At 47.0% G+C, this 72,089-nt stretch overlaps 2 long non-coding RNA genes across 3 annotated transcripts; both read right to left on the bottom strand.

Moving 5' to 3' along the window:
* Window positions 1–16,842: 16,842 nt before the first annotated feature.
* LOC120638250 lies at window positions 16,843–24,013 on the bottom strand. Its single transcript, XR_005659814.1, has 2 exons — window positions 23,978–24,013; window positions 16,843–17,310 (listed from the first exon to the last, which is right to left on the bottom strand). It is a non-coding gene; the product is annotated as an uncharacterized LOC120638250 (long non-coding RNA).
* Window positions 24,014–24,048: 35 nt separating this feature from the next.
* Window positions 24,049–68,701, bottom strand: LOC120638249. Of its 2 annotated transcripts, XR_005659812.1 has the most exons (5): window positions 68,549–68,701; window positions 67,230–67,326; window positions 28,758–28,938; window positions 28,202–28,308; window positions 24,049–24,086 (listed from the first exon to the last, which is right to left on the bottom strand). It is a non-coding gene; the product is annotated as an uncharacterized LOC120638249 (long non-coding RNA). The 2 variants fall into 2 exon arrangements; XR_005659813.1 differs by lacking the exons at window positions 24,049–24,086; window positions 28,202–28,308; window positions 28,758–28,938 and adding exons at window positions 63,580–63,719; window positions 64,129–64,235.
* Between the last annotated feature and the right edge of the window lie 3,388 nt (window positions 68,702–72,089).

Genomic DNA, 72,089 nt, shown 5'->3' with positions numbered 1-72,089 from the left:
CTTAGCCCAGGAGAAAAGGTTTAGCCTAGCGAAAAGGTTTGGCTTGGGGAAATGGTCAGACCAGGGGAAGAGGTTAAGCCAGGGAAAAAAGGCCAGGGATAAAGGTTTGGCTAGCAGAAAAGTTTAGGCGAGGGAAAAAGGCTAGGCCAGGTGAAAAAAGGTTTGGCTAGGGGAAAAGGTTAGGCCAGGAGAAAAGGTGTGGCTAGGGGAAAAGGTTAGGCCAGCGAAAAAAAGTGTGGCCTGGAGAAAAGTTGAGGTGAGTTGGAAAACTTAGGCCAAGAGAAAAGGTTTGGCTAGGAGAAGAGGTTAGGCCAGGGGAAAAGGTTAGGCCAGGGGAAAAGGTTAGGCCAGGGGAAAAGGTTAGGCCAGGGGAAAAGGTTTGGCTAGGGGAAAAAGTCAAATCAGGAGAAAAGGTTAGGCCAGGAGAAAAGGTTTGGCCTGGGGAAAAGGTTTCGCTAGGGAAAAAAGTCAGACCAGGGGAAGAGGTTAAGCCAGGGAAAAAAGTCAGGCCTGGAGAAAAGTTTAGGCCAGGGAAACAGGTTAGGCCAGGGCAACAGGTTAGGCCAGGATAAAAAAGGTTTGGCTAGGGGGAAAGGTTAGGCCAGGAGAAAAGGTTTGGCCGGGAAAAAGGTTTAGCTAGGGGAAAGGTTTAGCCCAGGAGAAAAGGTTGGCTAGGGGACAATGTTAGGCCAGGGAAACAGGTCAGACCAGGGGAAGAGGTTAAGCCAGGGGTAAAGGTTAGCTCAGGGAAAAAGGTTAGGCCAGGAGGAAAAGTTTGTCTAGGGGAAAAGGTTACGCCAGGAGAAAAGGCTTGGCCAGGGGAAAAGGTCAGACCAGGGAAAAAGGTCAGGCCAGGAGAAAAGGTTTGGCTAGGGGAAAAGATTAGGGCAGGAGAAAAGGTTTGACTAGAGGAAAAGGTCACACCAGGAGAAAAGGTTAGGCCAGGAGAAAAGGTTAGACCAGGGATAAAGGTCAGACCAGGGATAAAAGTCAGACCAGGGATAAAAGTCAGACCAGGGGAAAAGGTTAGGGAAAAATAGGGGAAAAATAGGGTGACCCGTCTGTCCTCTCTTGAAGACTTCTGAGAATCCTCCTCCTCTTCCTGCTGGTCTGGGGGAAGGGAGGAGGAGGGCTTTTCCTCCAGGGATTGGCTGTCCAGCAGCTCAGTCCGTGATCCTTCACTGGTGACGACGAGGGCTACTCCGATGGTCCTCGCCCACCACCCTCCCCCCTGCCCCCCCTCCGCCCCATGACTCACATGCAGCTCCTCACTCGACTCGGCTCTGTGAAGCATGGACCCGCGGAGGGGCAGCATCCTCCCGCTAGACCGAGATGGCCAAGAAACCCCCAGCACGCCCCACCGGGTTTCTGGCCTGCGAGGGAAAGAGAAAGGCAAGAGTGAGCTCCCCATCCACACTCCCTGGGTTTCCCCTCCCAGCTCACCCCTGCACCTCGTCGTCGTCCCCACCGCCCATCCCCACTCAGCCCGAAAGCGTTCCATCCCAGCCCTTAGGCACAGACCCCGCGAGTCCGATCCTTGGCGGACCGGGAGGGTCTCCTCTGGGGCCAGCGCCTCCTTTGGAAGGTGGACCTCTAACCGGCAAAGGGGAGGAGTCTGGGCACCAGCGAGAACACACGCCCATCGGCAAGGAGGATGCGGGGAGACCCCCATCAGGAGAGCCGACAAGGGGAGCCGGGGAGACTGGGGGGGGAGTCTGAGCCGCGGGCAATGGCTCGACCCTTTCTGGGTCCCGGTCCCCTCCCCGGCCCATCCCCAGCCCTCCCGAAATACCGTGGACTGATGACGAGAGCCGAGGGTCTCGGAGAACGGACACCGCTCCAGAGAGAGGCCGTTTGCATGGCGAGGGAGCCGTCGGAAAGGGATTCCTAAAACCCTTCCTCTCACTCAGGAGAAGAAGAAGAAGCACCCGGATGCTATGGATCGTGCTCAAGCCCTTCCCAGGCGGCCAACACTGATCTCAGGGCTGGGAGAGTGACATGGGATTCAGGCAGCTCCCATGGATTGGGGACTCACTGTCTTCATCCCCATAGGACCGATGGGGGTCACTGAGGCCCAGGGAAGGGAAAGGATGACTGGCCCCAGGTCACCCACCTGATAGGGCCGGGGCCAAGCGGAGAACCCATGTCCCTTGTCCCTCGACTCCCCAGCCAGTGACCCTCTTTCCACTGAGGGTCACTCAGCCTCCTCCCGCCCACAACCAGGGCAGGAGGTCAGGAGAGAGGAGGGATGCTCCCCGCCACAGAACAGTCCTGCACAAATGACCTGACCTCGAAGCCCTCCCAGCTAGCAAGGGAGAAAGCCCCTAGCCAGCTTCACTCTTCACCCTAGACTGGCCCCTCACCCCCCTGCCCCTGCCCAACTCCCTCAGATACAGCCCCTGAGGAGTTCCAGCTCTGGAGGGATGAAGGAGGTGCAGGGTGACCATGGGGACAGGACTGTGAGTTCGGGGAGGATTCACCCATCTCGAGAATTAAGGGTCCTGGATCTTCTCAGCCCCACCGTCAAGCCCGACAGAACCAGTTCCCTCCACAGAGCCTTCGCCCCAGGTCGTAGAATCAGCCTCAGGGGTGAGAATGAGTGAGAAGCTGCATGGCTCAGTGAAAAGAGCATGGACTGGGGAGTCAGAGGTCAGGGGTTTGCATCCCGGCTCTGCCCCTTGGCAACTGTGGGACTGTGGGCAAGTCACTTCACTTCTCGGGGCCTCAGCTCCCTCATCTGTCAAATGGGGTTGAAGACTGTGAGCCTCCCGTGGGACCACCTGATGACCCTGGAGCTCCCCCAGCGCTTAGAACAGTGCCCTGCCCAGAGGAAGCGCTTCCCAAATACCAACATTATTATTATGATGATTATTATTCTAGGTCCCTCTGCTCACCACCTCCTTCCTCTCCTGCCATAAGCTTTCATCATCCACACAGGCCCCCATCCCTGTCCCTTCGAGGTGGAAACTCAGCTCCTCTGAACCCTCCCTCAAGCAATAACAGTCTAACAGAAAGCCCAGGGAAGGTATAGGCCTCCCCAGGCCCAACCCCACCACACACACACATATGTGACTTACTCTATCCACTCACCCATGCACTTAGCCCGGAACTATCCACCCACAACAATCAGGTCTAACACCTTCTCCTTCAATCCTTCCCTTACCTGTATTGTCTTAATTGGGTCCTCCCCAGTCCACTGAGGCTGGACCCAGAAGATGGAAAAGGAACTCTCCGAGTATGGGGGAGACAAGCCTAACTTGAAGGGGTCAGGGAAGGAGAGCAGAACAGTAGGGACAAGTCGGTTAAGGGGAGGAGTCAGGGCTGCAGTGAACAGGTCTGTTCATTCTGTTCGCCTGTACTCTCCTAACCCTGGAGTACAGTGCTCTACACATAGGAAGCACTCCATCATCACCACTGATGAATTGCTGGAACCAAGGGTCTCGTGGAATTTCCACAGCCACAGAGAAAGGCTGGAGAGCAAAGAGCCAGGTTGAGAGGCCAAGAAGCCTTCTGCAATGGAATGTTAGGCCCTTCACCCCACTACCCACTTCCCTCACAGGCACGAAGAAAGTCGGGAAAGGGGAAGGTTCTACCTCCACCTAACAGCCTGCCCAGGACGCCTTGAGGGCAATGACCTGGCCCAGAAGAGCCCCTAGTCGACAAGCCAGAAAGCAGATTCAAAGTGACCCCAACTTCCATACCTCAATTACCCCCAAAACGTTTCTCTTCACCTCAATTCCAAAGTCCCTAGCATTAAAGTCTTCCACACACTCATCTCCAAATAACCTCAGGCTCTGGAGGCTTACATAGGGAGAAGGTTGCGGGGGGGGTGGAGGGAAAGGGGGGGACGGGGGCCCGGGGGGAAGGGGCGGAGCCCGGCCTGACGTCAGTCATCCACCTGATTGGAGGCAGCTGGATGAGAGATCAGGTGTCATGGAAGGAAGCCCTGACAGCTTCATTGGAAGAGGGGATGGCTTTGGCAAAGATAGGGGAGGATGGGAGAGGGGAGAAGGGATCGGATTGGATTGAATGGAATCTCTAGCATGAAAGGATTGGTCCAGGGAAACACAAATTCCAAACAGCTCTCCAGGGGGTCCCCTCTCGGGTCCGACCTCCACCCCAACTTTATTTCCCATCTGAGTTTCCTCCTCACTACCTCCTTGCCCCCCCCCCGCCCCGCATCCGACCTGTTGACACTGGACCCCAGGAGTCATCCGAGCAGTCAGGCCCTGGAAAGCAGAAAACCATCCCTCTCCCCACCTGCAGAGCCCTCCTCAAATCACATCTCCTCCAAGACGTCCTCCCCAACTAAGCCCTCCTTTCTGCTCGGTGACACAGAATGGATGGAGACAAGAGGAAAAGAACTGATTTTAGTTGTTTTTAGGGCAGGTGTGGCGTGTTTTCATATTTCATGGTCCCTAACAGGTCTCTCTCTCGTCTTGCTCAGAGCTGGAGAAGGAGGCCTAGAAGATGGCAGTCCACCTAGTTTTTTTGAAGGGGCTTGGGGGGCAAACACTGCTTCTATGTCTGAGCCAACAGGACAACCTCATGCTCCCCTTCTCCCCCACTCCCACCTCCTGCTCCCTCCAAAACACAGGACTCACGGCCGAGCTCTCCTCTCAGTAGGAGGCCATATCTTTGGGGTCTCCTGGAAGCCAAAGGTCCCTGCACCTTCCCCAGTCCTGACTGAAACACATCTGGAGTGGTGGAAGCTGACCTGAAGAGACCCATGGGGAGGAGTGCGGGGCCAGGTTCCCTCCCTCTGCCCTTTACCCTGCCCTCTGCTTCTGGGGGTCCAATCCTTCAGGCTTCCCCAGAGTCGGCTGTCTCCTCGCTGGAGAAGGAGGGGGAGGAGATGGCAGACCACCTAGGTTTCTTGGACAGACACCATTTTCCCTCTCCTCCACCCAACATGAAACCTAGCCTCTGGAGAGATGAGGCGTCTAAGCAGACCACCTCACTAAGATGACTGCCACCATCTGCCCTGATTGATTTACGTATTTAAATGAACGTCTGCCTCCCCCTCAAGACTGGAAGCTGGTTCTGGGCAGGGAATGTGTCTGTCCTCTGGGTGCTCTCCCAATCCCCTATTACAGTGCTCTGCACTCAGGAGGCACTCCCTCCATCCAATGGATTGACTGAAGGTGCAGAACTGCATCACACTGGATACAATTCAGTTTCTGGCACGAGACCTGCCTTCTGTCCTGCCAGGCCACATTGCTAGGACCTCGATTTCAGGGAGGAATCGGCACCACTCTGCTTCTCAGAGAGAAAGAGGGGAGACACCCTGAGTTCCTCCCGATATCAGCAACCACAAACTGCCACCCTGAGTCCAAAAGGGTCCCTTCTCCGGACAGTGAGGCTGGGCCGTGACCCTGCCAACAGGACTGTCGTCCCAGAGACACTTGACCCATCTCGAGAAGTAAAGGGCCCTGGATCTTCATTCATTCATTCATTCATTCATTCCAGAGTATTGACTGAGCACTTGCTATGAGCAGAAGACTGTACTCATCGCGTGGAATCTAACCTTTGGCAACCCAGAGAGACTCTCCCTGCCCAGTGACGTGCTCACCGTCTAAACAGGGGAGACAGACAGCCAAACCAAACAGAACAAAAGAAAACAAGAATGTGAGTGGGTCTTCTCAGTCCCAGGCCAATCGGAGAGAAGAGCCCAGGCCCCTATTCTCCCGAGTGGCATCAGCCTCATCACTCTTCTTCCCCCCACTGATTCACATACACACACACACACACACACACTTCTCTTTGGGGTAGCAATGCAGTCCATTCAGTAAGAGGGAAAATCTGAGAGTTGGGTCTGCCCACAATATAAGAGAGAGGATCCTCAAATCTGAGGAGAAGCACTGAGCAACCCTTTTTTTCTTAAACTGGAGCAAAAATGGTTCGGGACCATGCCTGCAAGGCAGAAGCGGGGTGGGGGGTTGAGGGGAGCATCCCATAATGGCACATAAGGGTTTGGAGCCACACCTGCAAGGCTAAGGCTGGGGGGCCCAAATTGGAAGGAAAGGATTTGGGGTAAAGGGGCAAGGCACCCCGGCTCTGCCACTTCTCAGCTATGTGACTGTGGGCAAGTCACTTAACTTCTCTGTGCCTCAGTTAACTCCTCTGTAAAATGGGGAGTAAGACGGAGAGCCCCACGTGGCACAATCCGATGACCCTGGATCTACCCCAGCGCTTAGAACAGTGCTCTGCACATAGTCAGCTCTCAATAAATACTACTGAATGAATGAAAGTGCAGGCCGGGGACAAGGTTAGCCTAGGGGAAAATGTTAGGCTAGGGGAGCAGGTGACAGTAGGGGAAAAGGTTCGTCTGCGGCACGGGTTTAGGCCACGGGAAAAGGTGAAGCCAGGGGAACAGGTTAGGCCAAGGGAAACGGTTCAGCCTAGAGAAAAGGTTGGGCCAGGGGAAAAGGTTAGGCAATGGGAACAGGTTAGGCCAAGGGAAACGGTTCAGCCTAGGGAAAAGGTTGGGCCAGGGGAAAAGGTTAGGCAATGGCAACAGGTTAGGGCAGGGGAAAGGTTGGGCTAGTGCAAAACATCACGGTAGGGGAGAATGTTCGTCTGGGGCACGCGTTTAGGCCACAGGAAAAGGTGAATCCATGGGAAACGGTTCGGCCAGGGGAAATGGGTCAGCCAGGGGAAACGGGTCGGCCAGGGGAAACGGGTCGGCCAGGGGAAACGGGTCGGCCAGGGCCAAAGTCCTTGGCAGGCACTGCCTTATATTCCCTCTGGTGTGCCAAGAACAAAGGGGTCCCTGTATTGGCGGAGGGGAGTGAGGCATTGCCCACCTGGCTCAATGCTCCCTTCCAGATATCTCTGGGGCCCCAAGGTTCGCGAGTCAGTATGTCCTTGGCGGTCAATCACCATACAGTCTTGTTGCTGGCATGGGGGCCTCCTTCCTCCGGCAGGTCCGTCTTCCTCCCACCCGGGGTTGGCACTAAGCTGGCGCTGTGCAATTAATGAGGCAGGATGGAGCGGGGGTTGGCCTTAACTGTGCTAGCCCAAACGTGTCCCATGGAGCCTGACCATACAAGCCCTTACTGCCAGCATGCTGACACTGGACCCAGGGAACAGTCAGGGACACTGGACCCAGCTCTTCAACGGAGACACACCACAACTCTCCCCACCTTCAGAGACCTCCTAAAATCACAACTTCTCCAAGAGGTCTACCCCAACTAAGACCCCTATTTCCTCTACTGAAAGATAAAAATAATAATAATGATGGCATTTCTTAAGTGATGATGATGGCTTTTCCTCAAGGGACTGGATGTCCAGCAGTTCTATAAGGGATAATTCACTTTCTTATACAATGACTACTTTGTCCTCCCCACCCTCACGATTCACGTGGAGCCCACTCAACTCTTCTCAAAGAAGAATGGGGTGGTCACCCTGATGGGCAGTATCCTCCACCTAGCACTATATTGCCAGAAGCCACCAGCACTCACAACAGGGTTTCTTCCCTGGGAAAAGAGAAAGGAAAGAGTGACCTACACATACACATTCACTTTGTTTCCCCTTCCAGCTCACCCATGCACATAGTCCAACCCACTAAGCACTGAAATATTCACATCACAGTAATTAGGTACATACCCTTATACTCAGATCCTTCCCTTACCCGTATTGTATCATCTGAGTCCACTCCATAAAACTGATGGTGGACCTCTAAGATTCAAAGGGTATTCTTGGAGCCTGGAGAAGACAAGCACATCTAAAAGGTACTAGGAAGGGAGACACCATAAAGAGAGCAGGAAAGTGGGGACAGGTATACTGAGGTGGTGAGTCAGAGCTGCAGGGGATGTGTCTGCTTATTCTGTTGCACTGTACTCTCCCAAGCACTTAGTACAGCACTTTGCACATACTAAGCACTCAATAAAAACCACTGATTGATTGCAAGAGCATAATGTCTCTGAGAACTTCCACATCTACAGAAAGAGGCAGCTTGAGTGGCAAGGGAGCCATCTGAGATGGATTATTAGACCCTTCACCCCACTAATGATAATAATTATTATTATGGTATGTTTTACGCACTTACTTGACGGAGAAGCAGCGTGGCTCAGTGGAAAGAGCACGGGCTTTGGAGTCAGGGCTCATGAGTTCGAATCCCAGCTCTGCCACTTGTCGGCTGTGTGACTGTGGGCAAGTCACTTAACTTCTCTGTGCCTCAGTTCCCTCATCTGTAAAATGGGGATTAAGACTGTGAGCCCCACGTGGGACAACCTGATTCCCCTATGTCTACCCCAGCGCTTAGAACAGTGCTCGGCACATAGTAAGCGCTTAACAAATACCAACATTATTATTATTACTATGTGCCAAGCACTGTTCTAGGCGCTGGGATAGACATAATGTATTCAGGATGTCCCATGTGGGGCTCACAGTCTTAACCCCCATTTTACAGATGAGGTAACAAGCCCAGGGAAGTTAAATAACTTGCCCAAGGTCACACAGCAGACAGGTGGCAGGGCCGACATTAGAACCTACGTCCTCTGACTCCCAAGCCCATGTTCTTTCCATTAAGTGACACTATGCATCCTCCCATCCACATCAAGGGCATGAGGTCAGGATAGGTGAGGGATGATTCCCCCCCGCCACACACAAAGAAAAGTCCTGCAGGGAGGTCATTAGGGAAATTACCTGAGCTAGAAGCTCTTCCAGCCAGCAAGCCAGAAAGCACCTAGGCAGCTTTACCCTTAACCCAAGACTGCCCTCCACTCCCCTGCACCCACCCAACTCCCTCAGAGACAGCCACTGAGTAGTTCCAGCTCTGGAGGGACTAAGGATGTGCAAGATCACCCTGTGGACAGGACTGGGGGCTCAGGTAGGATTAACCCATCTATAGAATTAAGGATCCTGGATCTTCTCAGCCCCACAGTCAAGCCGACAGAACCAGTTCCCTCCACAGAGACTTAGCCCCAGTTTGTACAATCAACCTCAGTGTTGAGATTGATAGACCCCTCTGCTCACCACCTCTTTCCTCTCCTGCCATAACCTTTAATCATTCACACATGCCCCCATCACCTTCCCTAAGAGATGGAAACAGCTTCTCTGCACCCATCCTAAAGGAAGACAGTCTTCACATCCAGGTGGCATAAGAAGCTTCTGGTAAGCCAAGTAGCTGGTCCCTCTCTTCCCATCACCAGGACCCCTTAGACATCCACCACCAGATGGCTCTGAATTGTGTTTAGGAAGCTCCTGCAAGATCCAGCCTGCTCAGCGTGTCCCACCCCAAATCATCCCCACACGGCCTCCCACCTACATAGTGGACATACCAGTGGACTCTCAAAACTTTAAGAACCCTACTGAATTGTTCTTTCTTCAGTAAGCCTTCCCTGACTAAAACTCACATCCTCCCCACACCCAACCCCACCACATCCACACACACACTTTATTTACCCTTCCAACTCACCCATGCACTTAGGCACACCCACCAAGTATTGAACTATACGCCACACAACAATTAGGTATATATCCTTCTACATAGATCCTTACCTTACATGTAATGTATTCACTGGGTCCCTCCCAGTCAACTGATGCTGGACCTGAAAGATTGAAAGGCAACTCTGGTAGTGTGTGGGAGACAAGCATATCATTAAGGTCTAAGGGAAGGAGAGCAGAAAAGTGGGGACAAATCTATTTAGGTGATGAGTGAGGGCTGCAGTGAACATGTCTGTTAATTCTGTTATACTATACTCTCCTAACCATGGTAGTACAGTACTCTACAAATAGTAAGTAATCAGTAAACTCCATTGATTAATTACAGGTAGGAAGTGTCTCTTGGGATTTCCACAGCCACAGAGAAAGACTGGAAAACAAAGAAGCAGTTTGAGTGGCCAAAAAGCCTTCTGAAATGGAGTGTTAGGCCTTTCACTCCACTTCCCTCACAGGCACAAATAAGGTGGAGAAAGGGGAAAAAATTATACCTCCACATAACTGCCTGCCAAAGACACCTTTAAGGAAATTACCTGGCTCAGAAGAGCCCCTAGTAAACAAGCCAAGAAGTAGATTCAAAATTACCCCAAACTCCACACCTCCTTCACCTCCAAAACATTCTTCTTATCCCACTAAACTCCATTACCCTTCACATTAAAACCAACACATACAACTCTAAATAGCCTCAGGCTCTGGAGGCTTATATAGGGTGGGGGGTGGGGGGGCGGGAGGGGCGGGGAGGTGGGGGCAGGCAGCCTGACATCAGTAATCCACCTGATTGGAAGCAGCTGGGTTAGAGATCAGGTGTCCTGGGAGGAAGCCCTAGCAGCTTCATTGGAAGAGGGGATAGCTTTGAGAAAGATAGGGTAGGATGGGATAGGGGATAAGGGATAGGATTGGATTAAATCTCTAGCATGAAAAGATTTGTCCAGGGAAACACAAATTCCAAACAGCTCTCCAGGGGGTCACAACTCTGGCCTGACCCCCACCCTACCTTTCTTTCCTGTCTGAGTTCTCTCCTCATAGCCCCCACATCCGACCTGCTGACACTGGACCCCAGGAGTAGTCAGAACAGTCTGGCCCTGTAAAGCAGAAAAACCATCATTCTCCCCACCTTCAGAGCCCTCCTAAAATTACATCTCCTCCAAGAAGTCTTCCCCAACTAAGACCTCATTTCTGTTATTTGACACAGAATGGAGTGAGAGAAGAGGAAAAGAGCTGATTTTGGTTTTATTTTGTAAATATGTGTTGTGTTTTAATGTTTCATTGCTCCTAACGTGTCTGTCTCTAGTCTTTCTCAGACCTGGAGAAGGAAGCATAGAAGATTGAAGACAATCTAATTTTTTTGAGGGGGTAGGGGGGCAAGCATTCTTTCTATGTCTAAGCCAAGAGGACAGACTCTTGTTACCCTTCTCCCTCACACCCACCTCCTGCTCCTTTCAAAACACAGGACTCACTGCAGAGCTCTCCTCTGGGTAAGAGGAAGTACAGTTTGGGTCTGATGGAAGGAAAATGTCACTGCACTTTCTCCACCAGTCCTGACAAACACATCTGTAGTTGTGGAATCTGACCTTAAGAGACACATGTGGATTAGTGAGGAACCTAGATTCCCTCACTCTGCCCTTTGCCCTGCCCTTTGCTTCTGTGGTCAAATCCTTCAGTCTTCTGCAGACTCTGCTGTCTCATAGCTAGAGAAGGAGGGGTAGGAGATTGCTGACAACATAGGTTTCTTTGGCAGACACCATTTTCCCTCTCCTCCACCAAACGTTAAACCAATCATCTGGAGAGGTGAGGCGTATAGGCAGAGCACCTCACTAAGATGACTGCAACAATCTACATTTATTTATTTATTTATTTATTTATTTATTTATTTATTTATTTAAATTAATATCTGTCTTCCCCTCTAGACAGTAAGCTTGTTATGGGCAGGGAATGTGTCTGTCCTATGGGTACTCTCCCAAGTGCTTAGTACAGTGCTCTGCACACAGGAGGCACTCCATCAATCCATTTGATTGAAGGTGCAAAACAGCATGCACACTGGATAGAATTCAGTTTCTGGTGCAATACCTGCCTTCTATCCTCCCAACCCACACTGCTATGAATTCGATTTCAGGCAGGAACCTGCATAACTCTGCTTCTCAGAGAGAAATAGGGGAGACACCCTGATCTCCTCCTGATATTAGAAACCACAAACTTCCACAATGAACCCAAAAGGGTCCCTTCTCTGGAGAGTGAGGTTGTGCAGTGACTCTGCAGTCAGGACTGTAGTCCCAGAGAGGCTAGACCCATCTATAGAATTAAGGGCCCTGGGTCTTCTCAGTCCCAGGCAAATCAGAGAGAACTAGCTTTCTGCCCAGAGCCCAGGCCCCTGTTCTCCCATTAGTGTCATCTGCCTCATCACTCTTCCTCCCCCTATTATTAACCCCCTCTGCCCCTCCCCCCCCCACACCCTTCTCTTTGGGGTGGCAATACAGTCCATTCAGTAAGAGGGAAAATCTGGGAGTTGAGTCTGCCCACACTGTAAGAGTGATGATCCTTGAGGCCGAGGAGAAGCACTGAACAACTGCTCTGGAGAGATGCCCCTAGACCCTGGAAACAGAACCACCCCTGGGTCTGAGAGTAGTAGCCTGTCTGGTGGCACTAATAGGAATTCTGGGCAGCTGTGCCTATCATTGCCTGGTGGCAACAGGCATTGGCCTGGAAGGCTGCCCTTCTCATTAGCCTCACGGTGAAACTAGCTATTGTTCTGTTAAGCTTTGCCTCTCTAACACCCCTGGGTGGCACTGACCTTTTTTATGGTGTTTGTGAAGCTCTCACTATGTTCCAGGCCAGACCACCACTCTCCCTTTCTCAAAGCATTATTAAGGTCTCAACTCTACTAACAGGACTTCTCTGATTAAGCCCTCTTTCCCCCTCAGCTTCTTCGCCCTTCTGCATCTTCAATACCCTTGTATCTGTAACCTTTAGACTTCCGCTATTTGCCCTGCAGCATTTATGTGCATATCTGTAAACTATGTACTCTGTGTACAGAAGTGCAGTGGGTGTGATCACAGAGGGGGTAGTAAATGGCAACAATAATAATAATGATAAATAATAATTGCGGTATTTCTTTAGCAATTAAAATATACCAGGCACTGTACTACGCACTGGGGTAGATACAAAAAAAATTGGGTTGGACGCTGTTCTTGTCCCACGTGGAGCTCGCGGTCTCTAGACCCATTAGACAAATTAGGTCACACTGAGGCACAGAAGAGTGAAGTGACTTGCCCAAGGCCACACAGCAGACAAGTGGCCAAGCCAGGTTTAGAACTCTTTACCTTTGAACTCCCAGGCCTGTGCTCTAGCCATTAAGGAGAGAACGAGGTGAAAACATACTGGTGATTACTGAGCATGGACTGTGTGCTGAGAACTGTAGGCTGTGCTGAAGGAGTATGATAGTGAGTTATCATGCTATATGTTAAGCACTTACTGTGTGCCAAGCACTGTTCTAAGCGCTAGGGTAGATACGAGGTGATCAGATTGTCTTACGTAATAATAATAATAATTTTGGTATTTGTTAAGCATTTACTATGTGCCGAGCACTGTTCTAAGCGCTGGGGTAGACAGAGGGGAATCAGGATGTCCCACGTGGGGCTCACAGTCAATCCCCATTTTCCAGATGAGGTAACTGAGGCCCAGAAAAGTGAAGTGACTTGCCCACAGTCACACAGCTGACAAGTGGCAGAGCTGGGATTCGAACTCATGACCTCTGACTCCAAAGCCCGTGCTCTTTCCACTGAGCGGGGCTCACAGTCTTAATCCCCATTTTACAGATGAGGACACTGAGGAAGAGAGAAGTTAAGTAACTTGCCCAAGGGCACACAGTAGACAAGTGGCAGAGCTGGGAGTAGAACCCACATCCTCTGACTCCCAAGCCGGCGCTCTTGCCACTAGGCCTTGTGGTTGTGGGCAGGGAATGTGTCTGTCCTATTGTACTCTCCCAAGGGTTTTGTGCAGTGCTTTGCACACAGTAAGCACTCCACCTTGCCTGGCATTGTGAGATCTGGCTTTATGAGATCTGGTCCTGGAAGACTCACCTGAGTGAGTGACTATGGAGGATAAGTCTCCCCGTCCTGCCCTCCATCACCTGCTAAGAATCACATCTGATGGACACTTTAGATTCCAGGAGAGCCATTTGTCTTATAGAAAGGGAGAGATGGGGGGGGCAGAAACTGTCTAGGTTACAAACATGAGTCTTCCCAAAATGTGGATTGCCCAGTAGAGGTGAAGTTTGACAGTTGCAGCTATGCCATCGTGGCTTAGTGGAAAGAGCACGGGCTTGGGAGTTAGAAGTCATGGGTTCTAATCCCAGCTCCGCCATTTGTCAGCTGTGAGACTTTAGGCAAGTCATTTAACTTTTCTGTGCCTCAGTTACCTCATCTGTAAAATGGGGATTGAGACTGCAGGCCCCACCTAGAACAACCCAATTACCTTGTATCTATCCCAGAACTTAGAACAGTGTTTGGCACATAGTAAGTGCTTAACATATGCCATCATTATTATTATCTCCCCAGCAGCGTGGCTTAGTGGAAAGAACACGGGCTTGGGAGTCAGAGGATGTGGGTTCTAATCCCATCTCTGCCACTTGTCTGCTGTATGACCTTGGGCAAATCACTTAACTTCTCTGTGCCTCAGTTGCCTCATCTGTAAAATGGGGATTAAGACTGTGAGCCCCACATGGGACAACCTGATTACCTTGTATCTATTTCAGTGCTTGGCACATAGTAAGCACTTAACAAATACCATAATTGTTATCATTATTATTATTATTAAGCAGACTACAACATCTTGCAGCCCTTAAGCTAACCCCATCTTCATATTCCCAAATCCGTTAGTCATTCTCCTGGGACTGGATGCCTAGAACAATGGGAGACTGGACAGAATTCAGTCCCTGCACTCCTCCTCTAGAACTGAAGTCCACTCTGATCCTCAAAGGGGAACAGCGGGAGACATGCTAATGCCACCCTGTCCTACTCCTGACACTAGACTTCTCCCTCCCCACTCCCCCCCGAAGCCACCACTGTCAAGGCCACTAATGCCCCTTCACTGGGCCTTAAGAGATGCAAGATGAGTCTGCAGACAGGACTGAGGGCAATGGGAGCTTTGATCCATCTACAGAATTAAGGGTCCCAGGTCTTCTCCATTCCACAATCGGGTCAGAAAGAACCAGTTCCTTGCACAGAGTCCCAGTTGCCATTTCCAGTACCAGCCTCTGTGCTGGGGTGGCAGCACCCTCCTCTCTCTCTTCTCATCCTCCAGAGATGAACTTGGAAGCATGGAAATTCAAACACTAACCTATTCACCAACCACAAACAACACCTTCCCTTAGAGGTGGCAGCACAGTTCCTGGCTCCATCTTTCCACGAGGATTAGAGTTGGGAAATGCACTGTTGTGGACACGGAGGGGGTCCCCAATTTGATAGGAGCTACCACTATTACACGTGGAGGGAGTCCCCACTTGTGGACAGGAGTGTGCAGGGCTCCAGGTCTGCTCAGTTGGTCAAGCCAAAGCCAGGTCCCTGCATTGAGCCCCAGTTCATGAGTCCAGAACCAGCTTTCTTGCTGACTGTGATACTCCGCTCCTCATTACTCTCCCCAAAGCAAGCATTACCCTTACTTTTTTTAATGTTTGCCTGTAAGCCTGGTTTCTGAAATCCTTGGGCTGAAACAATGCATGTCCCAACTCTAATCCTCATGGAGAGATGGAGCCAGGAACTGTGCCACCACCTTTAAGGGAAGGTGTTGTCTGTGGTCGGTGAATAGGCTTGTGTTTGAATTTCCATGCTTCTAAGTTCATCTCTGGAGGAGGAGGAGGAGAAGAGAGAGGGGAGGGGGCTGCCAACCCCAGCACAGAGGCTGGTACTCGTACTGGAGGCTGTGGAACCTTCTAATAAATTCTTTCTCTTCATTAAAAACAGAATTGAAAACACTATTTATCTGGAATGTTTTACTGTCATTCACTAAGCAGCACGGCATAGCCGATAGAGCACTGGCCTGGGAGTCAGAAGGTCACTGGTGCTAAATTCAGCTCTGCCACTTGTCTGCTCTGTGGCCCTGGGCAAGCCACTTCACTTCTCTGTGCCTCAGTTACCTCATCTGTCAAACGGGGATTAAGACTGTGAGCCCCATGTGGGATGGGGACTGTGTCCAACCCGATTTGCTTCTATCTACCCCAGTGCTTAGAAAAGTGTTAGACACCTAGTAAGCGCTTAACAAGTACCCTGATTAGTAGTAGTTGTAGTGTTTCCTAGGCTCAATGATAAAAAAGATCTATGAATGGTTCCTCAATGTGAGGTAAGGATTCAGGTTTAATGGCTATTCTATAGGTTCCTAAATTTTGAATGGACCTAAGAGTACAAGTGGGGAGATACTTGAAAGTAGAGGGATAAGCCTTGCTTAGTAAAGAGCAATTACAGCCATTTTTCCAGGGTAAGGTCAACTGGTTGAGACCCAGGAGGAACTCCTGAGATGTACTGGTGTTGGCAGCAGCATGTTTTTCTCATCTGCTCTACGGGTGTCTGCCCCCCTTCATCAGGTGTGAAGGCAAATGGTAGTGTGTCTCTTAGACTGTGAGCTCATTATTGGGCAGGGATTGACTCTGTTGCAGAATTGTACATTCCAAGTGCTTAGTTCACTGCTCTACACATAGTAAAAGCTCAATAAATACTAATGAATGAATGAATGAATAGGCCAGACTGGAAAGTGCTAGGAATCTGTGTGGGGCTGTGTGTTTAGCGGTGATGTAAAGCATGCGAAGAAAGTTACAGGAGCATGTGGACCACAAGGGGAGAGCAAAGGCTTGCATTAGCGTGTTAAGGAGGGTGGGTAAAAGGGAGCAGGAATAGGGTTGTGGGGAGGGCTAGGGATGTGTAGTAGGGAATGTGAAAGTGTGGTTACAAAGCCAGTACGTACAACAAGGATGGGTGAGTTTTGCTTGCCTTATACATGGCCCATTAATCCAAGGAAGCTGTCCACACTCTGAAATATACCTTGCAAAGTGTCAGTCTGGACCTAGGAAATATCAGGTCTCCTGGGAGCTAGCAGAGATTGAAATCGAGACTGAGACTGAGACCGAGAGAGAGAGCAAAAACAAAACTTCTAAGGAAGAGGGGACAACGAGTGCCATAGATCACCCTTCCACTTTCCCAACAGAACTGTCACACCTTTGGCTGGCTCAAGAGTTCCCACCCATCTGCATACTGTAAAGCCCTCAGGCAGGGTGGCCACCTTCACTTGCTTTTGTACAAAGAGGAGTCTTAGTCATCAATCCTGAACATCTGTCTTGATTCTCCTGTGCAGACACCATCTCTTCGAACCATACCAAGACCCAATCCATAAACCAAGGAAGGCCATCGGGTGTGAGATGGGATTTTAACAACTTTTATTCACCAGCATAGTGTCTGGGGGAAGAATAGCTTTCATTTGAATATCTGGAAGTGGGAAAGGTGGGAGCTGGTGAGCTGGGGGGCGGGAGGGGCTGGCACGGGGCAGGGGCTGCTTGTTAGAGGGAGGGGTGGCCAGGATTTGCAGGGTGGGGGGGGGAAGGTGCACAGGGTGGTCAAAGACAACTCCAGGCCCCAGAAGACATCCTGTGGCTTGGGTCTGGGATTTTGTGTGGGGTTGGGGTGGAGTCAGGAGTGCTTCAGGATGGTTTCCCTCAGAGTGTTGAGAGTCCAGGAAGAAGTTAAAGCTTGCCTTGGCTGGAGGGCTGGGGTCCTTAGGTGGGGGCAGGAATACTTCAGGATGGTTTCCCCTGAGGCGTTGAGAGTCCAGGAAGAAGTTAGAGCTGGCTTGGGTGGAGGCCTTGGGTCCTCAAATGTTGGGGTGCTGTTGAAACAGTATTTTTGCCTTTAATCTTGGGGAAGAAACGGTAGGAGAAGAATGGAAGTGGCTGGAGAAAAAGGAGGGGAGGTGGAGGGGGAAAAGTTAGAGAAGGGGTCCCCAGCAACCCTCTCTTCCCTCCTTTGCACTGTCACTGTCCCCCCTGCAGTGGGCCTCCCACTGAGGCTCAGGGGGCACCTAGTGGCAGTGCTGCAGTGGGCTCACACCCTCCGTCCCCCCTCCTCAGGCAGGCCTGGTCCGCCACCTCCCTCCTCCCCTGCTCCCCTCTCACTGGACTGCCCCTGCTCCCCCCGCACTGCAATAAGGGGCCTCAGGGGCAGTGGCCATGCCTCCGACGGTGGGCACAATCGCGTGAATTCTCCTTCTTGATCCGCTGCCCCCTTAACCTCATTTCTTCCCCGGATTTAGGAACGCCGATTCTCTCCTCGCTGCATGTGAGGAACAAAACTCCTACTGTCAGGTTTTGAAATGGAAAAGCTAAGGCAGGTGTAAATGCGGTGACAGTCATCAAGGCAGCACATGCCAGCTCCCAGAGCCACCCTGAGGATATCCCTGGAACCCACCCTTCCTGGGAAATAGGACACTTCTCCCTTCTGACCTGAATCACCTCTACTCCTACCAGGGCCTACCTCATCCAGGAAAGTTCCAGGTCAAAGTAGCAGCTCCCCAAATCTGTACAGATTCAAAACCTTGAGGACAAAATACTCAGTGGGTCAGACGTTCCTAAACAAAGCATGGGAAGTGAAACTGGTTTGAGGTTGGATGGAATTTCCCCTGGAAGTTTTTGGGTGGGTCTATAGTGTTATAGTCAGCTTGCGTTCATAAAGCCATTCTTCCAACCATGCTAGGAAAGGCAGCGAGATAAACCTCGCTGTTTTTGGTCTTTGAATGTGTGGTATTTTTTTGTTTGTTTTTAATCCCAAGATATCCTAGGCGTCTATGTTCAATGGAATGAGTGTTGAATAGATTTATATGTAAATTCTTTTATATGTTAGTGATTTTAGTATTAACTTTTATTTTAAACTATTTTATTGTATTTTATTGTGCGGCCTGTAGTTGCATTTTATATTTATTTTTATTTAGCTATTTTACTGACTTTTTAAATGTCAGGAAATGTGATGTGCTGCATAAATCTTTGAGTTGTTTTTTATCAGTTGAGTCAGAGAAGAATAACATTCCATTGAACATTGAGTTGGTCAACCAGGACTTAGGACAAGGACAAGGAGTTATCTCTGTTGTGCTGTTGTCATACAGGTTAGAAACTGAAATCCTGACAAGACACTCTAGAATTTTGAAAGATATCCCCCGGTAAAACCGGACAATTTCTTTAACATGGAAAATGAGCCTACACAGCCTGACTGGAGCAGCTCTAGCCTCTCTGAAAACAGGAAGGCTCACAAGAGAGATAGTCCAGATTGTCTATGAGGATAATAATCTCTTGATCCAGACGTACAGCCCTAAAAGATCAACTGGGGATTTCTTGGACAACTGGACCATGTATTTCAGAGATTCTGCAAGAAGAGAATCTCCTCCTGTTTGCCCCTGCAGAGTTTCTTTGGGGTTTCTGGCCCGCGTCTTGCCACTGCCCAAGGACAAAGCCCCCTCCGCCCCACCCCCGGCCCCCAGGCCCAGCCTCCACCCACCAATACAAAGACCAGAATAGCCAGATGGGAGGTGATGAATCAAACAGGAGATTTTGCCATGAAGCTACCTTCTCCCTACTCGACCCTGGGCCTTGAAGACCCAAGGCAGGAGAACATCGGAGGAGAGGCTGTTTTACACAAAGCTAAGTTTTTCAAGAATTTGGCATGATGCAGACATCCCTCCTCCTCCTGTTCCTCACATTTTCGTTGCTCGCCCTCCAATACCTTGGACGAGAGACTCGAGACTCAGCCTGGGGTCCAGAAGAGATTACCGATTGACTGGCATGAAGCACTTGCTCCCTTTTTCTTCTCAACTCTAAAATGAAAGGGCCTTGAAGGCCTAAGAGCCTTGAAGGTCGCGCCTCTCTATCGCCATCTGGTGGCACTTTGCTCCTACTGCGCTAGCTTCCTCCCTGGGCTTCCAGCTCCTCTGGGTGGCCTCTGACTCCTTCCCCCCAGCCTCCCCAAGGCCTGGAACTCACTCCCTCCCTCTCCACCTAGGCCGGATGTATCAGAACATTAATCAGCTCACAACTCTGCCAAGACGCCTTCTCCGATTAAGCCCTCTTTTACCCCCCGCCCCGGCTTCTGCATCCTCTACAGCCTTGGATCTGTGACGTGTGGACATTCCCATTTTCCCTGTGGCACTTATGTGTCTATCCATAAACTAGGCATTTCGTGTAACAGAAATGCAGTGGTTGTGAGCGCAGAGGGGGTAGTTGATAATAAGAATAGTATTAATAATTAGTAGTAGTAATGTAGCATTTCTTTAGCACTTTCAATACGTCAGGCAATGTACTAAGCGTTGGGGTAAATAAAAGAAAACTGGTTTGGACACAGTCATTATCCCACGTGGAGCTCATAGTCACAATCCCCATTATACACATTAGGTAACTGAGGCACAAAAGAATGAAGTGACTTGCCTAAGGCCACACAGCAGACAAGTGGCAGAACCAGGATTAGAACCCATTACTCTTCCACTCCCAGGCCTGTTCTCTAGCCACTGAGGAGAGAATGAGGTGAAAATACACCGGTGATAATTGAGCATATACTTTGCTCAAAGTACTGTAGGATGTCCTGGGGGAGTAGGATACTGAGTTATTGTTATGGTATTCTTTAAGTACTGATTATGTGCCAAGCACTGTTCTAAGCACTAGGGTAGATATAAGGTAATCAGGTTATCCCACATGGGGCTCCCAGTCTTAATCTCCAATTTATAGATGAGGAAACTGAGGCCCAAAGAAGTTACAGGACTTCTCCAAGGCCACACAGTAGACAAGTGAAAGAGATGGGGTTAGAACCCACATCTTCTAACTCTCTTGCTCTTGCCATTAGGCCATTTTGCTGTGGGCAAGTACTGTGTGTGTCCTATTGTACTCTCCCAAGTGCTTCATACAGTGTTCTGCATGCAGTAAGCGCACCATCACGTCTGGCACTGTGAGATCTGGCATGAGACCTGGACCCGGAAGACACGCCTGGATGAGCGACTGTGGAGGCACAAGTCTCACTGCCCCGCCCTCTGTCACCAGCTAAAAAAGACATCTGTTAGACACTTCGGGCTCCAGGAGAACCATTCGTCTGACAGAAAGGGAGAGATGGGGGGGGTGAAAACAATCTAGCTTTGCAAACGTGAATCTCCCCCAACACATGGAGTCCCCTTCAGAAGTGAGGTTTGACAGTCGCAGCTAAGCAGACTGCTACATCCTGCAGCTCTAAACCCTTAACTAACCCCATCTTCACATTCCCGAGTCCACTAGTCATTCTCCAGGGACCGAATGCCCAGAACTACTACAGACTGGGCAGAATTCAGTCCTCGCACTCCTTGCTGAATTACACTAGAACTGAAATCTACATGGCTCTGCCCCTCAAAGAGGAACAGGATGGAGGTGCTAAACTTACCCTGTCCTAATCCTGACACTAGACCCTTCCCCTACCCCCCAGAAGCCACCACTGTCAAGGCCACCAGTGTCCCTTCTCAGAGGACTGAAGCTGTGTAAAATGGGCCTGCAGACAGGACTGGGAGCAAAGAGAGGTTTGATCCATTTAGAGAATTAAGGGCCTCGGGTCTTGTCCCTTCCACAGCCAGGACAGACAGAACCAGTTCCCTGCACAGAGCCCCTGTCCCCGTTTCCAGTACCAGCCTCTGTGCTGGGGGTGGCAGCTCCCTTCTCTCTCTTCTCCTCTTCCAGAGATGAACTTGAAGCATGGAAACTCAAACACATATTCACCAACCACAAACAACAGCTTCCCTTAGAGGTGACGGCACAGCTCCTGACTCCATCTCTCCCCAAGGATTATTATTATAGTACTGGTTAAGCACTTACTATGTGCCAAGCAGTGTTCAAACCACTGGGGTAAACACACGGGAATCAAGTTGCCCCACGTGGGACTCACAGTATTAATCCCCATTTTACAGATGAGGTCACTGAGGCAGGGGGAAATTAAGCAGAGTTAAGCGGCTTGCCCAAGGTCACACAGCACACAAGTGGAGGAGCCAGGACTAAAACTCACATCCTCTGACTCCCAAGCCCATGTTCTTTCCACTAAGCCACGCTGCTTCCGACACAGTCCCTGGCCTTTGGGGCTCAAAATCTAAATGCCCATTTTACAGATGAGGGAACTGAGGCCCAGAGAAGTGAAGCGATCTGCCCAGAGTCACAGAGCAGACAAGTGGTGAAGTCAGGATTAGAACCCATGACCTTCTGACTCCCAGGCCTGTGCTCTATCCACTACACCATGGCGCTTCTCTTGGGAAATGCATTGCTTTGGACAAGGAGGGGGTCCCCACTTCCATAGGCGCTTCTACTATCAAACATGGAGGGGCTCCCCACCTGTGAACAAGCGTGTGCAGGGTTCCAGGGCTGCTCATTTGGTGAAGCCAAAGTCAGCTCCCTGCCCCAAACCCCAATTCTTGAGTCCGGAACCAGCCTTCGTGTTAACGGTGGCAGCCCCCTCCTCATTACTCTCCCCAAAGCTAATCCCATCTTCCATGAGCGCACGCACAAACACCCCACCTTCCCTTTGAGTGGGACTGCATCACAGAGCTCCATCTTTCCATGGTGGAGTACATTTGGGAATTGACCTCACTGCCCAAGTGCAGGGGGTAAACTTCACGGGTGGGGAGTTGTGATGAGCCACAACTGTAGAGAGAGCGGTTGCCAGTAGGATTCTCCCCTTGGTCATCCACCCCCCACCTGCCGAGTTCTGGAGGAGAAGACGTGTGGGGCTTTCCTCCTCCCAGAGCTTGGAGCCGATGGACCCAGTATTAGGGGTCTTGGAACGTACCATAAATGCCTCCTCGGGAGATGGGGAAGAGGATCTTTGGTCTCATGGGAGAGAGGCAATGCTGGAGCCATCCTCCCTGCTCATGTGTTATGCCACTTAATTTCCCCTTGCACTGCACTTAGCAGGTCACCGGGTAATTTGATTCTGCTGCTTTGGATGCTCCTGTTGACGGTTGGGATTGGAAAACCTCAATTGCCTAAAGTCAAACAGGCCCGGACTCTGCAGAGAACCAGTGGTGACCATCAGGAAAAGCCCTTTGGCATCAGGATCGCAGAACAGGTGACCAGGTGATGATGCGGAGACTCTTTCCGTGAATTAATCAGGGATGAGCTCCACTCATGGAGTTCAAGGGTCTCACGGTTCGCCTGGGCTTTAACCACTTGATTTAATCGATGGAATTTTTTGAGCTTTTACAGTGTGCAGAGCAGTGGACTGTGTTTGGGAGAGGACAAGAGAACAGAGTTGGTAGGCATGTAGACAAACGTGGTAGACAATCACACCTTCCTCCTTCAAAGCCCTCCTGAAGGCTCACCTCCTCCCAAAAGCCTTCCCTAACTAAGCCCCCCCTTTCCTCAGCTCCCTCTCCCCTCCGCATCACCCTGACAGGCCCTCTTTGCTCAACCCCTCTCTCCCTGCCCCACAGCAGTTGTGTATATATGCACATAGCTATAATTCTATTTATTTACATTGATGCCTGTTTACTTGTTTTGATGTTCGTCTCCCCACTTTGAGACTGTAAATCCAGTGTGGGCAGGGATTGTCTCTCTTAATTGCTGAATCGTACTTTCCAGGCGCTTAGTACAGTGCTCTGCACACAGTAAGCACTCAATAAATGTGATTGAATGAGTGACGGAATGAATGAACATGTTCCCTGCCCAGAAGAAGCTTACTGCCTAGAAGGACTGCCTAGAGTCAATCAGTGGTACTGATCGAATGCTTATTGTGGAAAGTGATGTAATGAAATTGCAATAATTGAGCTGCCTGGTGAAAACAGAGCCTTAGCACAAGTGAAACCATTTTGAGCAACAGGGAAGAGAACTTTTAAAATGCCAGTGTGAAAAGGTTTAGAAAATCCTTTGTAACTTGCTGAATTTTACTATCCACCATTTGAGAATGTGTCAACAAACTCTGGGGCCTAAAGTGACCTTATCTGGGAATCAAGATGTCTACGGGAGTGATTGAAATGTGCATGTAAGGCCAGGGGGGCGCTACTGTGTGAGTCTAAATGTAACCAAAAAAGTGTCTTTGGGGTCTTTCACTAATCACCCCCGGGGGCCTGGTGTTTGATCATTCTGCAGAATAAAATTTGGATAATATAAGAACCATGTACGGTCTCAGTGACCATGCAGAGCAACCAATAGCCATAATTTTACATGCAACATTACTGGATACTGAGCACTGTACTGAGTGCTTGGGAAAGGACTATACTAAAGAGTTGGTAAACACGTTCCCAGCCCACAGTGACCTTACCCAGATGTTTGAGGGGGAGAAGAGCATGAGGCATTACTTGGAAGTTCTCTTCAGTGAGGAGTAAGACCTTTCTGAATGCTCCTTTTTTTAAAACCGTATTTATGTCCTTTAGTATGTGCCAGGCACTGTTTTAATCGCTGAGGCAGATACAAGCTGTTCAGGTTGGACACAGTCCATGTCCCACATAGGGCTCTCAGTCTTCATCCCCATTTTACAGATGAGGTAACTGAGGGAGAGGGAAGTGAGTCACTTACCCAAGGTCACACGGCAGACAAAGGGCGGAGCAGGGATTACAACTCAGGTCCTTCTGACTTCCGGGCCCAGACTCTCTCCACTGGGCCACACTGCATAGCGCTTAAATGCCTTAAAAAATAATAATAATGATATAGCTTCAGCTATCACATCACTAAGAATGACTCCCAAATCCAACTCTCCATCTGCCATGTGAGAGTGGGAAAAGCTTTTTCTTTCAGGACAGTGTCATTGAGTCATCAATATGCTTCCACTCAACTATTTCCCCTCTCTGCAATTTATATTATATTTAAAAGGACTATTAATTCCTTGTGGGCAGGGAACGTGTCTTCAAACTAAGATGTACTAGACTCCTCCAAGCACTTTGTACACAGTAAGCACTTGATATCATTAATGAACTCATCATGATTATATAACAATTATACCACTTCCACAAATATTTAGTTAGACTCACTGCAGCATCCAGAAATACCAGAGGGAGGGAGACTTTGGCGATTTGGGAATTGGAAGCAGCGTGGCTCAGTGGAAAAAGCCTGGGCTTGGGAGTCAGAATTCATGGGTTCGAATCCTGACTCTGCCACTTGGCAGCTGTGTGACTCTGGACAAGTCACTTAACTTCTCTGTGCCTCAGTTACCTCATCTGTAAAATGGGGATTAACTGTGAGCCTCACGTGGGACAACCTGATCACCCTGAATCTACCTCAGCACTTAGAACAGTGCTCTGCACATAGTAAGCGCTTAACAAATACCAACATTATTAAATATTTAGTTAGACTCACTGCAGCATCCAGAAATACCAGCATCCAAAAGAGTGATCTTAAAAAGGAGACTTTGCCATTCGAGAATTGGAAAAACAAAAGTAATCAAAAATCACAGTATTAACTCCAGGGGGGACAGGGACTGTGTCCAACTTGATTTGCTTGTGTCCACCCCAGCTCCTGGTAGAGGGCCTGGCACATAATAAGTGCTTAACAAATGCCATTATTAATAGTGACAATAATAATAAAATGGGGATTCAATATCTCTTCCCCCCTCCCTCTTACACTGTGAGTTCCCTGAGGGACGGGGACAGAGTCTGACCTGAAAATCTTGAATCTACCCAGTAGATTGTACTGTACATTGTACGGTACATAGTGAACACTTAAATGCCACCACAATTATTAGGCAGGAAGAGGAGGGGGCCAGCTGGTTTCTCACCATATTTCTGTCCTCTTTCTCCTGCCCCTGCCTTAACTAGAAGAACATGGTTTGGCTCGGCAGCCTGGACATTGCTGAGGAGGGCACATGGGAGATTAATCAATTAGGTTTATTTTATGCAGACCACTTTACTAAGTGCTTGGGAGTTTTCCACAGAGCTGGTAAACACACTTGCTGCCTTCAAGCATCTTACATTCTACCTGGGAGATGGAGAGTAAAATAAAATTACAGGTAGGTGGGATATCTGGGGCACAAGTTTATTTGTGTGGGTGGGAGGGGGGGCATGCGTATGTGTGCACCATTCAGGTGGGTTACCTATACATGGGTCTCAATGTACTGGAGTTGTCTGCTTGGGGTTTCTTGCAAGTGCCCACCTATAATGTTACAATCCCCTGTCATGGGCCTCAAAATCAGACAGTTGTGGGTTTGAATCCCAGCTCCACCCTTGCTTGCTGTGGGACTTTGGTCAAGTCACTTCCCTTCTATGTGCCTTACTTACCTCATCTATAAAATGGAGATTGACAGTCAACCCACTGTGGGAGAGGGAGGGTGTCCAACCTGATTTGCTTGTGTTCCGCCCTAACCCTGGCACATTTTGGGTGCTTAACTACCACAGTTTATTATTTCCAGCTCTGCCCCTTGTCTGCTGTAATAATAATGTTGGTATTTGTTAAGCGCTTACTATGTGCCGAGCACTGTTCTAAGTGCTGGGGTAGACACAGGGTAATCAGGTTGCCCCACGTGGGGCTCACAGTCTTTAATCCCCATTTTACAGATGAGGTAACTGAGGCACCGAGAAGTTAAGTGACTTGCCCAAAGTCACACAGCTGACAAGTGGCCGAGCCGGAATTCGAACCCATGACATCTGACTCCAAAGCCCGTGCTCTTTCCACTGAGCCACGCTGTGACCTTGGGCAGGTCACTTGACTTCTTAGAGCCTCAATTGCCTCATGTGTAAAATGGGGATGGAGACTGTGTCCTTGTCTAGGACAGGGACTGGGTCCAATCCAATTGCCTTATGTCTCCCTTTGCTCTTGCTGTGGTGCCTGACACATGCTAAATACTTAAATACAACAGTTATCATTATTATTATTACTATTACAACAGAGTTAGTAGACACATTCCCTGCCCACAAGAAGTTCACAAACCAGATGGGGAGACATACATGCATGTAAATATATAATGTATATTCTGGCATTTAAGCACTTAATACCACAAGTATTGTGTTTATTACTAGGAAAGGGGGAAGGGAAAGCAGAGACCCACAGAGATCAAGGAACACCACTGGAGTCACACTGCAAGTCACTTAAGTCGATTCAATACGACTGACTGATTCACTAACTGATTGGATAGTGGAACCTGGGACAACCTCCAATCTGAGCCACTGCCCATCTCCAACCCATGGTGCCCATTCTCTGTCTCTTGGGCCTAAGAGGGTCATGCCTTCTGGTCTAGCCCCACCTGATCAAGTTGATAAGGGCCAGGAGAAATCTAAGATTCTCCCATCCATGGGAGCCACATTCTTCTCAAGAGCCTCAGGCTGGGTATGGGGAAGAGGGAAGGAGAAAAAGAAGGTGACATCATCCCCTCTTTTTGCACTCCCAAGTCTCCAGCCCCCTTACCCTGACTGGGTGAAACTGAAGGAATGAAAGGTGGAGGGAGGGTGCTAGCTTGTCACTCTACAAATTAGAAGCTGCTGTCATCCTCCTGCTTTGAGTAATAGCTGATACCCTCAAATTATAACCCTTTGGGGAGCAGGGGCAGCTGCCAGTGGATCGGGGACACTGGAAAGAGGAAAAACATATCCATTTTAGTCCATACAGATGCATTCGGGATTACAGAGCCCAAGCTGTCAAAGGGACATAAAGGGGAGGAGGAGAGGAGAAGGCCAGACCGTGACATTTGTGTTGGTAGGATGGGGGGGAAAACCATTCTAGCATTGGCTGCTAGTCCTCTCCACCCCTCATTCTGCTCGTGCAGGAAGGATGGAGGACATAGAGTAGTCACACATGCATACAGATAGACACGCACTCCCCTGCTTACTCCTGTCCCTGTAGCCCCCTCCCCCAGGGGCACCCTCCTCGGGCAGGAGGAGTCTGTACTCTTGAAGCCAGAGCTAGGCAGATAGCTTCCAACGGAAAGGCCCGGCCAGGAGGAAGTCACACTGACTATAAAATTAAGGGCCCCGAGGCGACTTCACACCCGCTCTCAGATCCTTCCACAGAGCACCTGCCCAAAGCTCTAGACTCCTGTTTCCATAACTCTCTACCCGCCCAAAGAGGGGCGGCCCCTCTCACCCTGCTCTGGTCCCAGCCCTCGCTTTCACGCATGAGGCACACATACACGCACACACCTCCATCACCTTCTGGAGCTGCAAGGGACTTGTTTGGCACCCATGATGCAGTGTTTGACCCTTGACCCCCAAAAGAAATGGCATTTTCTGGAAGGAGGAAATACAATTGTGGGCTTGGGGACGGGAGGGAGGGGGTGTCTGGAGGGCAGCCGCCGTGGCCAGGGGGCAGCAGCCCAGTGCTAACCAATTGCCCCTACAGTGGGGCTGGCACAATCAATCAGTGTCCATAGCATCCGGGCATCCAGGCCTCCGCTGTCCACGGGGTGGGGTGGGCCGGTTTGGGGCAGTGTCATGGCTTCCTGGGGATGGAGGTGACCATTGGTTGACTGATGAGGCCACCCATGGGGAGAGTGCCAACCTAACACAGTTGGGGGTGGGGGACACTTGGATAGGTCTCTAGTGGGGATCCAATTCCTCCAGCCAGGGAGCAGGAAGTTGGATAGGAGCCTCGTCAAGGGTCACTACTGAGCCCAGGGGGACTCGGTCACTGCTCTGGTTTGTGGACTATAAGGATGCAGTGGATTGCGTGTGCATGTACGTGTGTGTAGCGGGGGATAAGATTCCCTTCACTATGCTCTTTCAAGCACTTCACCTAGTGCTCAAAAAAAACCATGGATTCCTTCCACTTGCCTGAAACAGAACCCTGAGAGCCCCAAGCTTAAAGCATACAACTCACCATCCTGTACAGTCCGGTTCAGCACCAACATGTCCTTGGGGAAGCAGGGTTGGACCAGGGGCCAGGTCTTCCGTGATGCACCTGGGGCTCAGGCTCCTTCCTTGGCCCTAAGGATAAATCTCGTCAGGTCTCAGGGTAATCTCACTCTGTGCCCCTGCTCTGGTCAGGGGGTGCTGCAGCCAGGGCCCAGCCCCATCTGTATCCCCATGTTGCAGCTGGACTGTCCCCTGCAGGCTCACTCACACCAGAAGTGAGACCGAGCACAAGAGAAAGAGGAAGCAAGCAAGAGAGCGAGAGAAAGAGAGAAAAGAAGAGTGAGATAAAGCAAGAGAGCAAAAGAGAGAGAGAGAGAGAAAGAGGGAGAGAGAGTGAGAGAACCAGCAATGAGGGGCGACCCCTCTGAGACTTGAGAGAGGCCCGCCATTCACACACCCTACAGGGGAGGCCCTGACTGGCTTTGTCACCCCAGAAAGTCTGGGTTTCCCCAACCAACTCAGGCCCTGCAGCCCCCCTCCCCACCCAACCCACCCACCTCCCCAGTTCCCCAGAGTCTTACCTGTGAGCAGGATTGTCTGGGAGACTTCTCTAGGTCACAGAAAGAAGCTGGGCTGATGCCCTTTCTCTCAGGCAGCCAAGTCCCTGAACACTTACCCAGTGCCAATCTGGTCCTTCACCCCTGCTCCTCTTCCAGTCCACCAACAGTAGATCCGGATGGGGCAAGTGACACCAAGTTTGGCCTGGAGCGACACCACACCCCCTTGAGCACACTCTTTGGCAAACTTGGTGTAGGAGACAGTCCCTGCCCACTGGGAGCTTACAATCTACGTCAGTCTGCCAGGCCACTGCACTGGAGCTCTTTCCATGTGCAGAACACTGTACTAACCCCTTGGCACAGTAAACTAACATGCCAAAAAGAAGCTCACAGCCTAAAGAGGGAAGCATTGACTTTGGAACAACATGGTGAGAATGCTTCAAGGATTTTAGCATTACATAGCATACATGGCCCCTGTTCGCAAGAAGCTTCCGGTCTACATGACAGACATTAAAATTGAGTTACATATAGCTGGAATAGCACATACAAGCTCGGTAGATGAAGGTGTACACCCTGAAGCCACGATAAGCTTGAATCGGCATAAAAAACAAGTAAATCAATACGTAGAGTGAAGGGTGGCAGAGCTGCATTACGACAGCAATAGTGTTTATTGAACGCCGTTTGACAGAGCACCCTACTAAGAGTACGGCGTCTAGGGAAGAGGCTTCAGTCAATTGTATTTATCCAGCACTTACTGCAGAACACAGTATATCCATTGACAGATTCCCTGCCCAGTATGAGCTTGCCATCTAAAGGGGGAGACAGACATTAATACGAATAAATTACATCCATTTGAGTAGGAGCCCGGACAAGTAGATGGAGGAGTCATCTAGAAATATTCTTGTATACTAGATTCCAACTCAACAGGAAATTTGCTCTTAGTAACTCAGTCTCCCAGGCGGCCATCTATGAAGTACTCAGTCAATACATGCGAACCGCAGAAGTGTTGGTGGTGTTCTGGGTCAGGCCGGCATATTTATTAACATTGGTATTGAAGCGCTTACTATGTGCCAAGCACTGTTCTAAGTGCTGGGGTACATGCAACGTAATGAGGTTGTCCCATGTGGGGCTCACAGTCTTCATCCCCATTTTACAGATGAGGTGACTGAGGCACAGAGAAGTTAAGTGACTTGCTCAAGGTCACACAGCTGACGAGCGGCGGAGCCAGGATTAGAACCCATGACCTCTGACTCCCAAGCCCGGGCTCTTGCCACAGAGTACAGAGTACTGTATTAAGCACCATTTAACAGACATTCGCTGCCCACAATGAGTTCACAGTCTACTCCACAGCAGTGGAACTACTGAACTCATTGCTGGACTCTTGGGGCTGTTATGGAGTCCCACGGCAGCGGAATGAGAGATTGTATCTCGGGGTACAGGAATTGGGAAGCCCAAATAGAGTCCCCCAATGGCTAGCTGAGTTGGGCGCAATCCTGCCCTCGTGGGGCACGTGGCAGTAACACCACCCCACTCCTTCCCCCTCGGCAGAAGGATCTTGCTTGTATCTCGCTTCCTGCCCCGGGGGGCTCACATTCTGGTACTCCCACATTGATGCTTCCAGGACGGACCCACGGCGCTCAATTGACTGAGGAGGGTGGAGAATGGGGTCGGGGGAAGGTTTACAATGGGTGGGGGCTGGAGATGCACCCACCTTTGGATAATGGTGGGGGGGGGGAGTGTAAGAACGTTGCACAAACAACCCCTCACCTTCCAGCACATTCCAAGCAAAAAGAACCAGGTTGAGGTTGTGGAAGGTTACTGGCTGCGGTGATTTTATAGTTGAGTGGGAAATACTAGCTAACTGAGACATGGCCCAAGCCCAGGAAGAGAGCTCAATGAGAGACACACACAAGACACACAGAGATAGACACACAGAGACAGTGAGCATGCACCCCCATGCACCCCATAGTTTCTGCCCCATAAAAACCCTCACCTCTAGACCCAGAGGTGAGGGTCTGGTCCCTCCAGGGTGAGCGTCCCTCCCAAAAACAAGACTTCATCACATCACAACCCCTCAACTTCCTCTGCTCCTGACAACCACAGCAGAGGCTGGGCTACAAACACTGAACCCCCACGTGACCAAACTGATTATCTTCTACCTACCCCAGCACTTGGAACACATATTAAATGCCTATCACATATCATCTCATCAACAGGACCAACAACTAAATGGTATCAAACCTTCTCCTCCAACCCTCAGACCTCTTCATTGCACGCATATTATTAATCCATTTGACACCGACTATCCAGCCCTAGTCTCCTGCCTGCCCCACCACACACACACATACTCACACATACAACTCCAGCTTCTAACACCCCCTCTTGGATAATTCAGTACAGGGGATATCACTTATCCTAACCCTAAATTATCAACTCCAGTCATTACTATCACTACTTACTTTGTATCCACTCCAGCAGTGCTATACAAACAGTATATGTATGTTAACTTCAAAATATAAAGAATAAATACCACAGTTTTTCAAGATTACTATTTTTTTCTAGAAAAAAAACATTCTTTATAGTGAAATAAAGAAAGGGTTCCTGTATAATCATAATTTTTTTTAGAAAAACAAATTGCATTTTATTGTCTAGGAAGCAGTCAGGAATTCCAGACTGAATGAACAGACTTAGCCAAGACAAGCCACAGAAGAGGAGTACACAATATGCACAAGGAACAGGGTGCCTAGTGGATAGAGCAAGAGCCTGCAAACCAGAAGGACCTGGGTTCTAATCTTGGATTCATCACTTATCTGTTGTGTGACTTTGGGTAAGTAGCTTCGCTTCTCTGCGCATGGTTCCTCATCTGTAAAATGGCCATTAGATACCTGTTTTCCCTCCCTTATACTTTAAACACCATGAGGAATGAGGGTGATGTCCAACATGATAAACTTCAATCTAACCCAGCACTTTGGACAGTGTTTGAACACTCCAGATGGTAACCACTTGTGGCCAGGGACTGTGTCTTCGAACTTTGTTATACTGCATTCTCCCAAGTGCTCAGTACAGTGCTTTGCACACAGTAAGCACTCAGTGAATATGATTACTGTTATTGATAATTATAATGATAATACATCCTTGAATTTGCAGGTGAGAGTAGGAGCTTAGCATTGCCTAACAGAAAGAGCACGGGCCTGGGAGTCAGAGGACCTGGGTTCTAATCCCAGCTCCGTTACTTGCCCGTTGCGTGACCTTGGGCAAGTCCCTTCACTCTTCAGTGTCTCATTTTCCTCATCTGTAAGTTAGAGATTAATTCTTACTCCTTCCCACTTAGACTGAAAGTTTCACATGCACTCCACAGTTCCAGAGACTGTGCCCAAACTAATAGCCTTATACCTACTCCAGCACTAAGAACAGAGTTTGACATATAGTAAATGTTTAACAAATACCATTTTTTAAAGGAGGATTTCTATAGAGCGATCAAGGTACAACCTCATGAAGCTAAAACAAACAAAAAAAAACCCTTGAAAATAATTAAAATAAATTTGCCTCAAATTTAATTGCCTAGTTTCTTCCACCAGGCTTTAGACAATATGATCACTGACTTTGTCTTGTCATAATCAATCACACAGTCTCAAATTAAATTCAGATGACTGGATCAAAGCAAATCAAATTTTTTAAATATTTTTGTTTCAGCAATCTGATTATTAAACTTTTAGTGATATTATAATTACTTTGGAACTCTGAGCATATGTTTCTACTGAAAGAACTCCATGAAGAGCCTGACTCAGTAAAGGCAGTGAACACAAACTCCAACTCATCCTAACAGTGCAAACTGAAGGTGGGAAGGAAAGTGTCGGATTAAGAAAATGATACTATGAGATATATCTTTTGGACACCCCAGCTTATGCCACCTACATCTGTTTTATTCTTTGCTCACACATGAATTAAACTCATGCTACTTTTCTAAAGGCAGTAACATACCTATAGATATTTACTAAACAAAAAAATGCAGGGATGCTTCAGTAAAGAAAGGCACAGACCAACTCATGCTACTATTTTCAAACGATGATGATGATGATAACAACAATAATGATAAGTGCTCACTATGGGACAAACTTTATACTAATTGTTAGGGTAGAGGTAAGAGCATTAGGTCCCATGTGTGGCTCATAGTTTAAATAGGAGGTAGACCAGATATTGAATTTCTATTTTGTAGATGAGGGAACTGACAGACAGAGAAATTGAGTGATTTGCGAAGGTCATGCTGCAGGCAAATGGCAGATCTGGGATTAGAACCCAGGTCCTCTGACTCCCAGACATATGTTCTTTCCCCAAGGACACAGAGCTTCCTGTTCTTATAAGAAAACCTGATGATAATTTCTGCCAATTTGATTCTTTGGACTGATACCCTGGTTTATAAAGTGGGCACAGATCCACCAATTGATTAACATTACTAATATCAGATAGAACACTCGACCATTCCCCATCTTGTCTTTATCAGAAAATACTTCTCCCAAGAGCAGGTTTTAGTTTAAGTTCACTGTTTTTGGTTTTAAAATTATCTATCCATCTTTCTTTACAAATGAAAAGCTCCAGCTTTGAGCTTCCCACCTACTTGGCTTGCAAACTCCAAAACGTTTTGGCCAACTGGCAATCTGTTAGCAGATGATCTTGGATAAGGTCCGGGTTCCACTTCCAGTGAACCCAAAAATTTCTAAAATGCACAGGCCCAAAATTAGATATTTTGGTGTCTTGAGAAAAATAGAGATAAAAGAGAAATTTGCATTATTCATAAATCTTAAAATAGGAGTTTTGAGAAGACCAGAGAAAACAGAATCAACGACTCCAGAAACCTGATCTAGCCATAATGCTGAAAGGAAGGATTACGCTGTACGATATTTTTAGAGGGTTATCTGAAAACCTTTAAGCAAGTAAATTCAGGGTTTGAAGGAGAAAATAATGGGGAGATGGTGAGAAACAGAGAACACTCTTCACTTACAACACTCTTCACTTCAGGTTGGCAGATAAAGTAAATAATTTAGAAAAAATTAAGGTGAACCATGCAAAAGAAATATAAAAGGGAATAAAGGAAGGAAAAGGGGACAAGAATAGGACAGAAAGGGGAGAAAAGAGTTCTCCTAAGACAATAAAGGCGTAACTCAGTAGACTCTTCCTAAATAAACCTTCTTAAAGAAAATGAATACAAGGTATTGAATTCCTTGAAAGAAAACGGCTTGAAACATATAAAGAAGTAAATCAGTTGGTGTAGAATACCTACCATCTAGGGAGTAGAAAATTGGCTATCAGGAGAAGAGTCCATAAATTTAGGAAAATTTCAGGCTGGAAAAGGGCAAAGAGCATTGTTCTATTCACTCACAATGATATTTGGTAAATGAAAGCTTCATTCACACTGATACTTCTATTATGCATAAAGATTTATGAGGAAAGACACAGGGGAATCTTTTTGTAAGTAGTGCTCCACTCACATCATCAGGGGCCACAAAAGGTGCACAGTTTGATTTTCTTGGGCACAGATATCAAAGTGTGCAAGCACTGTGGCCTCGGGCAAAGAACATAGGCCTGAGAGTTAGAAGACGTGGATTCCAATCCCAGCTCTGCCAACTGCTTGCTGTGGTACCTTGGCTAAGTCACAACTTCTCTGGGCCTCAGTTTCCCCAACTGTAAGGTGGAGAGTCAATACCTCTCCTCACTCCTACTTAATACTGTGAGCCCCATGTGGGACAGGGACCGTGTCCAACCCAAATGCCCTGGCCCGGGGTAGCCCAGCCCTTAGAACAGTGTTTGACATAATAAACGCAAACACTCAAAAACTCAATCTCCTTATTATGGGCACATGATAAGGACTCAATAAATAACACTGACTGATAAGCAGTACTTTTATCTTGAAACAAAAAGAGGCAGCTCTCCTCTACTCTATGAAGATGGCTACAGCCATAAAATCTTTTGTCAATTGCATTTGGAAAAACATTCATTTCTAGACGATGCAGCATGGCCTAGTGGAAAGAGCATGGGACTACTGTATCTGTTTCAGAGAATCTAGGTTCTCATCCCCACTCTGCCACTTGTCTACTTTGTGCACTTGGGCAAGTCACTTCACTTATTCATTCATTCAATCATATTTATTGAGCACTTACTGTGTGCAGAGGACTGTACTAAGCGCTTGGAAAGTACAATTCGGCAACAAATAGAGACAATCCCAACCCAACAATGGGCTCACAGTCTAGAAGGGGGAAATTTACCTTTGCTTGAGTTACCTCACCTTTATAATGGGGATTAAATCCATCTCCCAGGCTATGCTGATTGCAAGCCCCAGTTGGGAGAGGAAGCAGAACTGATAAGGAAAACAACAATTAAGTCTCCATAAAACTAGGGAAATATTTACATTTTGTAAGCTTCTTGAGGGTGGGGATTGCGTTTATCAACTCCATTGTAGGTACTCTCCCAAGCACACAAATACTGTTTGCATCCAGTAGGATATGTAAACAATAAACACCACTGATGGATTACAGCTGAGTGCTATCTCCTGAAGGAAATACGAGTGTCGTTTTTTTTTACAAAGGTATTTTGACAGCAATAACTTATCTTGTACTAGAGGCCTCCCTCACTACCGTGTTCTTCTATTAATGTTCTTTTCTGTCCCACTGACAAATATTTCTCAAAGCAGGCTCTCATTTTGAGATTACACTGTTTTTGCAGCATGCACACTTTATCTTGGCACAAACCACTCGTTTTCACACTTTGACCTTCCATCCTACCTCTTTTTCCAGTTACTCAAGTGTTTTAACTAGTCTGAAGAACAGTTTTATGTGTTCTGGTACAGGCAGACTGACAATAGCACAAGTCTTTTTTGCTTAAAGGATGTGAAAGAATTTGAAAGTTAAATACATATATACATACAGTGCTCTGCACAGAGTAAGTACTCAATAAATACAGCTGAATGAATGAATTTTTTAAAAATACTAAAATGCAAGCAGCATGGCCCAGTGGAAAGACCGCAATCTTTGCAGTCAGAGGAGCAGGGCTCCAATCCCAGCTCTGCCAGTCTTTTGCTATGTGACCTTAGACAAGTCACTTGACCTCCCTAGGCCTCAGTTTCCTCAGCTGTAAAGTCAGAATTCAATACCTCTTCTCCCTCCTATTTAGACTGTGCACTCCATATGGGACAGAGACTGTATCCAACCTGATAAGCTTGTATCAATCTCAGCACTTATAACAGGGCTTGACACATAGGAAGCGCTTAATACAATAAATTGAAAAAAAGTGTTGTTGGTAGAGATTGATACTGCCATATGATCATGTAACGATATCAGCTAGGATTTTTACTCGCTTTTAAAATAATAATGTTGGTATTTGTTAAGCGTTTACTATGTGCAGAGCACTGTTCTAAGCGCTAGGGGAAATAGAGTGTCATCAGGTTGTCCTACGTGAGGCTCACAGTCTTAATCCCCATTTTACAGATGAGGTAACTGAGGCACAGAGAAGTTAAGTGACTTGCCCACAGTCACACAGCTGACAAGTGGCAGAGCAGGGATTCGAACCCATGACCTCTGACTTCCAAGCCCGGGCTTGTAAATACATTTACATGGTTGTAATTCATTTTTAAATCCTCCAACACATTAATGTATTTTCCTTTTTTGCTCTGGGAAGCTCCACTTTGTTTCCTTCTTTTTTGCTAGGCACAATTTTCTGTTCGAACTGTTAACCAGGGTAGTCTTTCCGGGGACACTCCTCCTCTCCAAATAAGAATTCCAGGGTTGCAACAAGAATGGTCTGACACCTCACCTCACAGAAATGCCCAGCTGGCCCTCATGTCCGGGACCAGCACAACCACTAAATTAAACCTCCCTCAGTCTCTCCTTGCTTGGGCTGAAATTAAGCAATCACCAACCAATGGATTTTGGAGCATGCTCTGCCAACAATTTCTGGGCCATTTTTTGAGGTGTTGGAGAGTCCCCTGAGCAAATCACCAAAGAGACTGCTGGACTGGGAATGATATTTAACTGAGCTACATTTGGGACCAGGACTGTATCAGATTTGATGATTTTGTATAGCCTCTGGTGCTTAGTACATATTGAACATTTATTATTCAGTCATTCAATCGTATTTATTGAGTGCTTACTGTGTGCAGAGCACTGTACTAAGCACTTGGAACGTATAACTTGGCAACTGATAGAGACAATCCCTACCCAACAACAGGCTCACAGTCTAATAATAATGATGGTATTTGTTAAGAGCTTACTATTTGAGAAGCACTAAACGCTCAATACATACGATTGAATGAATGAATCAAAGTACTAGGGCAGAGAGAAGATAATCAGGTTCAACACAGTCCCGGTCCCAAATGAGGCTCACAGTTTTAAACCCCATTTTACAGATGAGGTAACTGAGGCCCAGAGAAGTGAAATGTCTTGGCCAAGGTCACACAGCAGAGAAGTGGCAGAGCTGGGATTAAAATCCAGGTCCCTCTGACTCCAGGCCTCTGCTCAATCCACCAGGCCATACAGCTTCCCTGTTTAAAAACACTTAATAGACGGCATGATTTTTATTATTAGAAATGGATGACGCCAGTACCGATAATTTACCTGCATCTCACTGAACTTGGAAAATTCAGTGTATCACTGCAAAATGCCCAAACAGAGGAAGTAGCATTTATGATTTCTACAAAGTCTTTGAATGAAGAAACCTAGTGAATGCCTTCTTCGAAAGCAAATGCCATGTTCAAAAGAGCAGAACATTTATATATAAGATTTAAGACAACGTTCAGATGGAATAAAGAGTTTAGAACTGTGCAGAGGTGCTCAGAAACAGGTTATCCTATAAGGTACTTGAACAAAAATATCTGCTTTTTAACCTTTAGTGGACAAATTTTTCACTAAAAGGAAAAAACACTACCACAATCAGGAGCACCACAAGCTTCTACCCCTCATTCATTTAATATTATGATATTAGGGTGTGAATTACACTCACTGAGATTTAACAACAGTTTGGTGATATTTATGAAATTATTTAGCTTGTAAAGAAAATTCATACTGCTTTTCCAGAAGTTCTGAAATGGATCCTAATTTATAACATGCAAATCTATGGAAAAATATACCCCAAGACACAACAACATTTTCAAGGTACATAATGATACATTAGATACATACCTGATGTGCCTATATTCCTATTTTTAAGGTGAATTTTAACAAAAACACACTGAAACTGAAAAATGTATTTATTTAAGTGTATATCTGCCTGATCTCACTTAAGAGGTAGAAAACTCTGAAGGAAGGGATTAAGTCCATTTGTTTATTCGAATGCTTAGTTAAGTGCCTGGCATATAGTAAGTATTTAAATACTGTTAAAAAAATCTGTCTGAGCCGAGCACCTAACTCAGTGTTATGCACCCTGTGGCTTAGTGAATACTTGGCTAGGATGATATGGGAGATCTTTATTCATGCAAGATACTCTGCATTAAATATAATCCTAGTAAAAATAAACTCCCACTTAGCTTTCCTAAAAGAGCAAATACTACAAAATAAGAGTACAACGTGTAATCAGTCCAGATTACATGTCAGTTACTCTGTCGCTCCACAGACTCAAATCACACAGTGATCTCCTTTCATGCCATAGCTGGGGGGGAAGGGGGAGGGAGAGCATGAACTGACCCTACCTCCTAAAGATGGTATTTGTTAAGGGCTTACTATGTGCCAGGAACTGTACTAAGCGCTGGGGTGGAAACAAGCAAATCGACTTGGACTTTGTCCCTATCCCATGTGGGGCTCATGGTCTCAATCCCCATTTTACAGATGAGGTAACTGAGGCCCAGAGAAGTTAAATGTCTTGGCCAAGGTCACACAGCAGATAAACGGCAGAGCTGGGACTCGAACCCATGACTTTCTGACTGCCAGGGCCATGCTTTATTCACTCTGCCATGCAGCTTCACCTACCACAGTGTTATGGATCCTAAGGCTTAATGAATACTTGATAACAATGATATGGAAATATTTTTTTTTAATTCATGCACAATTCACATGAAGGTACTCTGCACGGAATACAATTCCAGTTAGACTATAGACTAGACTGCTCGTTGTGGGCAGGGATTGTCACTGTTTATTGTAGTATCGTACTTTCCCCTGCGCTTAGTACAGTGCTCTGCACACAGTAAGCACTTAAGATGACTGAATGGACTCCCAATTATCTTTGCTAATACAGCAAATGTTACAAAATAAGATCAACTCCCCTCCTTCACTTAAATCACACAGTGATCTTTTACACCTGTGGGGTGTGATGAACTGATCCCAGCATCTAGCACAGTGCTATGAATCCTATGGCTTAAGTACTTGGCAATGGTGAAATGGAAGATTGTTTTTTTAAATTATGCATAACTTGCATCAAGGTACTCTAATAAAAATTGGAAGTTTTTTTTTTTTTAAATCATGCATAACTTGCATCAAGATACTCTAATATAAATAATAATGGTACTTAAGTGCTTGTCATGTGCTAAACACTGTTCTAAGCGCTGGGGTAGATAGAAGTTAATCAGGTTGGACAAAGTCCCTGTCCTCCATGGGGCTCACACTCCCAATCCCTATTCTATGGATGAGGCAACTGAGGCACAGAAAAGCAAAACGACTTGCACAAGGTCACACGGCAGACGTGTGGGGGAGCTGGAATTTCAAACAGGTCCTTCTGAAGCCCAGGCCCTTGCTCTACCCACAGGGTCATAAAGCTTCTACTCTGCACTGAATATAATTCCAGTTAAATTCCCCATTACCTTTACTAATACAGAAACTAACACAAAATAAGATTACCTCCCCCCATTCACTCAAATAACATAGTGATCGTCTTTTACTGCCTGAGGAGGTGAGGAGGGGGCATTTCAGGGACCCAGCAGTTAGAGAAAGAAAGGGGAAAGTAAGCTATCACCAGAAAGGTATAATACACCCACTTCTCTACACAGTAGGTGTTCTGTTCAAGCAAAGCCTCGCTTTAAGAAAAATGTGTGCTTGACTGAAAACTCTCTTCCTCTAGAGATCTATTCTCCAATTAATTTCCACTGTCCCTAATAATAATAATAATGGCATTTGTTAAGCGCTTTCTATGTGTCAAGCACTGCTCCAACCACTGGGGTAGATTGAAGCTAATCAGATTGGACACAGTCCCTGCCCCACGTGGGGCTTCCAGTTTCTTCTTTTCCTCCCTTCTCAACACCCTGACTTGCTCCTTTCATTCATCCCTCCAACTCAGACACACAGCACTTATGTACATATCTGTAATTTATTTATCTTAATGTCTGTTTTCCCCTCTAGACTGTAAGCTCATTGTGGGCAGGCAATGTGTCTTTCATATTGTTCTACTGTACTCTCCCAAGCGCTTAGTACAGTGTACACACATATTTATTATTCTATTTTATTAATGATGTGTATATATCTATAATTCTATTTATTTATATTGATGCTAGTTTAACTTGTTTAGATATGTCTCCCCCTTCTAAAGTATGAGCCCGTTGAGGAGGTAGGGATTTTCTCTATTTGTTGCTGAATTGTACTTTCCAAGCATTTAGTACAGTGCTCTGCACACAGGAAGCACTCAATAAATATGATTGAATGAATGCTCTGCACGCACTAACGACTCAATATGACTGAATCAATCTCAATTCTCATTTTACAGGAGATCCCTAGTTAGGCTACCCTAATAACCACCCTTAGCCCAAATGGATTTATAAGTATATAAACTCCACCTATTTAGGGAAGTAGCTTGGCTCAGTGGAAAGAGCCCCGGCTTGGCAGCCAGAGGTCATGGGTTCGAATCCTGCCTCTGCCACTCATCAGCTGTGTGACCATGGGCAAGTTACTTAACTTCTCTGTGCCTCAGTTACCTCATCTGTAAAATGGGGATTAACTGTGATCCTCAAGTGGGACAACCTGATTACCCTGTATCTCCCCCAGCGCTTAGAACAGTGCTCTGCACATAGTAAGTGCTTAACAAATACCAACATTATTATTTATTGCTTCATTTTTTATTTATTTTTCTATAGCATTTCTAATATTAATGGTCTCTGTTAATTGGTGTCTTCTTTCCACTGTATCTATAAAACTTTGAGCTGCCTCACTCCTGCACATTTGACTACAATCTCTTGAAGGGTTTTGACTTACTGAACTCAATCAAGTCTTTATTACAATATTTCTTCACCCAATAAGCATCCAATATTGAACGAATCAATCGGCTACAGAGAAGCAGCATGGCCTAGTAGAAAGAACACGGGTCTGAGAGGCAGAGGACCAGGGTTCGAATCCCGGCTCTGCCCTTTGTCTGCTGTGTGACCTTGGGCAGGTCACTTCACTTCTCTGGGCCTCAGTTCCCTTATCTGTAAAATGGGGATTAAGACCGAGCCCCACGTGGGACATGGACTACGTCCAACCTGATTAGCTTCTATCCTAGCAGTTGGTACAGTGCTTGACACATAGTAAGCACCTAAATATCACAATTATTATTATTATTACACAGAAAGAAGTTCAGGGACCTGGTGCAGATGTGACAGGAGAGAATCTGAGATGAAAAGGGACTAGGAAAGATTAGGGTCAGACTTGCAGAGAAGCGTAGACAAAAGATGGAGTGAAAAAGCTGGGCTAATGTTAGTGGCATGCAGCCAGAAAGGCAACCGAGATCCTGAGGTGAACTGGGTGATAAGGAGACCACAGGATTTGAAGCAGAGGAATGAGGGGGATAAAGTCATGGAGTGGAGGAAACCACAAGGAACCTAAGACTGTATGGGGGTGTCAGCTACGTTTAGTTGCATTGGATTTGGGGGGTCCATGAGGAGACCAGGCCTCATCTGGGTATTCGTGGTTACCTCTTTGTTCGTCTATGGTAGAGTTTAATCGTGTGGTGACAAAATCCCCACAAAAAAGAAAATCTTGCTCTGGGTAAAAACAAAGATCACAGAAATTACTATAAATAAGCTCCAAATTGGAGGATCACCAAAAAGCAACAGTCAGTTGCATATGGAAATCTCACCACTCATTACGTGGCTAAGTATGAGCGGGATTAAATCATTTACTTAACAATGAGTTTACTCTTTCAAATTATGGAAAATGAAGCCTAAATGAAATCCTAACCTCAGAGCTTAGAGGTCTTTGTTTAATATAATAATTCTTGGATTCGGGGGAAACAAAAAGCCCCGGGGTCTAGGTGGATAGCAACGTGCGACTGGCAGGGAAAACTGATAACGTCCCACATGGATAAATCCGAGTTGGCTTCACAGTGAAACTTAACTTGACTGTTCCAGGAAAAATAGAGCCACTTACTGTAGAGTCAGATAAAGGTTTCAATATAAGTCAGGGTCCGATGACCGTGGAGGCCTTAGAGACTGCTGACCTTGGGAGCTTCCATTTGTTGCCAAGATGTGCATGACTCAAGCAGCAGCCATTTCAGATGCTAACTCTCTGCCACTTGGGGCATTGGCCTTAGCTTAGCCTTCCCTAACTAAGCCCTCTTTACCTTTTTTTCAACTCTCTTCTGCGTCACCGTAACTTGCTTCCTTTATTCATGCCCCAGCCCAGTCCCACAGCTCTTAAGTGCATAAATGCAATTTATTCATTTATATTAATACCTGTCTCCCCCTTGGGACTGTAAACTCGTTGTGATCGGGGAATGTGTTGATTATATTGTACTCTCCCAAGTGCTTAGTTCAGTGCTCTGCACAAAGTGCTCAATAAATACGATTGACTGACTGACATTACAAAGACAGTACTCGAAATAGATTTTCCCCGAGTGGCCATCGCTTGCGAAGAGTTTCGGAGAAAGAGAGGGGTGAAAAGAGAGGGCCCTCCAGTGATGGCTACTGCATCTTTCACCCCTCCTGGCCCCGTGTGATTCTGTGCCTTTGAGACATCCATTAACATCGACTGCCAAGTCTCCTCCACCCCAGATCAAGTTACACTATTTAAGCGCTTACTATGATCTGAGCGCCGTATTAAGTGCAGGGGTAGACACCAGGTTGGACACAGTCTGTATCCCACACGGAGCTCACAGTCCCAATCCCCAGTTTACAAATGAGAGAACTGGGGTGGAGGGAAGTTAAGTGACTTGCCCACGGTCACACAGCAGACAAGGGACAGAACCTGGATTAGAAATCTGGTCCTTCTGACTTCCACTTATTATTAGCACTCACGGCTCCTCTCTACCCCAGCTCATTTTAGCAGGAATAGTGATCTTGGCTGTATTCCGAGACCTGAGGTATGAAATTCTGGCCAAGTTTGAAGGGAGGGAGGAAGGTGCAAGATAGTTCAGCTTCTAACCTCAAAAGGCATATATCCCTGACATAGGACAACTGTGTCGTGTCCCACTGTACTCTGCCAAGCACTTCGTTCAATGTTTCTCACTCTGAATATATACCACTGATCAATTAATGAAAACTGATCTTATAATACTCAAGCCTTGACCAATGCTATGAATAAGTACACAGCCATTTCTTGTCTATGTGACCCTGGGCAAGTCACCACTTCTCTGTACCTGAGTCTCCTCATGTGTAGAAAATGGAGATTAAGAATGTGAGCCCCGTATCGGACAGGGACTATGTCCAACCTGATTTTTCTGAGTCTTCCCAGTGCAATACAGTGTGAGGTACATAGTAAGAGTTTAAAATATATCAATTAAGAAAAATCATCACTATATTCTATCCTGTCAAGCACTGCTAAAAGAACATGCCCTAGAAAAGCAGGGTGGCCTAGTGGAAAAGTACCAGACTCAGAGGCAGAAGGACCTGGGTTCTAATTCCAGCTCCACCAATCCTCTGCCTTGCCACCTTGGGCAAACCACTTAAAGTCCCTGTGCATCAGTTACCTCATCAAAAGAGAATTAACACTGTGAGCCCCATGCGCGACAGGGATTGGGTCCAACCTGAGTACCTCATATCTACCCCAGGAGGTAGTACACTGCCTGGAACAGAGTAAATGCTTAAATACCTGATTTGGGGGTCTCTGCTCCCACTTCGCTCGACACCCCATTCTCTAGGAGGTAGTCTCATTTTAAACCAATCAGGTGGCACATACTAGTACAGCAGCTGATTCTGCTCAGCAGAAAGCAAAAGATAGGTCTGTCAGATTTATCGAAAAGCTTACTGTGTGCATAGCACTGTACGATGCACTTTGGGGAGTACAATAACAACAACACAGACAGATTCCCTGTCCATAACAAGCTTTAAGTCTGGGGGTGGTGGATGAGGTCTTTCTGCCACCGGATTTGGCCTGAACTCAGAGGAGGCCAAGTGATGCATTTACAGAAATGAATTACAATTTTTAAGCAGAACAGTTTTGGAAGTGCAAAGCAAGCCAGATGCAGACCCTAACCAGGTCATCATTTGGGTTTTGTCATGCACTAGTTCTTCTCAAATCAGACCGTTGATCACTGCCACAAGCCATTTCAAAACCTATTTCCTGAGCACTCCATATTGAATTGGCATTTCCTCTGTGTGCATTTCTTTGGTGTTCTTAATGATATGTCTCTCAATTTACCACTTTGAAAATCAAAACTCGAACAGGTTTAAGGAAACATAACACGTGCACGAACATAACCCTGTTCTACTCTAGCAACACTCCCTTTACAACACAGAGTCTAGACAAAGCAAGATGTGGTTAACAACCATTGTTAGGTTAGGTAAACAATCTGCTTATTTACAAAGGGCAAGTGCAGTGTTAAAGTATTCTCCAAGAGACAATATTTATACTCAACTCCCGGATTATTAAAAAACACACACAAAAATCATTTACTCGCTGCTTTGCTAGATCATATACTATCATCATTGGAAATTATTCTGTCAAAAACAAACCACCTACACTACGGGATACAAATTAGCAACCTGGTGCATCAAATTACATTCAAATTACCCAGCTGCAATTCACTTTTTAAGTCCAGAGGTGTAATCACATGTTCTCTTGCCACCTGGGAGAACTCTTCAAAATTCAGTTAGCTCCTTGGCAAGCTTGATCATCCTTTCCTACTAATTCATAAAGCAATACTCGTATCACCTTCAGAGGACACATTAATGCATTATCCTGATATTAGAAACATATTGATGTTGTCAGTACATGCTAAGCAAAACCAAAGCAGGGCTGGAGACTACCCAAATAATAATGATGATGATGATAGTAATAATAATTAGACATCCATCTCTGGTCTATGAACTTGGGCAAGTCGATTAGACTGTAAGCCCATCAAACGGCAGGGACTGTCTCTATCTGTTGCCGACTTGTTCATCCCAAGCGCTTAGTACAGTGCTCTGCACATAGTAAGCGCTCAATAAATACTATTGAAAATACTATTGAATTCACTGGGCCTCAGCTAGCTCATCTGTAAAATGGGGATTAAGCAGCTTCTCTCCTTCGTACTTAGTCTGTGAGCATCATGTTGGACAGAGACTCTATATGACCTAATTAAATTGTATCCACCTCTGTACTTACAACAGTGTTTGCCACATAATAGCAACTTTAATACCTTAAAAATATATAAACCTTGAGAACCTGGGGCATCTGAACCCTCTCTGTACTGGTGTCCAGGGAGTAGTGATAACTCCAGAAAAGTCACTCATAACCAGAATCCGCGGCTACTCCTTATGCACTTATGCGTATATCTATAAATCATGTTATAGATTTATGTATACCAATGCCTGTCTCCCCTTCCAGGCGGTAAGCTTGTTATGGACAGGGAACTTTTGTGCTATTTCTGTTGTACTGTACTCTCTCAAGCTTTTAGTACAGTGCTCTTCCTATAGTAAGCACTCAAAAAGTACCACTGATTAACAAGAGTCACTGGAATCCCCAGGTAGTTCAGACTAGCTAGACTGATTGCCACATCCCTCAAGACTAGAGAATGGAGGCTTTTTTGTCATTTCTGTCACACCCAGCACACTGCGAGTTTACAATCTCGGTGTCATCTTTCACTCGTCTCTCTCGTTCACCCCACACATCCTATCCGTTACCAAGACCTGCCGGTTTCACCTTTACAATATCTCCAAGATCCGCCCTTTCCTCTCCACCCAAACGGCTACCTTACTGCTACAGGCTCTTGTTATATCCCGGCTAGACTACTGTGTCAGCCTTCTCTCTGATCTCCCTTCCTCCTCTCTCGCCCCACTCCAGTCTATTCTTCACTCCGCTGCCCGGCTCATCTTCCTGCAGAAACGATCTGGGCATGTCACTCCCCTTCTTAAACACCTCCAGTGGTTGCCTATCAACCTCCGCTCCAAACAAAAACTCCTCACTCTAGGCTTCGAGGCTCTACATCACCTTGCCCCTTCCTACCTCTCCTCCCTTCTCTCTTTCTACCGCCCACCCCGCACACTCCGCTCCTCTGCCGCCCACCTCCTCACCGTCCCTCCGTCTCACCTAACCCACCGTCGACCCCTGGGCCATGTCCTCCCGCTGTCCTGGAACGCCCTCCCTCCTCACCTCCGCCAAACTAATTCCCTTCCCCTACTTCATAACCCTACTTAAAACTCACCTCCTCTAAGAGGCCTTCCCAGACTGAGCTCCCCTTCTCCCTCTACTCCCTCTACCGCCCCCCCTTCACCTCTCTGCAGCTAAACCCTCTTTCCCCCGCATTTCCCTCTGCTCCTCCCCCTCTCCCTTCCCACCCCTCAGCACTGTACTTGTCTGCTCAACTGTATATATTTTCATTACCCTATTTATTTTGTTAATGAAATGTACATCGCCGTGATTCTGTTTAGTTGTCATTGTTTTTACGAGATGTTCTTCCCCTTGTGTCTATTTATTGCCATTGTTCTTGTCTGTCCATCTCCCTCGATTAGACTGTAAGCCCATTAAACGGCAGGGACCGTCTCTATCTGTTGCTGACTTGTTCATCCAAGCGCTTAGTACAGTGCTCTGCACATAGTAAGCGCTCAATAAATACTATTGAATGAATGAATGAATGAGTTTACAGTCTAATCTCTTTTGCCTCATCTATTCCCTTAGATCTGTGACCTTTGGGCATTTGATATTCATCCCATCCCCAGCCCACAGCACTTAAATCAAACAATATTCATTCAATAGTATTTATTGAGTGCTTACTATGTGCAGAGCACTGTACTAAGCGCTTGGGATGAACAAGTCAGCAACAGATAGAGACAGTCCCTGCCGTTTGACGGGATTACAGTCTAATCGGGGGAGACGGACAGACAAGAACAATGGCAATAAATAGAGTCGAGGGGAAGAACATCTCGTAAACACAATGGCAACTAAATAGAATCGAGATGATGTACATTTCATTAACAAAATAAATAGGGTAATGGAAATATATACAGTTGAGCGGACGAGTACAGTGCTGTGGGGATGGGAAGGGAGAGGTGGAGGAGCAGAGGGAAAAGGAGAAAAGAGGGTTTAGCTGCCGAGAGGTAAAGGGGGGGTGGCAGAGGGAGTAGAGGGAGAAGAGGAGCTCAGTCTGGGAAGGCCTCTTGGAGGAGGTGAGTTTTGAGAAGCAGCGGGGCTCAGTGGAAACACCGTGGGTTTAGGAGTCAGAGGTCAGAGGTCATGGGTTCCAATCCCAGCTCCGCCACCCCTCAGCCATGTGATCTTGGGCAAGTCACTCAACTTCTCGGTGCCTCAGTCACCTCATCTGCAAAATGGGGATTAAGACTGTGAGCCTCTTGCGGGACAACCTGATTACCCTGTATCCATCCCAGCGCTTAGAACAGTGCACGGCACATAGTAAGCACTTAACAAATACTAACATCATTATTATTACAAATGTTACATTACAGATTACTTACATTAATGCCTGTCTCCCCTTCTAGACTGTAAACCTCTCACAGACAGGGGATGTGCCTGCTAATTCTGTCGTATTGTATTCTCTCAAGCTCTTAGTAAGTGCTCTCAACATAGGAAGCACTCACTAAAAAGAGAAGCAGCATGGTTTAGCGGAAAGACCATGGGCTTGAGAATCAGAGGTTGTGGGTTCTAATCCCTACTCCGCCACTTGTCAGCTATATGACCCTGGGCAAGTCACCCAGCTTTTCCGTGCCTCAGTTACCACATCGGCAAAAAAGGGGATTAAGACTGTGAGACCCACGTGGGACAATCTGATAAACTTGTATGTCTCCCAGTGCTTAGAACAATGCTTGGCACATAGTAAGCACTTAAATACCATCATCATTATTTAAAACCACTGCTTGACCATTTGATTCACGTTCTCATGTTGGGTGACACTTCAGACAGCCACTTGAGTATGCCCCTTCATAGAGTTTAGGTAACTACTCACTCCAAATCCGTAGTGCCTATGTGCATCTTGATTCTATTTATTGCTATTGTTCTTGTCTGTCTCCCCCGATTAGACTGTAAGCCCGAAGGGCAGGGACTGTCTCTATCTGTTACCAATTTGTACATTCCAAGCGCTTAGTACAGTGCTCTGCACCTAGTAAGCGCTCAATAAATACTATTGAATGAATGAATATCTTTAAAATTTTGCTGCTTCCTTTTATCTATAATAATAGTGTCTGTTTCCCCCAAATAGATCATAAATTTCTGAGGGCAGGGACTGTGTCTACTAACTCCATTGTACTATCTGAAGTGGTTAGCATAATGCTCTGCAGAGAGCATTGAATAAACTTCACTAAATATTTGATTGATATCATCCCTTTTTTAAAACTAAATTCTACTTATTGTAGGTATATAGTATGCCCTTGGAGAATCACTTAGATTGGCGATCATGTGCTCCTAAGAGCATACGAAGCAAAGGGATGCATGTTGAATACAAAGCAATATGCTTACTTTTGTTCAGAAATAGCTCTTATGGTCTTTGATTTTTTTTTTAGTGGTATTTGTTAACCACAATGTGCCAGACACTGTACTAAGTACTGGGATAAGTAAAAGGTTGAACTCAGTCAATATCCCACAGAGAGCTCACAAGTCAAACCTCCATTTACATCTGAGGCAAGTGAGGCACAGAGAAGTCAAGTGACTTGCCCAAGGTCACATAGTAGACAGGTGGCAGAATTAGAATCCAGATCCTCTGACCCCCAGGCCCAGGTGCTTTCCACTAGGCCACTCTGCTTCTCATGGCTTCTGGTATCTCTTTAAGCTCACCGTGGGCAGGGAATGTGTCTGTTGCATTGTTACACAGTACTCTCCCAAGTGTTTAGGACAGTGCTCTGCACACATAAGTGCTCAATAAACACAACCGACATACTGACCGGCTCCTAGCTATTCTGCCAATCTTTGGGTCGCTCTGTCCACACTGGGGCCAAAATAATGGGAGTCAAAGAGTTTGAAAAAGCAACAGGAACAATGCATAAAGCTGATCCATCTGGGTTAAAGCCTACATATAAGTGTCTGCTTTGAAGAACTGCTTCCCAAGTTCCTAGAGAGTAAATAGTATGATTTTTTCCCCCTTTCTACACTCCCACCCAGAGCAACTAACCATGTACACTGAAGACTTAATAGATATGGACTGAATGGAACGAGGTATGTTACCCAAATCAAATCTTCATGACAATCTCCCCTATAGTTTCTGAGTCAGATCTAACCAAGAATCTTTTTCCCACAAGTTTCCCCAGTAAAATATGCATATTTAAGAAATAAAAATTATATTAATCAAATTAATCAAGTTATAATGTGCACCCTAAAACAGAATGCTATACTGGTCCTAGTTTCATCTAAGTGAATGGGTTCATCCACACATCGATAAATGGTACTTACTGAGCACTTACTGTGCAGAACACCATATTAGGCATTAGGCAGATTTACAAGAGATAATATTCGATAGTATAACACACACACATGCATTCAAGAAGCAGTTGATACGGTCATATTTCTCTTTAGTTTTAGAAAAACAAAAATAAAAAACACTTCAAGAAGCAAGTCACCAAAGCCACCCAATTAGTGATACGGCTAATGTTTACATAAGCAAGTCTTTATATATTTAATAATACAAAACAAGCAATTTAGATTTCAAAAATAAATCTTTGTCTTTCTAAAAAGCAAATTTAAACAGTATCACTGAATAAGCACTGCACCACAATTAAAGGCTGAAGAAACAGCAGGTAAGAAAACTGTCACTGATCAAAGCTCTACAAAGTACTAAAAAAGCCAACATAATGAAGTAATGTTTTTGCACAGGATCTGCTTTCATGACTATAAAAAACACTTCCAAGCGAGAATTTTTCTTCTGAATTTTTGAAATAAGCTTGGGAAGTAGACAGGAATTAGCATATCATGATATCAAATACATTCAATCCAAGACTGATACTGTAACATTCCAAGTAGACCCACTGCAAAGTTTGAACAAAAAAAAAATGGAGCTATTTTGGCTACCAGGGGCTTCAAACCATTTAAAAATATGCCTGAAATTAGAAAGTGTCCCACTTCACCATTTTAATTCTCCAACCATTCATTCATTCAATAGTATTTATTGAACACTTCCTATGTGCAGAGCACTGTACTAAGTACTTGGAATGTACAATTCAGCAACAGATAGAGACGTTCCCTGCCCAATAACGGGCTCAAAGTCTAATCTGGGGAGACTAACAGCAAAGCAAAACAGAACAAAACAAAAACAAGACATCATCAAGATAAATAGAATCAGGGAGATAAACACCGCATTAACAAAATAAATAGGATAATAAATATTATATACAAATGAGCACAGTGCTGAGTGGAGGGAAAGGGGGAAGAACAGAGGGCGGGGGTGAATGTGGCAGGGCTCTAACTAGCAACTTGTAGACAGAGGGGAGTGACACCACAGTGTCCGTGTCTACCCCAGCGCTTAGAACAGTGCTCGGCATATAGTAAGCGCTTAACAAATACCAACATTATTATTATTATTATGCTCTGCATTTATTACTAGCTATGGAATTAGTCTTGAAGACACAACTACAGTGTAATTGGATTAAACTTTTTATGCAAAAAGGTTAGTAGGATGTATCTTGTGGCCCAATTGCCCACCATATTCAAAACAATTTTGCAAAGCTGGAACTCTCTATAATGAAACATACGGTGGTCTTTCCTATGAATTATGCATTCAGTCATGCAAGCAGGTGAATATTTAATTCAACTACACCATCCACCTTTTCAAGAATTCATATTAGAGCCATTAATTGAACAGTGTAAGGGGGAGAAACTATAAAAACTATAAACTTTTTCATCTCTAAAATTAATTACAGAGCCTGCTGGATTCAGGCTAAACTAATGAGAAGCAGCGTGGCTCAGTGGAAAGAGCACGGGCTTTGGAGTCGGGGCTCATGAGTTCGAATCCCAGCTCTGCCACTTGTCGGCTGTGTGACTGTGGGCAAGTCACTTAGCCTCACACTTAGCCTCAGTTCCCTCATCTGTAAAATGGGGATTAAGACTGGGAGCCCCACGTGGGACAACCTGATTCCCCTATGTCTACCCCAGCGCTTAGAACAGTGCTCGGCACATAGTAAGCGCTTAACAAATACCAACATTATTAATGACTCATGAGTGAATGTTTTATGGTCTGCTCCTCAGCTAAGCGAAGAAGCCATTTACCGGACTGAGACCTCTCCTCAGAGCTGTATGGTTGGTTGCCAAGTGGCTTTCAAGTGGTGTGAATTGTTCGGATGTTGAAGATGGACATAATTAATTGTATTTTCCAAGCACATAGTACAGTGCTCTTCACACAGTAAGCGCTCAATACATACGACTGAATGAATGATGTCACTCTCTTACACCTTAAGCAGAAAGACTTGGCCTATCTCCCAGACTGCTCGCTACATCCATTTTTTTTAAAAAAGATGCAGGATAGGGTCAAATGTCAACATGAATTATAATAATGATCCCTTCTGTGTCACCCTTGCATTTGATTTTTTGCCCTTTACCTACAGCACTTATGTACACAGCCAGAGTTATTACCATGTCTCCCTCTCTAGACGGCAAGCTCCTTGTGGCCAAGGACCGCATCTGCCAATTCTGTTGTACTGTACTCTCTTAAGTCATGCCTGCATGTCACCCTGCAATCTTCCAAATGCTTTGTGTAGTGTTTTGCACAGAGGAAACACTCAATAAATAGCACTGACTGATTCCAGTGCTTCCGCACACAGGAAGCGCTCAATAAATGCTACTGATAGATTGATAACTTGCCTCTCAGTGGCCCCCAAATGGGTTTCTGGCATGTGGCTGGGGTCTGCAGTGAAGTGGCAGGGCAGCTGCCATTTGAGGAAGATACAGTGCCCCAACGCTTAGGCAGTTGGGCCCCAAGGAGCCCAAGGAGGCAGTGGAGGTCCGGGTTGCTGCCTCTAAGGGCCACTTCCCTGGGGTGAGCAATCTATACACCTGTTGCTCTGACAGCCCCTTCTGGCACAAAAATGTGCCCATGAACAATTCTCACACAACACTTCCACACCACACACAAAGCTCCCCCAATCCTTCTTTCTCCTCCAAATACAGAATTGTGATTCACACCTTTTTCGGAAAAATCTACACATGCTCACGAATACACACACAACCCTTCCCACCCAAACCCATGAAATTCACACATGTTCCATGAGATCCTTGAAGAAGGCTACTAATAAGCAAAGCCCTCCCGAGGGTATGCCAAATTGAGACAATGCCCTAAAAGGCACCGAAGAAGCCCAGAAGCCTTGAATACCCTTCAGGCTGGCAGCAGAGCTGGGCAAGGGAACAAATGGGGCCCAAAACCTATCACCCACAGAAACCAGATGTGAGGGAGAAGGGATTTCCAAGCTGAACCTCTGTCCTGGTAAATCATTCCTCTCTTCAACCATCCTTCCTGCTCCCCTGAAGCTCAGTGGCCACCCTCCACTGGGGCCTTTTACCCACTGGGCAACCATTCTGTTAATAATAGTCATCAAGATATCAATTATCAGGAAAATGATTGTAACCAACTGTTCATCTCCACTCAGGACCAAGAGAGAAAATAAGCTTAGGCTGCTGCATCAGAGATTTAGGTTGGCTAGGACAATTTTCCAACAAAGGATTATTCAACACTGAAATGATTCGGTGAGACATTAGGCAATCACATTTTTGTAAAATCTCCCAAAATAGGATCCTTAACCCTCTGGTTGACTCCTGCCCACAGACTGGAGAGGTTAAAAGGTCTTAAAATCCTTTCATACTACAATTTTGTTATACTTAATTTTTACAAAAAGAACCATTAGGCACCCTTTTTTTCCCCATAGTATCTGTTAAGCACTTACTTTATGCCAAGTACTGCACTAAGCACTGGGGTAGACACAAGCCAATCAGGTTGGACACAGTCCAAGTCTCACATGGGGTTCATTCTTAATCTCTATTTTACAGATGAGGTAATTGAGGCACAGAGAAGTGAAGTGACCTGTTCAAGGTGACAAAGCAGGCAAGTGGCAGGACTGGAATTAAAACCCAGATCCTTCTGATTCCCAGGACCGTGGTCTATTTACTAGGCTATGCTGCTTTGCCATAAGTATGGCACAAGATTTACATCATTTTGTTGATTTCCTTCATGATGCCCCACCTCCTCCAGGAAGCACTCCCCACTTAAGTGCCATCTTCTCTAGTCACACTGACCCTGAGACTAGAGTTAAAATCAGTTTTCTTGTCCGCACACCCTATGTCTCACAAGTTGTGCTGGATACTTGCCCTAAAACAACGACACTGGGCTGGGCCAGTGGCCAGTCATTGAGCCCCCTCGTCTTCCACCTATAGGGCAGGGGACCAAAACATCCAAGAAGGGAAGCAGGGTGGCCTGTGAGCCTGGCAAGTCAGAGGAACCGAATTCTAACCCCAACTCTGTCCTTTACCTACTCTATGACCTTGGGTAGGTCACTTCACTACTCTGAGCCTCAGTTTCCTCATTCTCCCACAAACTCAGACTGTGAACCCCATGTGGACAAATGTTGCATCTGACCTGATTAACCTGTATCTGCCCCAGCGCTTGGTACAGTTTGAGGCACAGAGTAAGTGTTTAATAAATACCACAGTTACCATTACTGATGACTCTCTTTCCTCACCAATGGTATTTAATGAGCAGAGCACTGTACTAAGTCCTTACGGAGCACAATAAAACAGAGTTGGCAGACACGTTCCCTGCCCACAAAGGCTTGACACAGTGCTCTGCACGCAGTAAGCACTCAGAAAATACTGACTGATGTGTATTCATATGATCACATATTAACTTTTACAAAAGTATTGACATAGAGAAATTAAAGTTCAGTTCCTAGTCATACTTCAGGGGAAAGACTGAAAGGCTGACAGTATCTTTGACTTCCAATTTAAAGGTTAATCAGGTCTCAACTACAACAGCTCTTTGGCTCAACTTTTTACTTCCACAACACAAAGCCAACTCCATTCAATTTTATTTGTTGAGCACTTATGGTTTGCACAGCACTGTCGCAAGCGCTTGGGAGAGCACAATATAACAACAAGCAGACATATACCTTGCCCAAAATTCCTCTGCCCACCTTCTTCCATCCTTGGATCTGTGACCTCTGGACATGTGGGGAGGGAATGTGTCTGTTTATGGCTGTATTGCACTCTGCCAAGAGCCTACTACAGTACTCTGCACACGGTAAGAGCTCAATGAATAAGTTTGAATTTATCAATTTGCCCCAATCCCAAGATACTGTACGTATCTTGAAATTAAATACTATAAATTATTAATTGATAGTAACATCTTTCTTCCCCTCTAGGCTATGCACTTGTTATGGGCAGCTTCACTGGAAGAGGAGATGGCTTTGGGAAAGATAGGGTAGGATGGGAGAGGGGATAAGGGATAGGATTGGAGTGAATCCCTAGCATGAAGGGATTTGTCCAGGGAAACACAAATTCCAAACAGCTCTCCAGGGGGTCTCATTTCTGGCCTGACCCCCACCCCACCTTTCTCTCTTGTCTGAGTTCCCTCCTCACAGCCCTCACAGCTGACCTGCTGACAATGGAACCCAGGAGGAGTCAGAGCAGTCTGGCCCTGTAAAGCAGAAAAACCATCACTCTCCTCACCTTCAGAGCCCTCCTAAAATCACATCTCCTCAAGAAATCTTCCCCAACTAAGCCCTCATTTCTGCTATGTGTCACAGAATGGAGTGAGAAAAGAGGAAAAGAGCTGATCTTGATTTTATTTTGTGCATGTGTGTTGTGTTTTAATGTTTCATTGCTCCTAACGTGTCTGTCTCTAGTCTTTCTCAGAGCTGGAGAAGGATGCACAGAAGATTGCAGAAAAGCTAGTTTTTTTTTTTTTGAAGAGGTTGGGGGGCAAACACTGTTTCTATGTCTGAGCCAACAGGACAGACTTGTGCTCCTCTTTCCCCTCACACCCACCTCATGCTCCCTCCAAAAAGCAGGACTCAGTGCAGAGCTCTCCTCTGGGTAGGAGGCAGTATAGTTTGGGTCTAATGGAAGCAAAATGTCACCGCACCTTCTCCAGCAGTCCTGACTAAAACACATCTGGAGTGGTGGAACCTGACCTTAAGAGACACATGTGGATTAGTGAGGGGCCAGTTTTCCTCACCCTGCCCTTTGCCCTGCCCTCTGTTTCTGTGGCCAAACCCTTCAGTCTTCCACAGATTCTGATGTCTCATAGCTGGAGGAGGGGGAGACTGCAGGCAACATAGGTTTCTTTAACAGACACTGTTTTCTCTCTCCTCCACCAAACACTGAACCTATCATCTGGAGAGGTGAGGCATATAGGCAGACCACCTAAGATAACTGCAACAATCTGCCCTTTTATTTATGTATTTAAATTATTGTCTGCCTCCCCCTCTAGACTGTAAGCTTGTTATGGGCAGGGAATGTGCCTGTCCTATGGGTATTCCCCCAAGCACTTAGTACAGTGCTCTGCACACAGGAGGCACTCCATCAATCCAACTGATTGACTGAAGGTGCAGAACTGCATGCACAATGGATAGAATTCAGTTTCTGGTACAATACCTGCCTTCTGTCCTCCCAGCCCACACCACTATGAACTCAATTTCAGGCTGGAACCTGCACAACTCTACTTCTCAGAGACAAATAGGGGAGAAACCCTGATCTCCTCCTGATATTAGAAACCAAAAACTTCCAAAATGAGCCCAAAAGGGTCCCTTCTCCAGAGAGTGAGGATGTGCAATGGCCCTGCAGTCAGGACTGTAGTCCCAGAGAGGCTTGACCCATCTATGGAATTAAGAGCTCTGGGTCTTCTCAGTCCCAGGCAAATCAGACAGAGCTAGCTTTCTGCCCAGAGCCCAGGCCCCTGGTCTCCCATGAGTGGCATCTGCCTCATCACTCTTCTTCCCCCCATTATTTACATAGACACACACACATTCCACTCCACACCCCCTCTCTTTAGGGTAGCAATGCAGTCCATTCAGTATGAGGGAAAACCTGGGAGTTGAGTCTGCCCACAGCATAAGAGAGATGATCCTTGAGGCCGAGGAAAAACCCAAGGCTACACAGCAGACAGGTGGCCGAGCCAGGTTTAGAACCCTTTACCTTTAGACTCCCAGGCCTGGGCTCTAGCCACTAAGGAGAGAATGAGGTGAAAACATACTGGTGATTATTGAGCATGGACTGTGTACTGAGAACTGTAGGATGTGCTGGGGGAGTATGATACTGAGTTATTATGTTATATGTTAAGCACTTACTATGTGCCAAGCACTGTTCTAAAAGCTAGGGTAGATACGAGGTGATCAGATCGTCCTATGTGGGGCTCACATTCTTAATCCCCATTTTACAGATGAGGGAACTGAGGAACAGAGAAGTTAAGTGACTGGCTCAAGGTCACACAGCAGACAAGTGGCAGAGATGGGATCAGAATCCACATTCTCTGACTCCCAAGCCGGTGCTCTTACCACTAGGCCTTGTGGTTGTGGGCAGGGAATGTGTCTGTCCTATTGTACTCTCACAAGCACCTTGTGCAGTGCTTTGCACACAGTAAGCACTCCATCATGTCTGGCATTGTGAGATCTGGCGTTGTGAGATCTGGTCCCGGAAGACTCGCCTGAGTGAGTGACTATGGAGGCCCAAGTCTCCCCGTCCTGCCCTCCGCCACCCGCTAAGGATCACATCTGTTGGACACTTCAGACTCCAGGAGAGCCATTTGTCTGATAGAAAGTGAGAGATAGGCAGGCGAAAATAATAATAATAATAATGATAATAATGTTGGTATTTAAGTGCTTACTTTGTGCACAGCACTGTTCTAAGCGCTGGGGGAGATACAGGTTAATCAGGTTGTCCCATGTGAGGCTCACAGTCTTAATCCCCATTTTTACAGATGAGGTGACTGAGGCACAGAGATGTTAAGTGACTTGCTCACAGTCACACAGTTAACAAGTGGCAGAGGCAGGATTCGAACCCAGGACCTCTGACTCCCAAGCCTGGGCACTTTCCACTGAGCCACGAAAACCAACTAGGTCACACACATGAGTCTTCCTGAAATGTGGATTGCCCACTAGAGGTGAGGTTTAACAATTGCATCTTGCCTTCGTGGCTTAGTGGAAAGAGCACAGGGTTGGGAGTCAGAGGTCATGTTAAGCCTGGCACCGCCACTTGTCAGCTGTGTGACTTTAGGCAAGTCACGTAACGTCTCTGTGCCTCAGTGACCCCAGAGCCCCATGTGGGGCAACCCGATTATCTTGTATCTATCCCAGAATTTAGAACTGTGCTTAGCACATAGTAAGTGCTTAACATATATCATTATTATTATCTCCCAAGCAGTGTGGCTTAGTGGAAACAGCAAGAGCTTGGGAGTGAGAGGATGTGGGTCCTAATCCCATCTCTGTAACTTGTCTGCTGTGTGACCTTGGGCAAGTATTTAACTTCTCTGTGCCTCAGTTGCCTCATCTGTAAAATGGGGATTAAGACTGTGAGCCCCACATAGGACAACCTGATTACCTTGTATCTATCTCAGTGCTTGGCACATAGTAAGCACTTAAATACCCCAATTATCGTTATTATTATTATTATTATTATTATTAAGCAGACTACTACATCCTGTAGCTAGCTCAAAACCCTTAACTAACCCCATCTTCATATTCTCAAGTCTGTTAGTCATTCTCCAGGGACTGGATGCCCAGAATAATGAAAGACTGGACAGAATTCAGTCCCTGCACTCCTGCTGTAGAACTGAAGTCCACACAGCTCTGATCCTCAAAGAGGAAAAGGGATGACATGCTAATGTCACCCTGTCCTACTCCTGACACTAGACTTCTCCCTCCCCCAACCCCCAGAAGCCACCACTGTCAAGACCACAAATGCCCTTTCTCTGAGTCTGAAGATATGCAAGATGAGTCTGCAGACAGGACTGAGGGCAATGGGAGGTTTGATCCATCTAGAGAATTAAGAGCCCTGGGTCCTCTCTGTTCCACAGTCGGGTCAGAAAGAACCAGTTCCCTGCGTAGAGTCCCAGTTCCCATTTCCAGTACCAGCCTCTGTGCTGGGGGTTGCAGCCCCCTCCTCTCTCTCTTCTCCTCCTCCAGAGGTGAATGTGGAAGTATGGTAATTCAAACATTTTCACCAATCACAACCAATACCTTCCCTTAGAGGTGGTGACACAGTTCCTGGCTTCATCTCTCCACTAGGATTAGAGTTGGGCAGTGCATTGTGGTGGACACGGAGGGGGTCCCCAATTTGATAGGAGCTACCACTATCACTCGTGGAGGGGGTCTCCAGTTGTCGACAGGGGTGTGCAGGGCTGCATGTCTGACCAGTTGGCCAAGCCCAAGCCAGCTCCCTGCACTGAGCCCCAGTTCATGAGTCCAGAACCAGCTTTCTTGCTGACTGTGGCAGTCCCCTCCTCATTACTCTCCCCAAAGCTAACCCCATCTTTCATGCATGCGAAGACACACACACACACACTCCTTTGAGTGGGAGTGAATTACGGAACTCCATCTTTCAATGGTGGTGTGTATTTGGGAATTGATGTGACTGCCCAAGTGCAGAGGGATAAACTTTAAGGTTGAAGAGTTGAGATGAGTTGCAACTGCAGAGAGCAGTAGCCAGTAGGATTCTCCCCTTGGTCATCCATCCCCAACCTGCAGAGTTCTGGAGGAGAAGATCTGTGGGGCTTTCCTCCTCCCAGGGGTTAGGGCCAACTGGGCCCAGAAGCAGGGGTCTTGGAACTCACCATAAATGCCTCCTCTGAAGATGGGGAAGAGGATTCTCGGTCTCGTGGGAGATGTGCAACACTGGAACCATCCATCCAGCTAATGAATTGTGCCAGTTAATGTCCCTCTGCACTGCACTTAGCAGGTCATTGGGTAATTGGATTCTGCTGCTTTGGACGCTTCTGCTGACAGAAGCTGGGTTGGGAAACATCAGTTTTCTCAAGTCAAACAGGCCCTGATTCTGCAGCGAACAAGCCATGAACATCAGGAAAACTCCTTTGGCATCAGGTTCACAGAGCAGGAGTCCAGGTGAAGATGCGTAAACTCTTCTGGTGAATTAATCAGCTATGAGCTCCACTCGAGGGAGTCCAACAGACTCACAATTCCCCCAGACTTTAATCACTTGATCGATCAGATCGATGGAATTGTGGGGGGGCTTACTGTGTGCAGAGCAGTGGACTAAGAGCTTGGGAGAGGACAATAGAACAGAGTTGGTAGACACGTTTCCTGCCCACAACAAGCTTACAGCTTAGAAGGATGGTCTAGAGTCAATCAGTGGTACTTATTGAGTGCTTACTGTGTGTTGAGCACGGGACTAAGCACATAGGAAAGAACAATACAAAAGAGTTGGTAGACATGTTCCCTGCCCACAATGAGTTTACCCAGATGTTTGTAGCATTTCTGAATGCTCCTTTTTTTCCAATGGTATTTGTCAAGCCCCTTATTCTGTGCCAGGCACTGTTTTAAGTGCTGGGGCAGATATGAGCTGATCAGGTTAGATAAAGTCCGTGTCCCACATGGGGCTCACAGTCATAATCTCTATTTCAAGCTCGTTGAGGGCAAGGAATACAGAACTGGATTACCCAGTATCTACCCCTGCATTTAGTTTTGTAGTTGTAATGGTATTTGTTTAGTGCTTACCATGTACCATGCACTGTTTTAAGCGTGGAAGTAGATACAAGCTAATCAGGTTGTATAAAGTCCATGACCCACGTGGGGCTGACAGTTCTTATCCCCATTTTAAAAGTGAGGTGACTGAGGTAGAGGGAAGTGAAGTGACTTGCTCAAGGTCTCACAACAGACAAGCAGCAGAGCTGGGATCGGAAGCCAGATCCTTCTGACCCCCGGGCCCAGACTCTCTCCATTAGGCCACACTGCTTGGCATTTAAATGCCATTAGAATAACAATAATGACATGGCTTCAGCTACCACATCAGTATTAATGACTCCCAAACCCATCTCTCCATCTGCCACGTGAGAGTAGGAAAAGCTTTTTCATTGTGAACAGTATCATCAAGTCATCAATTATGCTTCCATTCTATTATTTCCCCTCTCTATAATTTATATTCATGTCCGTCTCCCCGTCTAGACTGTAAAACTCGTTGTGAGTGGGAATCTGTCTTCCAATTAAGACATAATGGACTGTCTCAAGTGGTTCGTGCAGCAGTCTGCACACAGTAAGGGCTTGATACCACTGATTGACTGTGAGTTTATCGTGATTTTGTAACAATTCTAACACTTCCACAAAGATTTGGATAGACTCTCTGCAGCATCCAGAAATACCAGCATTCAAAAAAGTGACTATAATAGGGATATTTTGCCATTCAAAATTGGAAAAAAAGAAAGTTAATCCGAAGTCACGGTATTAGCTCCACGTGGGACAGGGATTGTGCCCAGTTTGATTTGCTTACTTCCACCCCACATCCTGGTACAGTGCCTGGTACATAATCAGTGCTTAACTAATGTCCTTATTATCAATAATGAAAATAATAAAATCATAATTCAATACTTCTTCCCCTTTCTTTTCATACTGTCAGTTCCATACAGGACAGGGACTGAACCTTACCTGATAATCTTGAATCTACCTAGGGCTCATACTGGGCATTTAATAAATGCCACTACAATTATCATTACGCAGGTGAGGATGGGAGCCAGATGGTTTCTCAACAGATTTTTGTCCTCTCTCTCCTTCCCCTACCTTGTTAGAGGAGGATGGTTGGGCTCCACAGACTGGACCTTGCCAAAGAAGCCACATGGGAGACTAAACAATAGGGTTTATTTTTCTACAGAAACATTCTAGACATGTCACCCCCCCCCCCTCAGAAATCTTCAGTGGTTGTCTATCCTTCTCCGTATCAACCAAAAACTCTTCACTATTGGCTTTAAAGCTCTCTGACACCTTGCTCCCGTGCCTCCATCTCCCCTGATTCGTTACCCATCCCCTGGCCCACATCCTACCTCTGGCCCAGAATGCTTCAAAATGACCTATGGATTCACTTAATTGATTTGGGCCTCCCTCCTCAAATCTGCCAATTGCTCTTCCTCCCTTCAAAACACTACTGAAGATACACCTCTTCCAAGAGGCCTTCCCAGACTAAGCCCCACTTTTCCTCAGCTCCCACTCCTTTGTTTATCACCATGACTGGCTCAACTTTGCTCTTTCCCCCCCGTCTCCCCACAGCACTTATGTATATAATTTTATTGATATATACTGATGTATTTTTGCTTATATTGATGTATGCCCCACCCCCCCACACACATACACACATTGTGAGCCCATGGTGGGCAGGAATTGTCTCTCTTTACTACTATATTGTACCCTCCAAGCACTTAGTAAAGTGCTCTGCTCACCATAAGCGCTCAATAAAAATTAAAGAATGAATTCTATGCAGACCAATTTACCAAGCGCTTGGGAGAGTTCAACGGATCTGGTAGACAAGATCCCTAACTTCAAGCATCTTACAGGCTAGTGGAGGAGGCAGATAGTAAAAGTAAATTACAGGTAAGCAGGATATCTGAGGCACAAGTGCATTTGTGAGAGTACATGCCCTCACATGTGTGCCCTTGAGCCCTATCTTTGCATGGGTGTGTACTCGTGTATTTTGAGCTGTCTGTTTTGGGGTGATTCCATTCCCTGTTACCTGTGTCCGTTCCCTGTGTGTGCTTGGTGAAAATTCCCTGTCATTGGCCTGGGAATCAGGTCATGGGTTCTAATCCCAACTCTAACTCTTGGCTGCTGTGTGACCTTGGGCAAATCACTTCCCTGTGTCTTTTCTCAGTTGTAAAATGGCAGCTAAAACAGAGAGCCCCATCTGCAACAGGGACTGTGTCTAATCTGAATTGCTTGTGTTTCCCCCCTTACACCTCTCCCACCAGTTCGTATAATGCCTGGCATATTGTGGGCTCATAAATACCCCAATTAATCCCAACTCTGCCACTTGTCTACTGTGTGATCTTAGACATAACTTCTTTGGCCCTCAGTTGCCTCATTTGTAAAATGGGGATGGAGACTGGGGGCCCTGTATGGGACAGGAACTGTATCCAATCCCAATTGCTGTGTCTTTAACCAAGCTCTTGCTGCAGTGGCTGTCATGCTAAGTGCTGAACAAATACCACAGTTATTATTACTGTGATTAAAAACTGAGTTAGTAGACACATTCCTTGCCCACCAGGAGTTTACAGACTAGAGGGGGATACAGACACGAATATAAATAAATGATGGACATCCTGGCACTTAAGCACTTAATACCACAATTATTGTGCTTATTATTAGAAAAGGGGAGGGGAAGCAGAGACCCAGAGGGATTGAGGCACACCACTAAGTCACACAGCAAGTCACTTAAATTGCTCCAATATGACGGATTAATTCACTAAACTGGCTGGGTAGCGGAAACTGGGACAACCTCCAATCTGAGCCCCTGCCCACCTCCAACTCATGCTGTCCCCTCCCTCTCTCTTGGGCCTAGAGGGTCCTGCCGTCCACGCTAGCCCTGCCCACCAGAGTCGATAGGGGCAGGAAGAAATCTGAAACCCTCCAGCCCATGGGAGCCACATTCCTCTAGAGACCCTGAGGCTGGATAAGGATAGAGGCAAGAAGAAAAAGAGTGTCTCATCATGCCCCTTCCTTGAACTCACAAAACCCCTTACCCTGCCTGCATGAGCCAGAAGGAATGAGATCTGGAGGTTGGGAGGGTGCTAGGTTGTCACTCTACAAGTTAGAAGCTGGTGACATCCACCTGCGTTTAGTACACAGCTGGTTCCCCCTAATTCTAACCCTTCTGTGGAGTTGGGTGAATTGCCAGTGGCTCAAGAGTGATGAAGAACATGTACATTTTATTCCAAACAGGGACATTTGGGCTTACAGATCCCAGGCTGCCAAGGGGACAGAGAGGGGAGGAGGAGAAGGAGAGAGAAGGGGGCCAGACGGTGCCATTTCTGTTGGTAGGATGGGGGAAAACCACTTTGCATCTTCCCACCCTAGCTTTTGCTGTTAGCCCTCTCCACACCTCTTTCTGCTCATCCAGGAGGGAGGGAAGACACAGGGTAGTCACACATACATGCAGACATACGCACACCCTTGACTGAACCTGTCCCTAGGCCCGCTCCCCCAGGGGCACCCCTCTGGACGGGAAAGGGAGTCTGTACTCTTGAAGCCTGAGTTAGGCAGGAAACTGACACAGGGTGGAACAGGCTAGGAGGATGTCGCACTGACTATAGAATTAAGGGGCCCGGTCCGACTTCACACCCGCTCGGATCTGCCCACGGAGTACCGGCCCCAAACTCTAGACCCCTGTTTCCATAACCCTTTACCCGGCCCAAGAGGGGCGGCCCCTCTGACCCTGCTCTGGTCCCGGCCCTCGCTCTCACACCTGAGGCACACACACACGCACACACCTCCATACCCTCCTGGAGTTGCAAGGGACTGATTTGGCACCCGTGATGCAGTGTTTAACCCTTAACCCCCCAAAGGAAATGGCACTGTCTGGAAGGAGGGGATACAGTTGAGGGGTGGGGGGGGGGACGGGAAGGGGGTGGCCAGGGGGCAGCAGCCTTGTGTCAACAAATTTCCTCTCAGTGGGGCCGGAGAAATTTATCAGTGTCCATGGCATCCGGTGAGTAGCTGGCCCTTCCGCCACCGTCAGTGGGCCCTGGTGGTCCGGTTCGGGGCTGCGCCGTGGCTTCCTGGGGATGGATGTGACTGCTGGTTGGCTGGAGAGGTGTGCCCCTGCCCACACATGGTGAGTGGCAGCCAGTCACAGTTGGGGGTGGGGAACGCTCGGTTGGGTGGGCAGTGGGGAGCCCAGTCTTCCAGCCGAGGAGCAGGAAGTTGTATGTTGGGTAGGTGCCTGGTCAGAAGTCACTAGTGAGCCCAGAGCGACTGGGTCACTGCTCTGGGTTGTGGACTATATTGATGCTAATGGATTGTATGTGTATGTGCAGCGGGGGATAAGGTTCCTTTCACTATACTCTCTAAAGCACTTGGCAAAGCGGTCTAGACTTAAGTGCTCAATAAAGACCATCGTTTCCTCAATTCCTCCCACTTGCCCGAAACAAAACTCGGATAGGCCCAAGTTTAAGGCATACAACTCACCATTCTGTCCAGGCCTGTCCACACCAAGATGTCCTTAGAGAGGCAGGGATGGGCCAGGGGGCCGGGTCTCCCATGATGCACCTAGGGCTCAGCCTCCTTCCTTGGCCCTAAGGATAAACCTTGTAAGGTCTCAGGGTAATCTCGCTGTGCCCCCCTGCTTGTGGCAGAGGATGCTGCAGCCCAGGCCCAGCCCCATTTGCAGCTGGACTGTGCACTGCAGGATCATTCACACCCAAGGTCAGAGAGTAAGAAAAAGAGGAGACAAAGAGAGAAAGGAGGGAAGACTCCTCATACAGAACATTCATTCATTCAATAGTATTTATTGAGCGCTTACTATGTGCAGAGCACTGTACTAAGCGCTTGGGATGAACAAGTCGGCAACAGATAGAGACAGTCCCTGCCGTTTGACGGGCTTACGGTCTAATCGGGGGAGACGGACAGACAAGAACAATGGCACTAAACAGCGTCAAGGGGAAGAACATCTCGTAAAAACAATGGCAACTAAATAGAATCAAGGCGATGTACAATTCATTAACAAAATAAATAGGGTAACGAAAATATATACAGTTGAGCGGACGAGTACAGTGCTGTGGGGATGGGAAGGGAGAGGTGGAGGAGCAGAGGGAAAAGGGGAAAATGAGGCTTTAGCTGCGGAGAGGTAAAGGGGGGATGGCAGAGGGAGTAGAGGGGGAAGAGGAGCTCAGTCTGGGAACGCCTCTTGGAGGAGGTGATTTTTTAAGTAAGGTTTTGAAGAGGGAAAGAGAATCAGTTTGGCGGAGGTGAGGAGGGAGGGCGTTCCAGGACCGCGGGAGGACGTGACCCAGGGGTCGACGGCGGGATAGGCGAGACCGAGGGACGGTGAGGAGGTGGGCGGCAGAGGAGTGGAGCGTGCGGGGTGGGCGGTAGAAAGAGAGAAGGGAGGAGAGGTAGGAAGGGGCAAGGTGATGGAGAGCCTTGAAGCCTAGAGTGAGGAGTTTTTGTTTGGAGCGGAGGTCGATAGGCAACCACTGGAGTTGTTTAAGAAGGGGAGTGACATGCCCAGATCGTTTCTGCAGGAAGATGAGCTGGGCAGCAGAGTGAAGAATAGACCGGAGCGGGGTGAGAGAGGACAGAGCAGCTGCCATTCACACACCCTGCAGGGGAGGCTCTGGCTGGCTTTGTCACTCCAAAGCGGGACACCCCACACACTCTGGGTTTCCCCCAGAGTCTCAGCCCACGGACACCCCCTCCCCAACATAGCCACGCACCCCCCAATTGCCCAGGGTCTTACCTGTGAGCAGGCCTGTCTGGGAGACTTCTCCAGGGGGCAGAAACAAACTAGGCTTCTGCCTTTTCTCTCAGGCAGCCAAGACCCTGAACACTTACCCAGTAATAATGTTGGTATTTTGTTGGTATTTGTTAAGCGCTTACTATGTGCAGAGCACTGTTCTAAGTGCTGGGGGAGACACGGGGGAATCAGGTTGTCCCACATGGGGCTCACAGTCCTAATCCCCATTTTACAGATGGGGTAACTGAGGCCCAGAGAAGTTAAGTGACTTGCCCACAGTCACACAGCTGACAAGTGGCAGAGCTGGGATTTGAACTCATGACCTCTGACTCCAAAGCCCATGCTCTTTCCACTGAGCCACGCTGCTTCTCTACCAATCTGGTCCTTCACCCCTGCTCCTCTTCCACTCCTCCGACAGTAGAAGGAGATTGGGGCACCTGCCCCCAAGTATGGCCTGAGTTGAGTGAGACCACACTCCTTTAAAGCACCGTCTTTGGCAAGTCAGGTTTAGGAGACACAGCCCCTGCCCAGTGGGAGCTTACAATCTAAGTCAGTCAGTCAGACAGCCCATTGTATTTGAACTCTTATTGTGTGCAGAACACTCAACTAAGACCCTGGCATAGTACAGTAGAATGCTTTAACATATATATGACCCACCCACAACAGGCTCACAGTCTAGAAGGGGAAGCATTGATTTTGGAACAACATGGTGCAAGTGCTTCAGAGTTCAGCATTACATAGTACATGTGGCCTCTGCTCTCAAGAAGCTTCCAGTCTACATGACAGACATTACAATTGATTTACTCACAGATAGGGCATAGACAAGATCAGTACACCAAACTGAACACATTGAACCTATGATAACTTGAATCGGCGGTACGAGTAAATCAAAAAGAAAAATCAATACACAGAATGAAGAGTGGCAGTGTTGCATTAATATAGCAAGAGTCTTTATCAAACACTATTTGACAGAGCACTGTACTATTTGACAGAGGACAGGGGTGAGAGGGCTCAGTTGCTAAGGACACCCACTTTAGTCAATCATATTTATCCGGCACCACAGAACAAGATATAGCCAGACAGATTCCCTGTCTGTTATGAGCTTATAGTCTAGTGGGGAAGACAGACGGTAATACGAGTGTTATGCCCATTTAAGGAGGAACCATGATGAGTGGGCGGAGAAGTCAATTGGAAATATTCTGTAGACTAGATTCCACCTCAAGGAGAGATTTGCACTTGTTAACAGTCTCCCAGACACTCAGTAGGATGCTTTGCATCTAAGTACTCAGCAAATACTAATGGTGACTCAGCTTCTGCTACTACGGTGGCACTTGTGTTTGTGGTGCTCTGGCTCAGTGCGGCGTATTTGAGCTCAGAGCACTATATAAGCACTGGGGAGAGCACAACAGACATTCCCTGACCCCAATGGGTTTACAGTCTGCTCCACTGGGTGGCTACTGAATCCCAACTCAGACTTTTCGGGGGCTCGAATCCCACAGGGGAAAAGAGGCGACTTGTATCTTGGGGTACAGGAATTGGGAAGTCCAAAAAGAATCCTCAGACAACCAGCTGAGGTCGGTGCAATCCTGCCCTCGAGGGGCACCTGACAGTACCACCACTTCACCCCTCTCCAATCGGCGGGTCTAGATTCCTGCCCCAGAGGACTTACAATCTGACTCTCTGATACTGATGCGCTTCCAGAACTGACCCACAACTCTGAATCCAGCGAGGATGTTAGGGTGGAGGTTTCCAGTGGATGGGGGCTGGAAGTGCACCTCCTCTTAAATAATTGGAGAAGTGGGGGGTGACAAGTCTTGCAGAAACAGTCCCTCACCTTCTAGCACATTCCAGAGGCATGAGCACTTGTTGAGGTTGGATAAGATTGCTGGCTTTGACAACTTTATGGTTGAGTGGGAAATACTAACTGGGGGCTGGCAAGAGCACAGGGAGAAGGCTCAATGACAGACACACAGAGACACATAAAGACACACAAAGAGACAGTGAGCATGCATCCCTATGCACCCCATTGTTTCTGCCCCATCCCTTTCTTCCCCCCACCAAAACCCTGAGCCCCAATCATTCCCTCTAAAAACAGACTTCATAGCATTACAACCCCTCAAATTCCTCCTCTCTAGAAATTTTTTTGTCCCAACTAAATCAGACACTTCCCTTCCTAGATCCCAGACTCATCTCCCAGTCAGCGAAACCCAAACCTGTGTTACCTGTGACATTCCCTGCCCCTCTAGGGCCTGTGTACTGTAGCCACCTCAGAGACTGGGATACAGACACCATTAACCACATACATCAGAGTCCAATCTGATTATCTTGTACCTAGTCCAGCACTTGGAACACACAGTAAGTGCTTAACAAATACCATCATCACATCAACAGTATGGACAAGTCAATAATATCAAATACATTCTTCTTACCACCAACAGCCCCCTCCACCACCAACACCTCATTAATGTAAGAGTCATTCTCGGAGTCCGAAGGACATGGGTTCTAATCCCAACTCTGCCACTTGCCTGCTGTGTGATCTTGGGCAAGTCCCTTTACCTCTCTGTCCCCCATTACCTCATTTGTAAAGATGGGGATTAAGAATGAGACACATGGGACAAGGATTGTGTCCAACCTGATTACCTTGTATCACCCCCAGCACTTAGAACAATGCTTAGCATAAACTAAGCCCTTAAATACTATCCTTATTGTGATTATCATCATCCCAGACTTGGGTATCCCCTCCCCAGCCCTTAAACTCAAACCCTTGAGACCAGCCCATTTCTCAATGCCCTCAAATCACCATAATCAATAAAGTCACCAATATCCCCACCCTAAACACCTTAGTTATTGCTGACTCCTCCATGTAAAATCAACTCTCTTCACAAGCCACCCCATCACTAATATAGACAACATCAATTAGAACAACCTTTAGTCGCCACGCAAAAGCATCAAGACAAGACATTCCTAACCCAAGAAAGCCAAATAATTTGTCCTGCCCCCCTCAGCACCACCAGGGCCATTGGTATAAGAAGTAGGCAAAGAAAGCCAACCTTGGGGGGACTCTTAATCCAAAATTTCAACTACCAAGTCATCAACTACCACAGCTGAACAAAAGATAAGCTAACCAAAGGAAGCAACTCAGGTACTACTCACCAAACCCCCAGACAGACACACTACATCTCCTCTCCACAACCTATGGCAAGTACAGCCCCCTGACCCTACTGAAGAAAAAAAAAAAGCACACAAGCCTCTGAGGCTTTAAAGGGGCACTACCACTTGCCCCATTGCAGGGCACCTAATGGAGAGACTGGGTTTCTGGGGGGTGGGGCTGTAGGATCAGAGAAGCAAGAGGCAGAAGGCTATTAAGGAGAAGAGGATTTGCACCTGCCTATCATTAAAAGGATCTGGAGAAACAGTCTTAATTATACACACCTGCAACCCATTCATTTACTCCTTGAGGATAGGGTCTCATTCTCATCCAAGGCTTTCCCAGAGTTTAATACAGTGATTTGCACCCAGGAGGATAGTCAATAAATAAGAAGGAATTAATTAATTCACTTACTCCATGAGGAAGGGGTCTTATTCTCAACCAGGTCTTTCCCAGAGCTTACTACAGTGCTTTGCACCCAAGAGGATTGTCAATAAATAAGGAATTAATTAATTCACTTACTCCATGAGGAAGGGGTCTTATTCTCAACCAGGTCTTTCCCAGAGCTTACTACAGTGCTTTGCACCCAAGAGGATTGTCAATAAATAAGAAGGAATGAATTAATCAATCAATCAATGAACACAAGCTCTTCACTGAGGCCTGCCCATTCCCCACTGTCCCTTCCACCCTCTTCTTTTTTTTTTATTGTTCCATTTTTAATGATATCTAAGTGCTTTCTATGTGCCAGCCACTGTGTGGGATCCATGGTGAATACAAGATATTCGGGTTGGACATGGTCCCTGTCCCGCATTCATGCATTCATTCATTCAATGGTGTTTATTGCGTGCTTATTGTGTGCAGAGCATTGTACTAAGTGCTTGCAACATACAATTCAGCAAGACACAGTTCCTTCCCAACAATGGGCTCACATTCTAAAATCCCCCCATTTTACAAATGAAGTGATTGAGGTCCAGGGAAGTGAAATAACTTGCCCAGGGTCACACAGAAGATGGGTGGTGGAGTCAGAGTTGGAACCCAGGTCCTCTGATTCCCGGGCCTGGGCCCTTTCCACTAGGCCACACTGCTTCTCTCCTCCCTGCTTCTGTCCCGTTCAACTTCCGGGGAAGGACTGTTGGTGTAAGAAGTAGGTAGAAGAGGCCAACACTGGGGGATTCTTTATCCAGGAGCCTGGGGAGAGAGGAGGGAAAAGGCAGGGAGACAGAGGAAAGACAGGAAGGAAAGGTCAGCTTTAAGGCTGGTCAGAAGGGAGACCACTGATGGCTCTTACCGATCTTGGACCGACAGATAATAATAGTGATATTTGTTAAAAGCTTACTATGTTCCATGCTCTGTACTAAGAGCTGATGCCTGGGTGTCACATGTCTCACAGAACACTTTTTTAATGCTATTTGTTAAGTGCTTACTACGTGCTCAACATCATGCTAAGTGCTGGGGTAGATACAAGTGAATTAGGTCGGAGTTGCTACTCAGTGTCTAAGTAGGAGGGAGAACAGAAAAACTGAAGCCCAGAGAAGTAGAGTGGCTTGCCACACAACAGGTGTTTGGCAGAGCTGGGATTGGAATTCAGGTCCTTTGACTCCCAGACCCAAGATCTTTCCACCAAGGCCATACTGCTTCTCAGATTTCAACCTGAATCGTGGGCTCTCTGTAGCATATGGAAAGAAACCTCTGGTTCTTTAAAGGGCAGTGCCACTTGCCCCATTGAAGGGCATCTAGTGGAAAGATTGGGTTTCTAGGGGTAGGGCTGAAAGATCAGGGAAAGAAGAGGCAGAGGCTAATAAGGAGAAGGGGATTTGCAGCTGCTCAGTGTTAAAAGGATCTGGAAAAACATAAACACCTGCATCTCACTCAAATACTCCTTGAAAATCAGGTCTAATTCTCATCTAGCACTTTCCCAAATCTTAGTACACTGTTTTGCACTCAGGGGGATATTCAATAAATAACAATGAATCAATCAATCAATGACTCAAGGAATGAACTCAAGCTCTTCCCTGAGGCCTCCCCAGTCCTCAAACCCCACTGTCCCCTCTACTCTGCTATTCCTTTTTGTTTTCTGTTCCCTTTTTAATGGAATTTGTTAAATGCTTTCTTTGTACCAGGCTCTGTGCTGGGTGCCATGGTGGACACAAGACAGTCGGGTTGGGCACGGTCTCTGTCCCACATAGGGCTCACACTCTTGATCCTCCATTTTACAGATGAGGTGACTCAGGTTCAGAGAAGTGAAGCAACTTGTGACTCAGGTCCAGAGAAGTGAAGCAACTTGCCCAGGGTCACACAGCAGTGGGCAGTGGACCCAGAGTTAGAACCCAGGTCCTCTGACTCCCAGGCCTGGACCCTTTCCACTAGGTCGTGTGCTTCTCTCCTCACTGCTTCTGTTCAGTTCAGCTTCTGGGAAAGGACAGTTGGTGTAAGAAGTACGTAGAGGAGGCCAACTCTGGGGGGCTCTTAACCCAGGAGCCAGGGGAAAATGGCAGGGAAGGGGTGGGAGGGCAGAGGAGACAAGAAGAAAGGGCAGGCCAGCTTTAAAGTTGACCACTAGGGTGGTTACTGATGGCCCTTGCAAATCTTGTACCAACAGATAATAATAATGATATTTCTTGAGCACTTACTATGTGCTAAGCACTGTACTAAGCGCTGATGCCTGGGGTGTCACATGTCTCATGGAATACTTTTTTTATGCTCTTTGTTAAGCACTTACTATGCGTTCAACACCTTTTTAAGTGCTGGGGTAAATACAAGTAAATTAGTTTGGACATTCTCCCTGTCTATCTCCTTTGGGATTCACAGTCTAAATAGGAGGGAGAACAGGAGTACCAAGGCCCAGTGAAGTGGAGCGGCTTGCCTAAGGTCACCCAGCGGGCACTTGGCGGAGTCTGGTTTGGAACCTAGGTCTTCTGACTCCCAGGCCTGGGCTCTTTCCAGAAGGCCACACTGCTTCTCGGAAATCCACCTGAATCTAGCGATTTTCTCCAGTGGTGTTCCCCTCTCCGGTCAACAGAAGCACGGGGACCACTTCTGAGCCATGAAACTCAGTAATCAGAGTAAAGGAGTAGAGGAAAGCTGGGCAGGGAATATAAAAATGGTGGACAGGAAGGCATTCAGTATTGACCTATACAGTGCTGGCTGGCTCGGCTGTGAATCCGATTAGGTTAGGGGTCAGTTTGGACAAATGATCATTCTACTGGCCACCTTGTCTGCGGGCCTGTGACTGACCTGAGGCCACATAGCAAATCTGCTGTGGGGTTCTCTGGTCTCCCCTCCTAGAATGCCCTGGGGTTGAGACATGCCACCCAAGCCCCCTCAGGACTCACCGTAGAACAAATTTCCAGTTTTAGCATGCAGAGGATGGACCGAGATCGCACGTGTCTGCTCACTGCACTTCTCTGTGCCTCAGTTACCTCATCTCTAAAACGAAGATTAAGACAGTGAGCTCCATGTAGGATGGACTCTATGTCCAGCCTCATTACCTTGTATCTACCCCATTGCTTGGAATGGTGCTTGGTAAGCGCTTAACATATTACTATT

Source organism: Ornithorhynchus anatinus, chromosome 3 (genome assembly GCF_004115215.2).
Source record: "Ornithorhynchus anatinus isolate Pmale09 chromosome 3, mOrnAna1.pri.v4, whole genome shotgun sequence".
NCBI classification, from domain to species: domain Eukaryota; kingdom Metazoa; phylum Chordata; class Mammalia; order Monotremata; family Ornithorhynchidae; genus Ornithorhynchus; species Ornithorhynchus anatinus.
Note: the sequence above shows the minus strand (reverse complement) of the source record. Positions and strands in the feature narration are given on the sequence as shown.